Below are 72,089 nucleotides of genomic sequence, written 5' to 3' on the forward strand. Positions count from 1 at the left end.
GTGGGGTATCAACACCTACCTCTGTAGTTTTAGTGGCATTTTTCCTTTCTCGCTGTCTTGGAGGCATAGCTGGAGAGCTCCCCTTAGAAGCAGATATATATCTATCCATCAGACTGTTTTAACTAAATTAGGGGACAGGTGAACCTAGTGAGAAGAAGTAGAAGAAAAGTAGTGACATATATCTCTGTATTACCAGAGGTGCAAAAGAACTGCAACCAAGCAGATAGTATCTATTTTGATAGATTTAAAAATTTAATTAGTGTTTAGTGTATATAATATATATTATAGCTAAAGTGGAAAATATAGTGGGGGAAGAAAAAAAAAAATTGTGAAAAGTGCAGTGAGTTAGGCTCTGTCTCCAAGACTAGTCCTATTTAAGTATGATTATTTAGTGATCAATGCCTTAAATTACCCCTTTTAGGGGTCTACAATCAACGTTGTTTATTCCTGTAAGCTCTGAGGAACCTCAAGTTAAACCAAAACTGTCCAAATAATTATCTTGCAGATCTATTGCTTTAGAGTATTTGCTATAGAAATAGAACTTTCTGTATTTACAGTTAAAGAAAAAAAAAGCATAAAGGGATAGTCCTTAGATAATTTACCGGCGGTATCAAACAGATTTGATCCCAAAAATATCCTAGAGCATTATCAAAGCCCTTTGTTCAACCTTTTCATATCTACTTCAATATTAGAGTGTGACAAAATGGCAAACATAGCATAAGAAGGAAACTTTTCTCAGTTAAAATTCACCACAGCAGAGAAGACTGACATCTCAAATCCTACCCTGACGAGTTGATTATTCCTATTCAGACCAGCAAGCTCTTAGGCGCACGCGCCCCTTATTACACTCAAACCGTATTTTCTATGTATTTATCTTATAGTTTTTATATTTTAGTGCACATACTATGGAGATCTCTCTGTAATTGTACCTAAATATTTTTAGCTATGATACCAAAAATTATCTACATATATATATATTCATCTGCTGGGATTTTAAATATTGCAATATCCCTATGTATATGCTTTCTTCATCCAATACAGTACAATGTCAATATCAATATGGCAAATGTAAAATAAAAAAAATATAAATAAAGATAACACAAAGTCTTCCTTTCCCTTCTTCTTCTCCCTTAAGAACCGACTTTTCTCAACTCAAGTTGATCTCAGCCAGGGGAACTAACTTCTCAACTCCTACCCAGATGGGTTATGGGAGCGAGTAGGGACTAGGGTGGCCTAGCTGTGTTTTTTTTTTTGCATTTAGCATGTATGTTTTTCTTTCACAAAAGCAATTATTATAATCCGCTTATAGCAGCTTGTCACAGCTTTATTTCCAACTGCGTAGACAGTACATTTTCCTCAAACGTTCCTCAAATATATACAAAACCCATAGGAATCTCTGTCAGCTTCTTCACTCCTACCCGCAGGTTATGGGAGCAGCCTTCTTTACACTCCTACCCAGCAGGGTTATGGGAGTATTAAGTAATGCAATTATTTCAGCTGGCTTTAACGCTGGGTTTTTAAATTCTTATTTGTCCCATTAGTGATGTAACAGTACTTTCCTAGCCGTTCTCAATGTGGCATGTAAATACTACCCAGCCGTGGCTTGTCTTTCCTTTTTGTCACAGACGTACTGCCCCTTTTTTGCAAGCGATAAATCTTCTATTAGTATATGCCTTTTCAGTTAGCATATGGCTTCCACTCAAATACCCCCATTATATCTGACCCACCGCTTCCTCATCAATTCTTTATTGTCCCCAAAAAGAAAACCGTTTGCAGGGAACCGCCACTGAGTGCCACGCTTACACTGCGGGGGAAGACACACACAACAGTACCTGTCGGGGGGAGCATAGATGAGCCTTGATAAATGTTCAGTATCATCCGCCAGCCATATTACTTCCCCTTCGGTTCTGGCAGGAGCCGTCCGCTGCTGATATATTCAGAGCCTCCTTTTTTTTTCCCCGTCACTCTGCTTGTTGTCCGGCTAACTGATGTGGTAATGCTCCACTTTTCTCTCAGGAGCCTTCCTTGTAGCTGGCTTCCGGGCGCTGTATTCCCCTTAATCCGGGTCGCCTGTATCTAACGGCCAAGGATCACTGCGCCAAAACGAGCCGATAGTAGGCTCAGGGAGAAGCGCTTGTTGCAATCCTCCTGCTCGCTCCGCCTCTTCCCGGAAGTCCACCCCTTTAAACTTTTTCTAATTGATTGTGATTGACCCTATGGTTAGATACTCAAAGTTCCTATAATGTCTCGCATAATCCTAAAATGTATCTGTTTAACCACATATCAGGCTTCTATTTGCATGTAACAAGCACTACAAAAAGCCTAATTTCTCTTGTAAGGTGTATCCAGTCCACGGATTCATCCATTACTTGTGGGATATTCTCCTTCCCAACAGGAAGCTGCAAGAGGATCACCCACAGCAGAGCTGTCTATACAGCTCCTCCCCTAACTGCCACCTCCCAGTCATTCTCTTGCAGCTCTCGACAAGGGAAGTAGCTAGAGAGATGTGGTCAACTTCTTCTAACACAAAACAAGAGGGAACTTTTGCCCAGTCTAAGCCGGTCTGGAGACCTAACCAGGCTTGGAACAAGGGGAAACAGGCCAAAAAGCCTGCTGCTGCCTCTAAGACAGCATGAAGGAGCAGCCCCCGATCCACAAACGGATCTAGTAGGGGGCAGACTCTCTCTCTTCGCCCAGGCTTGGGCAAGAGATGTCCAGGATCCCTGGGCATTGGAAATTGTGTCCAAGGGTTATCTTCTGGAATTCAAAACCTCTCCCCCAAGAGGGAGATTTCATCTCTCACTTTTATCTGCAAACCAGATAAAGAGAGAGGCATTCTTACATTGTGTTCAAGACCTCCTAGTTATCGGAGTGATCCACCCAGTTCCGCAGGAGGAACAGGGACAGGGCTTCTATTCAAATCTGTTTGTAGTTCCCAAAAAAAAGAGGGAACATTCAGACCAATCTTAGATCTCAAGATCTTAAACAAATTTCTCAGAGTCCCATCCTTCAAGATGGAGACTATTCGAACCATCCTTCCTATGATCCAGGAGGGTCAATATATGACTACCGTAGACCTAAAGGATGCTTATCTTCACATCCCGATACACATAGATCATCATCGTTTTCTCAGGTTTGCCTTTCTAGACAGGCACTACCAGTTTGTGGCTCTTCCCTTTGGGTTGGCCACTGCACCAAGAATCTTTACAAAGGTTCTAGGGTCCCTTCTAGCGGTCCTAAGGCCGCGGGGTATAGCAGTAGCCCCTTACTTAGACGACATTCTGATACAGGCGTTGATAGGCGTCTGATACAGGCGTCGACTTTTCAAATTGCCAGGTCCCACACGGACATTGTTCTGGCATTTCTGAGGTCCCATAGGTGGAAGGTCACCTCTAACAAAAGTTTCATTCCTAGGGACTCTGATACATTCGGTAGAAATGAAGATTTACCTAACGAAGGCCAGATTGTCAAAACGTCTAGACTCTTGCCGTGTTCTTTATTCCACTTCTCGTCCTTCAGTGGCTCAGTGTATGGAAGTAATCAGTTTAATGGTAGCAGCAATGGACATAGTACCGTTTGCCCGCCTACATCTCAGACTGCTGCAACTTTGCATGCTCAGTCAGTGGAATGGGGATTACACAGATTTGTCCCCTCTACTAAATCTGGATCAAGAAACCAGGGATTCTCTTCTCTGGTGGCTATCTCGGGTCCATCTGTCCAAAGGGATGAGCTTCCGCAGGCCAGATTGGACTATAGTAATGACAGATGCCAGCCTTCTGGGCTGGGGTGCAGTCTGGAACTCCCTGAAGGCTCAGGGCTCGTGGACTCAGGAGGAGACACTCCTCCCGATAAACATTCTGGAACTAAGAGCGATATTCAATGCTCTTCAGGCTTGGCCTCGGCTAGCTGCGGTCAGGTTCATCAGATTTCAGTCGGACAACATCACGACTGTAGCCTATATCAACCATCATGGGGGAACAAGGAGCCCCCTGACAATGTTGGAGGTTTCAAAGATAATTCTATGGGCAGAGGTTCACTCTTGCCATCTCTCAGCTATCCATATCCCAGGAGTAGAGAACTGGGAGGCGGATTTTCTAAGTCGGCAGACTTTTCATCCGGGGGAGTATTTGCCCTGCTGATTCAACTATGGGGCAAACCAGAACTGGATCTCATTGCGTCTCGTCAGAACGCCAAACTTCCTTGTTACGGGTCCAGGTCAAGGGATCCCCAGGCAGCGCTGATAGATGCTCTAGCTTATGTGTTTCCACCGTTTCCTCTGCTCTCTCGGCTGATTGCCAAGATCAAGCAGGAGAGAGCTTCAGTGATTTTGATAGCTCCTGCGTGGCCACACAGGACTTGGTATGCAGATCTGGTGGACATGTCATCCTTTCCACCATGGACTCTGCCGCTGAGGCAGGACCTTCTACTTCAAGGTCCCTTCAAACATCCAAATCTAATTTCTTTGCGTCTGACTGCTTGGAGATTGAACGCTTGATTTTATCAAAGCGTGGTTTTTCCGAGTCGGTCATTGATACCTTAATTCAGGCTCAAAAGCCTGTCACCAGGAAAATCTATCATAAGATATGGTGTAAATATCTTCATTGGTGTGAATCCAAGGGTTACTCATGGAGTAAAGTCAGGATTCCCAGGATATTGTCTTTTCTCCAAGTAGGATTAGAGAAGGGATTTCTGCTCTGTCTATTCTTTTGCACAAGCGTCTGGCGGATGTTCCAGACATTCAGGCGTTTTGTCAGGCTTTAGTTAGAATCAAGCCTGTGTTTAAACCTGTTGCTCCGCCATGGAGTTTAAATTTAGTTCTTAAAGTTCTTCAAGGGGTTCCGTTTGAACCTCTGCATTCCATAGATATAAAGCTTTTATCTTGGAAAGTTCTGTTTTTGGTAGCTATCTCTTCGGCTCGAAGAGTTTCAGAGTTATCTGCCTTGCAGTGTGATTCCCCCTATCTGATCTTCCATGCAGATAAGGTAGTTTTGCGTACCAAACCTTTGTTTCTTCCTAAGGTGGTATCTAATAAGAATATCAATCAGGAGATTGTTGTTCCGTCACTGTGTCCTAATCCTTCTTCAAAGAAGGAACGTCTATTACACAATCTTGACGTGGTTTGTGCTTTAAAGTTTTATTTACAATCTACTAAACATTTTCGTCAAACATCTGCATTGTTTGTTGTCTACTCTGGACAGAGGAGGGGCCAAAAGGCTTCAGCAACTTCTCTTTCTTTTTGGTTAAGAAGTATAATCCGCTTAGTTTATGAGACTGCTGGCCAGCAGCCTCCTGAAAGAATTACAGCTCATTCCACTAGAGCAGTGGCTTCCACATGGGCTTTTAAAAATGAGGCTTCTGTGGAACAGATTTGTAAGGCGGCGACTTGGTCTTCGCTTCATACTTTTTCTAAATTCTACAAATTTGATACTTTTGCTTCTTCGGAGGCTATTTTTGGGAGAAAGGTCTTACAGGCATTGGTGCCTTCCGTTTAAGCGCTTGCCTTGTCCCTCCCTTCATTCGTGTCCTATTGCTTTGGTATTGGTATCCCACAAGTAATGGATGAATCCGTGGACTGGATACACCTTACAAGAGAAAACAAAATTTATGCTTACCTGATAAATTTATTTCTCTTGTGGTGTATCCAGTCCACGGCCCGCCCTGTCATTTTAAGGCAGGTGTTTTTTATTTTTTAAACTACAGTCACCACTGCACCCTATAGTTTCTCCTTTCTCTTGCTTGTCTTCGGTCGAATGACTGGGAGGTGGCAGTTAGGGGAGGAGCTGTATAGACAGCTCTGCTGTGGGTGATCCTCTTGCAGCTTCCTGTTGGGAAGGAGAATATCCCACAAGTAATGCATGAATCCCTGGACTGGATACACCACAAGAGAAATAAATTTATCAGGTAAGCATAAATTTTGTTGTTTCTTCAAAAATGCACATCTACTTAGAAAAGATACCTAAACAAAACACTAGACACAAAACTGGCAGAAATCACACTGAACAAAAGAAGGTAGAATAACTCATTATCAGCTTTAATATTTAAAGGGACATTCAAATAGAGAATTTACATGTTCTTAACGGTTAGAACGTTTACTTTTTGCATTACTGACCTCAAATTACTATCAGCTAGATTACGAGTTTTGCGTTATAGTGAAATAGCAGCGTTATCAGGTTATAACACTGCTTTTTCACTACCGCTGGTATTACAAGTCTTGCAAATTTAGGGGCACCGCACAATTTTTTGGCCTTACCGCAAATCAACTTACGCAAATTGCGTATAGTCTTTTTTCAATGGTATTGTAATAGTGCCAGTATTACAAGCTTGTCCTGGGTGGCCAAAAAGTGAGCGATACACCCAATTCCGTCAAGATTCGTAACGCATTCTAAAGTCAGTAGTTATGAGTTTTACATTACAAAGCTGTAGCATAAAACTCATAACTAAAGTGTTACAAAGTACACTAACACCCATAAACTACCTATTAACCCCTAAACCGAGGCCCTCCCGCATCACAAACACTAAAATAAAATTAACCCCTAATCTGCCGCTCCGGACATCGCCGCCACTATAATAAACATATTAACCCCTAAACCGCCTTACTCCCGCATCTCAAACACTAGTTTAATATTATTAACCCCTAATCTGTCGCCGCCACCTACATAAATTTATTAACCCCTAATCTGCCGCTCCCGACATCATTGCCACTAGAATAAACATATTAACTCCTAAACCCCCGCACTCCCGCGTCGCAAACACTAGTTAAATAGTATTAACCCCTAATCTGCTGTCCCTAACATCGCCACCACCTATCTACATTTATTAACCCCTAATCTGTCGCCCCCAACGTCGCTGCCATTATACTAAAGTTATTAACCCCTAACCCTAAGTCTAACCCTAACCTAAATAATATTAAAATAAATAAAACTTACTATTAATAACTAAATAATTCCTATTTAAAACTAAATACTTACCTGTAAAATAAACCCTAAGCTAGCTACAATATAACTAATAGTTACATTGTATCTAGCTTAGGGTTTATTTTTATTTTACAGGCATTTGTATTTATTTTAACTAGGTAGAATAGTTACTAAATAGTTATTAACTATTTACTAACTACCTAGCAAAACTAAATACAAATTTACCTGTAAAATAAAACCTAACCTGCCTTACAATAAAACCTAACCTAACCCTACAATTAAATAAATTCCCTAAATTAAATACAATTAACTAAATTCAATACAATTAGCTAAATTACAACAACAAAAACCCCCCACTAAATTACGGAAAATAAAAAACAAATTCTTTAAACTAATTTCACCTAATCTAATAGCTCTATCAAAATAAAAAAGCCCACCCAAAATAAAAAAAAAAACCCTAGCCTAAACTAAACTACCAATAGCCCTTAAAAGGGCCTTTTGCAGGGCATTGCCCCAAAGAAATCAGCTCTTTTACCTGTCAAAAAAATACAAACAACCACCCCAACAGTAAAACCCACCACCTTAAAAGGGCATTTAGCTCTATTGCAGCCCAAACCCCTAATCTAAAAATAAAACCCACCCAATACACCCTTAAAAAATCCTAACACTAACCCCCGAAGATCCACTTACTGTTTTGAAGAGCCGACATCCATCATCAAGCGGCAAGAAGTCCTCAACGAAGCCAGCAGAAGTGGTCCTCCAGACGGGCAGAAGTCTTCACCCAGACGGCATCTTCTCTCTTTATCCTTCCGACGCGGAGCGGCTCCATCTTCAAGACATCCGGCGCGGAGCATCCTCTTTATACGGTCCCAGCCGTACACTGAAGGTTCCTTTAAATGACGTCATCCAAGATGGCGTCCCTTGAATTCCGATTGGCTGATAGTATTCTATCAGCCAATCAGAATTAAAGGTGAAAAAAATCATATTGGCTGATGCAATCAGCCAATAGGATTGAGCTCGCATTCTATTGGCTGTTCCAATGAGCCAATAGAATGCAAGCTCAATCCTATTGGCTGATTGCATCAGCCAATAGGATTGTTTCACCTTTACTTCCATTGGCTGATAGAATTCTATCAGCCAATCGGAATTCAAGGGATGCCATCTTGGATGAAGTAATTTAAAGGAACCTTCAGTGTACGGCTGGGACCGTATGAAGAGGATGCTCCGTGCCGGATGTCTTGAAGTTGGAGCTGCTCCGCGTCTGAAGGATCAAGATAGAAGATGCCGTCTGGGTGAAAACTTCTGACCGTCTGGAGGACGACTTCTTGCCGATTGGCTGAAGACTTCTCCCGGCTTCGTTGAGGACTTCTTGCCGCTTGGATGAAGACTTCTCCCGGCTTCGTTGAGGATGGATGTCCAGTCTTCAAAAACTGTAAGTGGATCTTCGGGGGTTAGTGTTAGGTTTTTTAAGGGTTTATTGGGTAGGTTTTATTTTTAGATTAGGGGTTTAGGCAAGGAAAAAGAGCTAAATGCCCTTTTAAGGTCAATGCCCATCCAAATGCCCTTTTCAGGGCAATGGGTAGCTTAGGTTTATTTAGATAGGGTTTTATTTGGGGGGGTTGGTTGTGTGGGTGGTGGGTTTTACTGTTGGGGGGTTGTTTGTATTTTTTTTTACAGGTAAAAGAGCTGATTTCTTTGGGGCAATGCCCTGCAAAATGCCCTTTTAAGGGCTATTGGCAGTTTAGTTTAGGCTAGGGGTTTTTTTTTTATTTTGGGGGGCCTTTTTTATTTTGATAAGGCTATTAGATTAGGTGTAATTAGTTTAAATATTTGATCATTTCTTTTCTTTTTTATGACACTATGAGTCCACGGATCATCTTAATTATTAATTATTATTATTATCGGTTATTTGTAGAGTGCCAACAGATTCTGCAGCACTATAAACAAAAGCGGAGTACATCAAAACAATTATAGGGATCAAATGGGTAGAGGGCCCTGCCAAGAGTTGCACTGTTGTAGTCAGCTCTTAAGAAGGTGATCTACAAACAGCTGGACTCTTAGGCTTACATGCTAATGGGGGTTCAGGGGATAGCAATGGAGGCGAGGAACTGGTATAAAGAAAGGTTAGCGTAGGTTGTATGCATCCCTGAACAGTAGAGTCTTTAGGGAGCACTTGAAGCTTTTAAAACTAGAAGAGAGTCTTGTGGAGCGAGGCAGAGAGTTCCACAAGATGGGAGCCAGTCTGGAGAAGTCCTGTAAACGGGAGTGTGATGAGGTGACAAGAGAGGAGGAGAGTAGGAGGTCGTGAGCAGAGCGAAGGGGACGGGAGGGAGAGTATCTGGAGACAAGGTCTGAGATATAGGGGGGAGCAGTGCAGTTGAGGGCTTTGTATGTCAGACTGAGAATTTTGTGTTTGATCCTAGAGGCAAGAGAAAGCCAGTGAAGGGATTGGCAGAGAGGTGCAGCAGATGATGAGCGACGTGTAAGAGAGTTGAGTCTGGCAGAGGCATTCATTATGGATTGTAAAGGAGCTAGGCGGCAGGTGGGGAGACCAGAGAGGACAGAGTTGCAGTAATCGAGGCGGGAAAGAATGAGAGAGTGGATTAAAATCTTAGTTGTATCTTGTGTAAGGAAGTGTCAAATTTTAGAGATGTTTTTAAGGTGGAAGCGGCAGGCTTTAACCAATGACTGAATGTGAGGAGTGAAAGAAAGATCTGAGTCAAACGTGACCCTGAGACATTGGGCATGTGGGGTAGGGGTAATGATGGAGTTGTCGACAGACTGGGGGTGGAGAGTTTAGAAGAAGGCAGGAAAATAAGGAGCTCAGTTTTGGAGAGATTTAGCTTGAGGTAGTGAGAGGACATCCAGTTAGAGATGTGAGAAAGACAGTTAGTGACACGGGTTAGCAAGGAAGGAGATAGATCTGGTGCAGAGAAGTAGATTTTGGGTGTCGTCGGCATACAAATGATATTGTAAAATGTGGGACTTTATTAGGGAACCTAGTGATGATGTGTAGATTGAGAAGAGAAGGGTACAGAGGACAGAGCCTTGCGGTACTCCGACAGAAAGTGGTGACGGGGCAGAGGAGGCCCCAGAGAAGGCTACACTAAATGTACGGTTTGACAGGTAGGAAGAGAGCCATGAGAGGGCTGTGTCACAGATGCCAAAGGATTGGAGGGTTTGGAGCAAAAGAGGGTGGTCAACAGTGTCAAAGGCTGCGGACAGATCAAGGAGGATAAGCAGAGAGAAGTGGCCTTTTGATTTTGCTCTAAGTAGGTCATTGGTAACCTTAACAATTGCTATCTCTGTGGAGTGATGGGGACAAAATCCAGATTGCAATGGGTCAAGGAGGGAGTTTATTTTAAGGAAATGGGATAGGCGTGCATAAGCTAGTTTTTCGAGAAGCTTTGATGCAAGAGGGAGGAGGGAAATAGGGCGGTAGTTGGATGGGGAGGAAGGGAAAAAAGGGTGTGTGTACAAGCGCTAAGGTAATCCCCAAGCTGTATCCAAACAGAGATCCTAACCAACCTCCAAAAAAATATGCACAAGTAGTAAGAAGTGAATACAGCGCCAACAAGAGGCCAAGGGATAAATATACTCACAGAGAGATAAAAGAAGATTATTTAATGAACCATGTTAAAAAGCATCAGTAATAAAAGACTATATATAAAAAATGTAAAAAGCACATATAAATAAAATTACAAATACAGGAATATCTTACAGAAGCGGCTCTAAGGGCCAAAGCTGATAATTACAATAAAAACAGAGGTAATAACAGGTGATCAGTGTGAGTGGTACACCAGAATAAGAGTGTATACTAATAAAACAGAATTAGCCTAAGTACAACTGTAGCAAGTGCATCATGCAAAAAACTAATAAACAATAATACAAACAATAGTGTTCAAAATTAGTGTTACAAAAATAGTGTTACAAAAAATAGAAAAATGCACTGCAGTGCAAAAAAAGGGGGGTAGCAAAATAATTGTATAGATACAATCAAATAGTGAGTTAGTGCAAATGGATATAAAAATGCTAGCTACTTAATCCAGTGAGGTTAAGATATAATTAAATAAAATACACAATATGCAATAACATAAAAAATAAAATACACAATATGCAATAACATAAAAAATAAAAAAATATATATAAAATATAATCCAAAAAAGTGTTCAAAAAGTTGATCAACAAATGATAGTGAAGAACAAAAATAAGTCAATCAAAACTAAAAAATGGAAAAAATGGGTGATGAAAAGCAAGGTGAAAGTGAGGAAATTGATTCCTTCCAATGTTAGTTACTTTAACAGATCCAAATTCCTGAGTGTGGTTGCTGAAGTAGCTGATTGGATCCTAGCACCTGTCAGCTGCTCCTATGGTATCCTAAAAAGTGTCCCTGTAAAAAAAGAAATTCACAACATAGTGTATCCAATATGAGAATGAAGTAAAGATTAAAGTAATGCTTACCAATATGTCAACGCGTTTCTGCCCTCAAAAAAAGGGCCTTTCTCAAGACTAGAATATTGGTAATGGCAGCTGGCCTTATATACAGTTTAGAAGTAGCCTATATGGTAGTTTAATTGATTAATTGTATTGTTTGGGCGCCAAATCCCTCCACTTCCTGTGTAACATCTAAAAGATTCCCCCATAAAGTGTAGCATCACTTCCTGTGTAACATCTAAAAGATTCCCCTCCACTTCCTGTGTAACATCTAAAAGATTCCCCCATAAAGTGTAGCATCACTTCCTGTGTAACATCTAAAAGATTCCCCTCCACTTCCTGTGTAACATCTAAAAGATTCCCCCATAAAGTGTAGTATCACTTCCTGTGTAACATCTAAAAGATTCCCCTCCACTTCCTGTGTAACATCTAAAAGATTCCCCCATAAAGTGTAGCATCACTTCCTGTGTAACATCTAAAAGATTCCCCCATATGGCAAACCGGAAGTATATAAATTTTCCCGGATTAATTTTATACATATCTAAATATATAGGTCATTCAAAAGGCATGTATAGAATATTGGTAATGGCAGCTGGCCTTATATACAGTTTAGAAGTAGCCTATATGGTAGTTTAATTGATTAATTGTATTGTTTGGGCGCCAAATCCCTCCACTTCCTGTGTAACATCTAAAAGATTCCCCCATAAAGTGTAGCATCACTTCCTGTGTAACATCTAAAAGATTCCCCTCCACTTCCTGTGTAACATCTAAAAGATTCCCCCATAAAGTGTAGCATCACTTCCTGTGTAACATCTAAAAGATTCCCCTCCACTTCCTGTGTAACATCTAAAAGATTCCCCCATAAAGTGTAGTATCACTTCCTGTGTAACATCTAAAAGATTCCCCTCCACTTCCTGTGTAACATCTAAAAGATTCCCCCATAAAGTGTAGCATCACTTCCTGTGTAACATCTAAAAGATTCCCCCCATATGGCAAACCGGAAGTATATAAATTTTCCCGGATTAATTTTATACATATCTAAATATATAGGTCATTCAAAAGGCATGTATATGGCCTTAGATTTATCCAGTTGTTTCTTTCTCAATTGCCGGTATCTTTGTTTTGGCTTACCAGTTTCAAGCCCAATATCGGAGCTACCCGGTAGTGACGTAACCGTTGACGTCACTTCCGGTCCGGCGATATTACATAGACAAGCCGCTAGCAACATTAGCATGCTGTACAATGCTAATATATGCGGCTGTCAGTTACGCCTCCCATCTAGTATATTAAATCCTTAGAGAGCCCTGGGGATAAAGATGTCAGAACAATGCCCACCAATGTGTCAATAAAGGGGATAAGTGTCAAGGCACTATTGGCCCCCAAACGTTATAACGATAGATAAAGGCTATGTAATCACAAACATTGAGATTTACAAAAAACTAACACATATTTTATGTCAGTGGGACAAAGGAAACAATAAAAACAATAACGGCAAGTATTTTTGGAAATGAAATAACGGTTTTGTTATCTATTTCTCTTAAGTCCAAAGGGGTCAGATAATATTTTCTTTCTACAGCCATATTTTATATATCCATCATTATACTAGTAGATGGATTGAATGATCTCAAATATTATAATATGTGTTAACATATTGTCAAAGTGTGTTTAAGATACACTGGTAGTGGATTAAGTGATCTTAAATATTATAATATGTGTTAACATATTGTTAAAATATTTTGAGATATGTTTGACATTTCATAAAGAGAAGAGAAGTTGTATATACTTTTATGGATCCTTCAATGTCATTGAGCCATGCTCAGATGGTAAGATCTCGCATATTTATAAGAAATAAAGTTATTTTAATTTATTTTATAAAAGATCAGAATCATAGTGAGAGGAGGAAGAAATTAACCTGTGATGAATTATTTACAAAGGGCAAACTGCTTAGTTATTAAAAAAGTCCTAGAATGTATATATATATATATATATACATACACATACATACACATATATATATATATATATATATATATATATATATATATACACATATATATATATACATATATATATCGTTTGCTCCAAAATTTGAGCATAGAGAATACAAAGTCCCAATAGAAACAATTTGGACTTAGTTGTCCATCTATCTGATATGTATAATTAGTTATATGAATATAAAGATATAGATAAAACCAGGACATGGTATCTCATATTTAGCAAGAAATAAAAGGGATATGTACCTGATTCTGGTTGCATAAATGTATTAGATTACAACGCCATCATAGTAATTGAATAAGGAAACTAGTGATAGCTGGACAAGTCCAGTGTATAAATTTCTATGTCAGAGAAAGAAACATACAAGTGTATGCTCATGAATGTAATTAAGGGTATATATATATATAAAAGGGTATATAAATAGGAAACAGTCTACATTTGCTGTTTAATAGTTGAGAACTAGAACAATAGAGGAAAATAGAGGAAAAAGCCTTCTTCTTATGTTAATAGGATAACTGTATAGATGTCCACACTAATTGCTTTGAAGATTGAATCTGCAAAACCTACTTTTAAATCATTCTAACCCACAATTATATAGTATTGTGGAGCTTAGATTTTAATGGTGATCAGAAGATCAAACAGAAGATGGTAAACAAATATGTGGTAGGGTGAAGGGTAACCTTAAGCAGACAAAAATTGATACACAATTAATGAGTAAAAATGGATGAACTTCTATATATTTGGGTGGAGGGCTACAATGCCTATATAATGAGACTTTGGATTGGATATATACGATACCAGACCTTCTATAAATTTAGGTCTTTATAAAGGCTAAATTGTGTAATAACCCAGAAGCTTTAAAACAGCGGGTTTATAGAATTCTAAATGATACAGCACTATCTTATAAGTCTAGCTTGTGTCTTTATATAGACTAGTTTTTCAATAGCCCAGATGATTCAAAGGTCTTTTTGTTTTTTTAAAAAGTCTTTGGAGAGGAATTTTATACTGTCCTATGAGGACATTGGCAGATACATATCATAAATTGAAGAGGTAGGTAAGATCCTGCCTATTATTCAGACCTTTCGGGTGTAAGCAGTCTAATAAGAAGATCCATTTGGATTCTGCTTTTAAGAGGCGCTTTTCAAAATTACCCCCTCTCCAGTTCTTCGCAACTTTTTGTATACCTATAAATTTCATGTCTTGTATTCTACCATTGTGCTTTGTGGCAAAATGTTTATAAAGTGTTGTTTCTTTATTTTGTTTTTCGATCAACAGTATGTGCTCTCTTAGCCTATCTCTGAGGCTTCTAGAGGTTTGGCCGATGTATTGGAGCCCACATGAGCATTCCATAAGGTAGATTATCCCCGTATTTTGACATCTAATCAGATCTTTGATAGTAAATTCTTCTCCAGTCTGATTGGACTTGAATTTTTTAGTCTTTACCCCTCTTCTGCATGCTTTGCAGGTGGGGCATGGAAAAAATCCCTTTACTGGTCTCCCCATTGCATCATGTGTATTGGTCTTCTTCTTCTTGGGTAGACTTGGTGCTAATCTATTTTTGAGATTTCCTGTCTTTCTATAAACGAATTTTGGCTGGTTGGGGAGTTTATCTCCAATAATGTCGTCATTTTTTAGAAGGTGCCAGTGTCTTTTAAAGATATTTTCAATAATGTATCGATTGCTGCTGTATTCTGTTATTAATTGTACATTTATAGCATCCTCTGTCTCATATTGCTTATGATCTTTGTATTTGGTTAGCTCTTTCCTCTCCACCTGTCGTACTTCTTCTATTTTTTGGTCTAGATGTTCCTCCTTATAACCTCTTTCCACAAATTTCTCTTTTAGTCGTCTCACTTGTTTTTCCCAGGTTTCGATATTTGAACAATTCTTTCGGACCCTTAGGAATTGGCTCTTTGGGATATTTTCTTTCCATTTCTCATGGTGGCAGCTCTCATAGTGTATATAGCTGTTAATGTCAACCGATTTGAAGTACGTAGATGTTTCCCATTTTCCGTTTAGAGCTTCTATTTTTAGATCCAAGAAAACGATTTCCTTAAAGTTCCAGTTGTAGGTGAACTTCAAATTCTGATGGTTTTGATTCATGACCTCAATTGTGTACAAGAGATCTTCTGTTGAGCCCTTCCAGACTATTAGGACATCATCAATATATCTGCGGTATAGGACCAGGTCCGCGCTCGCTGGGCATGAATCCCAGAAGATGCTCTCCCATCTTCCCATGTACAAATTAGCATAGCTGGGCGCGAACCTGGTCCCCATAGCTGTCCCGCAAATTTGTTGGTAGTACATCCCCTCATTGTTAAAATAGTTGTGTGTAAGAATGTACTGGATGCTATCCAATATGAATTTGGCCTGATCTTCTAACATCAGTGGATCTTTATCCAGAAACCATTTGATTGCCTCAAGTCCTTCTTTATGAGGTATGCTGGTGTATAATGCTGCTACGTCGCAGGTTGCAAGGATATAGCCTTCTTCCCATGGTGTGTTGTCTAAGATATTTAAGACTTGTGTTGAGTCTCTTAGATATGACGGGAGGGCCCTTACGTACTTCTGTAGATGTTGGTCCACATACTCCGATAAGTTGCTTGTGAGAGAGCCAATTCCAGAGATAATAGGACGACCCGGAGGGTTCGTTAATGTTTTGTGTATCTTGGGTAAGTGATACAGTATAGGTGTTATAGGATGGTCAATGTCCAAATATCTGTGCTCTTTTTCGTCTAATATACCCATTGTTCTAGCTTTTGTTAACAGTTCTCTGAGTTCTTCTTGGAAACCTGTAACGGGATTCTGTTTCAGCTTCAAATACGACGACCCGACGAACCAGCCGATAAAGGAGGGGGAATCGTCATCCTGGACAGAGATAAATATATGGCAGAAAACCAACGCCTATTAAAGGACACAACAACGTATTTGAAGCTGAAACAGAATCCCGTTACAGGTTTCCAAGAAGAACTCAGAGAACTGTTAACAAAAGCTAGAACAATGGGTATATTAGACGAAAAAGAGCACAGATATTTGGACATTGACCATCCTATAACACCTATACTGTATCACTTACCCAAGATACACAAAACATTAACGAACCCTCCGGGTCGTCCTATTATCTCTGGAATTGGCTCTCTCACAAGCAACTTATCGGAGTATGTGGACCAACATCTACAGAAGTACGTAAGGGCCCTCCCGTCATATCTAAGAGACTCAACACAAGTCTTAAATATCTTAGACAACACACCATGGGAAGAAGGCTATATCCTTGCAACCTGCGACGTAGCAGCATTATACACCAGCATACCTCATAAAGAAGGACTTGAGGCAATCAAATGGTTTCTGGATAAAGATCCACTGATGTTAGAAGATCAGGCCAAATTCCTATTGGATAGCATCCAGTACATTCTTACACACAACTATTTTAACAATGAGGGGATGTACTACCAACAAATTTGCGGGACAGCTATGGGGACCAGGTTCGCGCCCAGCTATGCTAATTTGTACATGGGAAGATGGGAGAGCATCTTCTGGGATTCATGCCCAGCGAGCGCGGACCTGGTCCTATACCGCATATATATTGATGATGTCCTAATAGTCTGGAAGGGCTCAACAGAAGATCTCTTGTACACAATTGAGGTCATGAATCAAAACCATCAGAATTTGAAGTTCACCTACAACTGGAACTTTAAGGAAATCGTTTTCTTGGATCTAAAAATAGAAGCTCTAAACGGAAAATGGGAAACATCTACGTACTTCAAATCGGTTGACAGTAACAGCTATATACACTATGAGAGCTGCCACCATGAGAAATGGAAAGAAAATATCCCAAAGAGCCAATTCCTAAGGGTCCGAAAGAATTGTTCAAATATCGAAACCTGGGAAAAACAAGTGAGACGACTAAAAGAGAAATTTGTGGAAAGAGGTTATAAGGAGGAACATCTAGACCAAAAAATAGAAGAAGTACGACAGGTGGAGAGGAAAGAGCTAACCAAATACAAACATCATAAGCAATATGAGACAGAGGATGCTATAAATGTACCATTAATAACAGAATACAGCAGCAATCGATACATCATTGAAAATATCTTTAAAAGACACTGGCACCTTCTAAAAAATGACGACATTATTGGAGATAAACTCCCCAACCAGCCAAAATTTGTTTATAGAAAGACAGGAAATCTCAAAAATAGATTAGCACCAAGTCTGCCCAAGAAGAAGAAGACCAATACACATGATGCAATGGGGAGACCAGTAAAGGGATTTTTTCCATGCCCCACCTGCAAAGCATGCAGAAGAGGGGTAAAGACTAAAAAATTCAAGTCCAATCAGACTGGAGAAGAATTTACTATCAAAGATCTGATTAGATGTCAAAATACGGGGATAATCTACCTTATGGAATGCTCATGTGGGCTCCAATACATCGGCCAAACCTCTAGAAGCCTCAGAGATAGGCTAAGAGAGCACATACTGTTGATCGAAAAACAAAATAAAGAAACAACACTTTATAAACATTTTGCCACGAAGCACAATGGTAGAATACAAGACATGAAATTTATAGGTATACAAAAAGTTGCGAAGAACTGGAGAGGGGGTAATTTTGAAAAGAGCCTCTTAAAAGCAGAATCCAAATGGATATTCTTATTAGACTGCTTACACCCGAAAGGTCTGAATAATAGGCAGGATCTTACCTACCTCTTCAATTTATGATATGTATCTGCCAATGTCCTCATAGGACAGTATAAAATTCCTCTCCAAAGACTTTTTAAAAAAACAAAAAGACCTTTGAATCATCTGGGCTATTGAAAAACTAGTCTATATAAAGACACAAGCTAGACTTATAAGATAGTGCTGTATCATTTAGAATTCTATAAACCCGCTGTTTTAAAGCTTCTGGGTTATTACACAATTTAGCCTTTATAAAGACCTAAATTTATAGAAGGTCCGGTATCGTATATATCCAATCCAAAGTCTCATTATATAGGCATTGTAGCCCTCCACCCAAATATATAGAAGTTCATCCATTTTTACTCATTAATTGTGTATCAATTTTTGTCTGCTTAAGGTTACCCTTCACCCTACCACATATTTGTTTACCATCTTCTGTTTGATCTTCTGATCACCATTAAAATCTAAGCTCCACAATTCTATATAATTGTGGGTTAGAATGATTTAAAAGTAGGTTTTGCAGATTCAATCTTCAAAGCAATTAGTGTGGACATCTATACAGTTATCCTATTAACATAAGAAGAAGGCTTTTTCCTCTATTTTCCTCTATTGTTCTAGTTCTCAACTATTAAACAGCAAATGTAGACTGTTTCCTATTTATATACCCTTTTATATATATATACCCTTAATTACATTCATGAGCATACACTTGTATGTTTCTTTCTCTGACATAGAAATTTATACACTGGACTTGTCCAGCTATCACTAGTTTCCTTATTCAATTACTATGATGGCGTTGTAATCTAATACATTTATGCGACCAGAATCAGGTACATATCCCTTTTATTTCTTGCTAAATATGAGATACCATGTCCTGGTTTTATCTATATCTTTATATTCATATAACTAATTATACATATCAGATAGATGGACAACTAAGTCCAAATTGTTTCTATTGGGACTTTGTATTCTCTATGCTCAAATTTTGGAGCAAACGATATATATATGTATATATATATATGTGTATATATATATATATATATATATATATATATATATATGTATGTGTGTATGTATGTGTATGTATATATATATATATACATTCTAGGACTTTTTTAATAACTAAGCAGTTTGCCCTCTGTAAATAATTCATCACAGGTTAATTTCTTCCTCCTCTCACTATGATTCTGATCTTTTATAAAATAAATTAAAATAACTTTATTTCTTATAAATATGCGAGATCTTACCATCTGAGCATGGCTGAATGACATTGAAGGATCCATAAAAGTATATACAACTTCTCTTCTCTTTATGAAATGTCAAACATATCTCAAAATATTTTAACAATATGTTAACACATATTATAATATTTAAGATCACTTAATCCACTACCAGTGTATCTTAAACACACTTTGACAATATGTTAACACATATTATAATATTTGAGATCATTCAATCCATCTACTAGTATAATGATGGATATATAAAATATGGCTATAGAAAGAAAATATTATCTGACCCCTTTGGACTTAAGAGAAATAGATAACAAAACCGTTATTTCATTTCCAAAAATACTTGCCGTTATTGTTTTTATTGTTTCCTTTGTCCCACTGACATAAAACGTGTTAGTTTTTTGTAAATATAAAATATGTGTTAGTTTTTTGTAAATCTCAATGTTTGTGATTACATAGCCTTTATCTATCGTTATAACGTTTGGGGGCCAATAGTGCCTTGACACTTATCCCCTTTATTGACACATTGGTGGGCATTGTTCTGACATCTTTATCCCCAGGGCTCTCTAAGGATTTAATATACTAGATGGGAGGCGTAACTGACAGCCGCATATATTAGCATTGTACAGCATGCTAATGTTGCTAGCGGCTTGTCTATGTAATATCGCCGGACCGGAAGTGACGTCAACGGTTACGTCACTACCGGGTAGCTCCATATTGGGCTTGAAACTGGTAAGCCAAAACAAAGATACCGGCAATTGAGAAAGAAACAACTGGATAAATCTAAGGCCATATACATGCCTTTTGACTGACCTATATATTTAGATATGTATAAAATTAATCCGGGAAAATTTATATACTTCCGGTTTGCCATATGGGGGAATCTTTTAGATGTTACACAGGAAGTGATGCTACACTTAATGGGGGAATCTTTTAGATGTTACACAGGAAGTGGAGGGATTTGGCGCCCAAACAATACAATTAATCAATTAAACTACCATATAGGCTACTTCTAAACTGTATATAAGGCCAGCTGCCATTACCAATATTCTAGTCTTGAGAAAGGCCCTTTTTTGAGGGCAGAAACGCGTTGACATATTGGTAAGCATTACTTTAATCTTTACTTCATTCTCATATTGGATACACTATGTTGTGAATTTCTTTTTTTACAGGGACACTTTTAGGATACCATAGGAGCAGCTGACAGGTGCTAGGATCCAATCAGCTACTTCAGCAACCACACTCAGGAATTTGGATCTGTTAAAGTAACTTACATTGGAAGGAATCAATTTCCTCACTTTCACCTTGCTTTTCATCACCCATTGTTTCCATTTTTTAGTTTTGATTGACTTATTTTTGTTCTTCACTAACATTTGTTGATCAACTTTTTGAACACTTTTTTGGATTATATTTTATATATTTTTTTTTATTTTTTATGTTATTGCATATTGTGTATTTTATTTTTTATGTTATTGCATATTGTGTATTTTATTTAATTATATCTTAACCTCACTGGATTAAGTAGCTAGCATTTTTATATCCATTTGCACTAACTCACTATTTGATTGTATCTATACAATTATTTTGCTACCCCCCTTTTTTTGCACTGCAGTGCATTTTTCTATTTTTTGGAACACTATTTTTGTAACACTAATTTTGAACACTATTGTTTGTATTATTGTTTATTAGTTTTTTGCATGATGCACTTGCTACAGTTGTACTTAGGCTAATTCTGTTTGATTAGTATACACTCTTATTCTGGTGTACCACTCACACTGATCACCTGTTATTACCTCTGTTTTTATTGTAATTATCAGCTTTGGCCCTTTGAGCCGCTCCTGTATTTGTAATTTTATTTATATGTGCTTTTTACATTTTTTATATATAGTCTTTTATTACTGATGCTTTTTAACATGGTTCATTAAATAATCTTCTTTTATCTCTCTGTGAGTATATTTATCCCTTGGCCTCTTGTTGGCGCTGTATTCACTTCTTACTACTTGTGGATGGGGAGGTAGGATCAAGGGAAGGATTTTTGAGGATAGGTGTGACCAGTGCATGTTTCAGTGATGAGGGAAATATACCTGTGCTGAGGGAGAGGTTGAAAGTGTTTGTGAGTATAGGGGTAAGGGTGGCAGAGAGGGAGTAGCTGTGAGGGGATAGGGTCAAGGGGACCGGTAGTGAGGTGAGAGCGCAGTATAAGTGCCGAAACTTCTTCGGTAACAGGGGAGAATGAGCTAAGTTTAAGGTTATGTGGGTTGTGGTTGATTGAGAGCATTTGAGGGGGTGAGAGAATGGAATTATGTTGAGAGCTGATTTCATTTCTGATGGAGTCGATTTTGTTATTGAAGTGGTTGGCAAAGTCTTGAGCTGACAGAGAAGTTGTATTAGGAGGTGGGGGAGGGCGGAGAAGAGTATTGAAAGTGGAGAACAAACGTTTTGGGTTTGAAGAAAGATTAGAGATAAGAGTAGAGAAGTAGTGTTGCTTATGGAAATTAAGGGCAGAGTAGTAGGAGTTCAAGATAAATTTGTAATGTTGAAAATCAGCTGAACTCCTAGATTTTCTCCAGTGCTGCTCAGCAGTACGGGAACATCTGCGTAGGTATTGTGTCAGAGGAGTATGCCAGGGCTGAGGATGAGTGTTTGATTTCCGAGCTATGGTAAGAGGGGCGAGATTGTCAAGGACGGATTTAAAGGTGGAATAGTGGCAGATAGATTGGGCAGGGCAGGAAAAGGAGGAGAAGGATGAGAGGAGAGGTTTGAGGGAATTTGAAAGCTGTTGTTGATCTAATGACATAATGCTTCTGTGAAATTTGGTGTGAGGAGCAGAAGGAGGGAGAGTTGTAGGGAGGGATGATATGTTGCAAGTAAGGAGATGGTGGTCAGAAAGAGGAAATGGGGAGTTTGTGAAGTTTGAGAGAGTGCATCGATAGCTAAAGATTAGGTCAAGGGAGTGACCATCTTTGTGAGTGGGAGAATCAGTCCATTGTGACAAACCATAAGAGGAAGTGAGTTGCAGAAGTTGTTTTGCAGAGGAGGCAGTGGGATTGTCAAGAGGGATGTTGAAGTCACCAAGAATGAGGGAAGGGGAATCTGAGGAAAGGAAATAAGGTAGCCAGGCAGCCAAGTGAGCTTGGAATTGAGTTGAGGAGCCAGGAGGACGGTATATGACTGCAACGCGTATAGAAAGAGGAGAGAATAAGCGAATCATGTGGGTTTCGAATGAGGAAAATGTGAGGGAAGAGATGGGATGTATTTGTTGAAAGGTGCAACGAGAGGAAAGTAAAATACCTACACCACCTCCTTGTCTATTACCAGACCTAGGAGTGTGACTGAAGTGGAGACCCCCATGTGACAGAGCAGCAGTGGATGCTCTGTCTAGGGGAGAGAGCCAGGTTTCTGTTAGGGCCAGAAGGTTGAGGGAGTGGGAGGTAAAGAGGTCATGTATAGAAGTGAGTTTGTTGCAAACAGAGCGAGAGTTTCAGAGTGCACAAGTGAAAGGGGTAGTGGCTTTTGATGCAAGAGGAATGTGAGTAAGGTTGTCTGAGTTTTGTTTTTTGAGTCTGTGGGATGGTATACATGGATTTGCACGGCTAGGCAGTTGTTGGGGACCAGGATTAGGGGAGATGTCACCAGCAGTTAGTGAAAGCAAGAGGGAGAGTGACATGAGATGAGATACAGATTTGCAGTAATGAGACTGCTTTTGAGACAAGGTGCAGGGGGGAGAGAGAGTGTTTAGGAATAGGTAAAGTTTGTGAGTACAAAAGTAAGGTGAGTTTAAGAGAGATGGGCTAATGAACAGTGCAGGTGGAGAGGGAGGAGTAATTGAATAATGTAGTTTGTTATAGAGACAAAAGGCAGTAAAAATGAATATGAAGATATTTGGCATTTTTACAAAAGAAGGAACCAGTTAAACACATAAGGCACAATATCACAGTAGCAATTGCATAAGAAAACAGTAAGGTATATCAAACATAATATTTCAAAAGTACCTGCCTTTTTCTTGCCCCTTGCCCAATCCTTGTCCAGTTCTTGTATAATTCTATTGCTAATGCCTCACTTATAAAATGTTCACTTTGAAAATGCTATTGTTACAATGTACACTGCCCAGGCAATGCACCTGCAATGCACATCCCAAACTAGTGTGAAATATATGCAGGGAGGGCAGTCAGCTGAGACCACTAAATTTAGTTGATTGCTAATCAAAGACAATTGGAAAGGCCAATTGGAAAGTTAGATTCTGGTCTGGTCAGGGTGAGATGTTAAGTAAACAGACAATATAATTTGTGGGAGGTTAAAACAATGGAATAAGACAGCTATAAATTTTAGAATAATAGCAAGTATTGATAAGGATTGAACATCACATGGCAATTAACTGAACATTAGAAATAAGACATTGGATAACAGTACAACAGATGTAGGACTAAATTAACAAACTAAAATCATTTGCTCTATGTAAATATTCACGTACCAGAAGAGAGTTACAGGAGAGTAAAAAACACCAGAGTGCAGTGAATAGTTTGCAGATTGACAGGGTCCCTATTCACGTACCAGAAGAGAGTTACAGGAGAGTAAAAAGCACCAGAGTGCAGTGAATAGTTTGCAGATTGACAGGGTCTCTATTCACGTACCAGAAGAGAGTTACAGGAGAGTAAAAAACACCAGAGTGCAGTGAATAGTGTGCAGATTTACAGGGTCTCTATTCACATACCAGAAGAGAGTTACAGGCGAGTAAAAAACACCAGAGTGCAGTGAATAGTTTGCAGATTGACAGGGTCTCTATTCACGTACCAGAAGAGAGTTACAGGAGAGTAAAAAACACCAGAGTGCAGTGAATAGTGTGCAGATTGACAGGGTCTCTATTCACGTACCAGAAGAGATTTACAGGCGAGTAAAAAACACCAGAGTGCAGTGAATAGTTTGCAGATTGACAGTGTCTCTATTCACTAATGGGATATTCACCTCCTGGTCAGCATGAGGCGGCAAAGAGCACCACAGCAGAGCTGTTAAATAGCTCATCCCTTCCCTCCCATTCTCTTTGCCTACGTTAGTGATAGGAAGTGGTAAAGTGACGTGTTAGTATAGATTCTTCAATCAAGAGTGTATTATTTTTTTTTAATAAGGTTTTTATTGGAGGTTCAAAATAAAACATACATGAATATAGAACAGTGACAGATGTAAACAGCACAGAGGTTGCACAGAGGTTGCCTTTAATCCAAGGAGACCACTCATGGGTCCCAGATGATTGACCTCATTTTTCAGTTCTTATATATTTATATAAAACAGTACACTAAACAAATGTTGCTAAACCTAATTCAAACATGAGCAAGCCACCATTATAAGATTTTAAAAGAAGCAGCTAGGAATGTAGATAAAATTATTATAGTCTACATAACAAAATTAAACTTCATAGTCCCATGAAAACATACATGTGAAGGAAAGTAAGAGCATTGTACATATTACCCAGCTTGGTCTAGCAATTTGACATTTGATTAAGTGGCGACTTTCTCACACATAAATACTTAATAATCTATATGGGTGCAACAGGCACCCTGCAGCTTGAGCATGGGTGTAGCCATGGGCAGTAGTAACAAGAGTCTCAATCCCATGAAACTGGATAATACAAGTGTTAGGAGAGACTAAACAAGAGTGTGGCATAAGATATTTAGCAGCACCATTTCTGGGAGGCTTTAGTAACATTGGCAAGCAGAGAGGTAAAAAATAAAGTTCCATGGCCATTAATGAAGACTCAGACACATGGTCGTCATAGAAAAACAGCTGTTTAGAGTCACCTCGATCTAACAGAAATATCATTTAATTGTGGTAAATGTTCCCCGCTACAATAGTTCAGACTTGTGGTCCCAGACCTGAAGCATGGGAATATCCTTGCCCCCAATCTAGCCCACTCCATGCCGGACATCCCGGGGAACACTCACTTGGATGGGGGGTTCTAGGAAAATAAATCGCCACCTCTTTATCTTCTCAGCATAGCTCACGATCTGTGCCGCCATCTTGCTCCCGGGGTCATTGCAGAAGAGCAGGGACCTTGTTAGGTGAGGCCCACACCGGGAGTTCCCCCCCCCCCCCGACACAGAACCCACCTCTATTATCGGGTCTAGCTTTCGCTGTGTGATGTTGCCCTGTTTGCAGCCGTAACCCGGCACCTCCATCAGGCCCCAGGAGCTCCGGGAAGTGGGTGTACAATGTGGCGCCTTCTGAGCGCAGGCGATTCTCTGTTGGGTGGGGATAGATATCTTCTCTCCGGCACTCCAATTAGAAGATTGGTCTTGGCTCAGTGAATAAGGGTTTGTGCAGTCAACCTTAGTTCCCTTTGGTGGTTGTGTGTGAGAGCGTTTGTTAGGAAGGACTCCCATAGTTGTATTCTTCCATGTAATCTAGCTGAGGAACATAAGAAAAGCCATCTATAAGGTAGTATCTCACCCACTCCACTGGAAACACTTCAGGGCACTTTCATTAATGTGTCAGACACAAAAGTTTGATGTTTGAAAGAGAAAATTGTAGATAAATCCAAGTAAGAGTCAGGAGCTCCTCACAAACACGACCCTCTGCAACAGCTGTAGGCTCCGCCCCCTCCTTTCAAGAGTGTATTATTTTTAAAGTAGTGCAAGATTGTGCTGCTTTGTCCTAGGGTGTAGCCGTAGTCCATATCAGCCTCTTCAGTAGAGCTTTGGTGGCTTTAAAGCAGTGGGAACTTGTGGGACATAATTCTCACTGTGCCTCTCATATTAGGATGCTGCCCTATCTGCTATAGCCTGAGGTGAATTTATTCAGACTTTTATTTCTCCACAGGTCGATGTGAGGGATAGGACCTCTCAAGCCTGTGAGCTGCCTTGACTGTCAGGCAGATGTAAGGTAAGTGCTGCTTTTTTATTCTGGGGCCAAAAGACAAAAAGCTCAGAAGAAAAGTGGGCACTTTTATTTACTCAGTTGAAAGTCTCAATTGACAGGGGCTCTTTATGTTTGGGATATCAAGCTCTCTTTATTTGGAGGGTATTTTGACAGTCATAACTGCAGACACTGGGGCTGGGAGTTAAGCTCATTTTGAATTTTTATATGGTGGTTAATTTTCCCAACGGCTTAAACAAGTAAATAAGCTGGTCGGGAGATGAAGATACAGTAATGCCCACGATGGGCGGGGCTATCGAGTTCGCAAACGTTCCTGTAACTGCGTAGTTGCAGAGACGACTGAAGAGCGTGTCACAAGAACCACATGTTTTTCTATACATTAAGCAGGCGGTTCTAATTCTATTTGTTCCGTTATTTTGTTGCTGTAGTTCCGGATCATTTCAGTTCCACAAGTGCGGATAGTGAATTCCGGTTGCAGGTAGGTGCCTCAGCAGAGTTGCTGAGGTATAAGGGTGTCGGAGTAGAAAATAATTCATTTTTATTAGTTTATGGCCTTTTTGGCTACGTTTTTTTACACATGCAGTAAAAAAGTTGCACTTTTAAATTTAAAAGAACAGTAACGTTTTTTCAAACTTTTTTGTGTCAAATTAAAGTTTTTATTGCATAATTATACTATTGTGATTCAGTGTGGACCAAGGAGACTTGCAAAGTGTTACTTGCTCCTTGTGTTTTGATGTAAATGTGGAACCACCAATTCCTTTCTGTCCCTCATGTATTGAGAGGACTTTAAATTATAGGGAAAAGATTTTTTCTGAGCAAAACTTTTCAAAGGCGTATACTGTCCAAGAGTCTAATGACGAGGTTCAAGGAATGCCACAGCTTTCTCCCCAAGCATTCCAGAATTTATGCCCGCACAAGCAGTGCCTTGCACTTCTGCTCTAGCTCCCGCTGGAGTTACCTTAAAAGACATAACTTCTCTCATGTCTTGTACAATTTCTGATGCATTGTCTGCTTTCTCAATGTTGCAGGGCAAACGTAAGAGGAAAACCAGACATTCAGTAAGTTCTGATGCAATTGTTGCAATTTCGGAGGTACCCTCCCAAGGTCACGAAGAGGAGGGTACTGTTGTAGCATCTGAGGGTGAAATCTCAGATTCAGAAAGTTTATTGCCTTTGATGGACTCATAGGTTGTAACTTTTAGGTTTAAACTAGAACACCTCCGTATGTTGCTCAGGGAGGTTTTGGTTACTTTGGACGACTGTGACTCCACGGTAGTGGTTGTCCCTATGAAGTCTAGTAAATTGGACAGATATTTCGTGGTTCCTTCTAACTCAGACATATTTCCAGTCCCAAAGCGAGCTTCGGACATCATTACTAAGGAGTGGGGAGGCCAGGTATACCCTTTTCTCCCTCTCCTATTTTTAAGAAGATGTTTCCCATAGCTGACTCTTTCAAGGAGGCTTGGCAAACAGTTCCTAAGGTGGAAGGGGCCGTTTCCACCCTAGCCAAGAGAACTACTATTCCTATAGAGGATAGTTGTGCTTTCAAAGTTCCTATGGACAAGAAGTTAGAGGGTCTACTTAAGAAGATTTATGTTCACCAGGGTCTGCAATGGCAGCCAGCTGCGTGCATTGCTACTGTCAGTGCAGCAGCTTATTGGTTTGATGCATTGTCTGCGTCTCTCAGGACTGAGACTTCCTTGGAGGAGATCCAAGACAGGATAAAGGCTCTGAAGCTAGCTAATGCCTTTATTATGGATGCTTCCCTTCAAATTATTAAACTGGGAGCTAAGATTTCAGGTTTTTCTATTCTAGCCCGCAAAGCTTTATGGTTAAAACATTGGTCTGCGGATGTTTCCTCTAAGTCTAAGCTTCTGGCTATTCCTTACAAGGGCAAGACATTGTTTGGACCTGTTCTATCGGAAATTATCTCTGATATCACGGGAGGCAAGGGTCATCTCCCTCAAGATAAGAGAAACAAACAGAAAGGACGACAGAGCAATTTTCGTTCCTTTCGAAATTTCAAAGGAAATTCTTCATCTTCCTCCTCTAAGCAGGAATAATCCAAACCTGCATGGAGACCTAACCAGTCTTGGACTAAGGGAAAGCAATCCAAGAAGCCTGCTATTGAATCCAAGACAGCATGAAGGGCATGCCCCCGATCTGGGACCGGATCTTGTAGGGGTCAGACTTTCCTTCGCTCAGGTTTGGGTTCAGGATGTTCAGGATCCCTGGGCAATAGAGGTTGTGTCCCAGGGATACAAACTAGAGTTCTCCCAGAGGCAGGTTTCTACTTTCGAGATTATCTGCAAACCAGACAAAGAGAGAGGCATTCTTACATTGCGTAAGAGACCTCTCCGCCCTGGGAGTGATTGTTCCTGTTCCAGTAATGGAACAGGGTCAGGGTTTTTATTCCAATCTGTTCGTGTTTCCCAAAAAGGAGGGAACCTTCAGACCAATTTTAGACCTCAAGAGCCAAAACAAATTTCTAAGGGATCTGTCCTTCAAGATGGAAACTATTCGTTCCATTCTTCCCTTAATCCAGGAGGGTCAATTTATTACAACAGTTGATTTAAAGGATGCATACCTACATGTTCCTATTCACAGGGATCATCACAAGTTCCTAAGGTTTGTCTTCCAGGACAAACACTTCCAGTTTGTGGCTCTTCCTTTCGGTCTTGCCACTGCTCCCAGAATTTTCACAAAGGTTCTGGGGTCTCTGTTGGCGGTGCTTTGGTCACGGGGCATTGCAGTGGTGCCTTATCTGGGCAACATCCTAGTCCAGGCACCATCCTTTCACCAAGCAAGATCCCACACCGACATGGTGTTATCTTTCCTGAGAACTCACGGGTGGAAGATAAATTTGGAAAAGAGTTCCTTAGTTCCAGACACAAGGGTAACCTTCTTGGGAACCATAATAGACTCCCTGTCTATGAAAATTTTTCTGACAGAAGTCAGGAAATCAAAGATTATCGATACTTGCCTAGTCCTTCAGTCTACTCCCTGGCCGTCAGTGACTCAGTGTATGTAGATAATCAGGCTGATGGTGGCGTCAATGGACATCATCCCGTTTGCTCGGTTCCATCTTAGACCTCTGCAGTTAAGCATGCTCAGACAATGGAACAGAGATTACACGGACTTGTCTCCTCGAATAACTCTGAAGCAGGAGACAAGGGACTCTCTTCAATGGTGGTTGTCTCTGGATCATCTCTACAAGGGAACCTGCTTTCGCAGACCATCTTGGGTGATTGTGATAACAGATGTCAGCCTTCTGGGGTGGGGAGCAGTCTGGAGCTCCCTAAAAGCTCAGAGAGTTTGGACTCAGTCAGATTCTGTTCTTCCTATAAACATTCTAGAACTGAGAGCAATCTTCAATTCCATTCTGGCCTGGCCCCAGTTAGCCTCACACCGGTTTATCAGGTTCCAGTCGGACAACATAACTTCAGTGGCTTACATCAATCATCAGGGAGGAACAAGGAGTTCCTTATCGATGACAGAGGTAACCAAAATAATCCAGTTTGCGGAAGCTCACTCTTGTTGCCTATCGGCGATCCACATCCCAGGGGTGGACAACTTGGAGGCGGATTTCCTGAGCAGGCAGACCTTTCATCCGGGGGAGTGGGAACTCCATCCGGAAGTATTCTCCAACCTGATTCTCAAGTGGGGTCAGCCGGAATAGGATCTCATGGCATCCTGACAGAATTTCAAGCTCCCAAGATACGGGTTGAGGTCCAGGGACCCCCAGGCGGAGCTGATAGATGCTTTGGGCCTTCAGTCTTGGGCCTTCAGTCTAGCATACCTTTTTCCTCCGTTTGCTCTTCTTCCTCGGGTAATTGCTCGAATCAAACAGGAGAGGGCCTCGGTGATCCTTATAGCACCGGCCTGGCCTTGGATTTGGTATGCAGATCTGGTGGAGATGGCATCTCTGCCACCTTGAAGACTTCCGTTAAGGAAGGACCTTCTGATTCAGGGGCCCTTCCTTCACCCACATCTAGTTTCTCTGAAGCTGACTGCTTGGAGATTGAACGCTTGATTTTATCCAAGCGGGGGTTTTCTGACTCGGTCATAGAGACCATGATTCAGGCTCATAATCCTGTAGCTAGGATTTACTATAAGATTTGGCGTTAATATCTCTTGGTGTGAATCCAAGGGCTATTCATGGAGTAGAGTTAGAATTCCTAGAATTTTTTCTTTTCTCCAAGAAGGTTTATCGACGAGTTCCCTAAAGGGTCAAATCTCAGCCTTATCTATTTTGTTACACAAACATCTGGCGGATGTCCCAGATATACAATCATTTTGTCAGGCCCTGCTCAGGATCAGGCCTGTGTTCAAACCAGTTACTCCTCCATGGATTCTGAATTTAGTTCTCAAAGTTCTTCAAGGGGCTCCGTTTGAGCCTATGCATTCCTTAGATATTAAGTTGTTATCTTGGAAGGTTTTAGTTCTTGTTGCTATTTCTTCAGCTCGTAGAGTGTCAGAGCTCTCGGCATTGCAATACGAGTCTCCTTACCTTATTTTCCATTCAGATAAGGTAGTTTTACATACTAAATTAGGATTTCTTCCTAAGGTTGTTTCTGATCGGGACATTAATCAGGAAATTGTTGTTCCTTCTTTGTGTCCTAATCTTTCTTCTCAGAAGGAACGACTTCTGCACCATTTGGACTTGGTCCGTGCCTTAAAGTTTTACCTGCAGTCTTCTTCTTTGTTTGTGATTTTCTCAGGCAAACATAATGGACAGAAAGCTACGGCTACTTCACTGTCTTTTTGGCTGAAGAGTATCATACGTTTTGCATATGAGACTGCTGGACAGCAGCCTCCCAAGAGGGTTACGGCTCATTCTACAAGGGCTGTTGCTTCCTCATGGTTATTCAAAAATGTTTACAAATTTGACACTTTTGCCTCGGCTGAGGCCGCTTTTGGGAGAAACCTCATCAGATAAAATATCATGCGTCACTGGAGAGTGTACGGTCAGCTGTATACTATGCCAGTGTGAAGACAAAGCCCATAAGTGTGTCTTATACTAATGGTTATAAAAACTTATGGGCTTTGTCTTCACACTGGCAGAGTATACAGCTCACCGTACACTCTCCAGTGACGCATGATATTTTACCTGATGAGGTTTCGCTGATAGGATCCAGTGCGTCTCGCCGATACTCAAATGGAGAAGAAGGTGTTGGCACAGCAGATATAAGGCACAGGAGAAACAGGAAAGCCCTGGAAACGGCAAATGGTGTCTGTATTCTTTTTCTAAGGAGTAGGACATTGGACCTCATCGCACTCAAGGAATCTAATCTCTAATAGACATTCCAAGGAAGTGACTTTCTTATGCCAATTTATTTGCATTTCATTAGGACTCGATTCATATCGGACTTTTTATTATTCATTTGTCTACATTGATTATATCAGTGTTTTACCAATTGTCATATTACATGATTTTATTACTTGGTTTATATCCTATATGAAGTTAATACATTGGGAAGTCTAATTATTTGAACGGACCGCTGTGTCCACAAGTTGATTGAAATACAATTTCATCTCATTCCTTTTTTTTTTAATTAGTTTATTAATTGTAGCTGGTACCAGTTTAGTCTAGTTTTAGGTTTGAAAGTGGTAAACCCACCCGTTTTTCACTTATTGTATTATTGCACTGTATGCATAGAATTATGACTATATCTTGTAAGGAATTTTGATTTCTGTCTTTATAATTTATCATTTTTTATCTGCATTTGATAGAAAATTAACACTTCAGACTCATAACATGGGTCTTGCACTAAGAAACAAATCATTTATTGGATCTCTATCTTTATAATTATATTTTAGTAAATCAACACTTTAGACCTATAACCAGGGGTTTTGCACTAAAAAGAAAATCCTTTATTGGATTTCTGTGAAATTTTGGTTTGTCACATATTGTTCACGATCGTATGTTAAACTCAAGAGCTGTACTAATTTAAGATAGACATAATTAATAATATTGGATTGTATTCATACATTAGTATTCAAAAGGGTGAATACCCCTAGGAATTGTATTTCAGTGAGTTCACCATTTCGGTTGAAATAACCTGATCTTATTGATTTTAATGATCTGTGGACTCATCGTGTCATAAAAAAGAAAAGAAAATTTATGCTTATCTGATAAATGTATTTCTTTTTTGACACAATGTTCTTGTAAGACAGGTTGTGGGTTATTGTAAACATCAGATACCTCTGCACCTTGGCTTTTCCTTTCTTTCCTTAACTTCGATCGAATGATTGGAGTGGGAGGGAAGGGAGGAGCTATTTAACAGCTCTGCTGTGGTGCTCTTTGCTGCCTCCTGCTGACTAGGAGGTGAATATCCCATTAGTAATTAAGATGATCTGTGGACTCATCGTGTCAAAAAAGAAATACATTTATTAGGTAAGCATACATTTTCTTTTTTATTTTGTGTAATTTAGTGTTTTTTATTTTTTGTAATGTAGTTAATTGTATTTAATTAATGTAATTTATTTAATTTTAATGTAATGTTAGGTGTTGGTGTAAGACAGGTTAGGTTTTATTTTACATGTATTTGTATTTATTTTAACTAGGTAGTTAGTAAATAGTTAATAACTATTTACTAACTATTCTACCTAGTTAAAATAAATACAAACTTAGCTGTGAAATAAAAATAAAACCTAAGATAGCTACTGTGATGAGAGTGGGAAGTGACGTCACCAGATTGGGGGCGGGGCTTAGGTCAGTTTGTGTCGCAGTTACTTAGTGAGATCATTGGTACCAGATGTATATTTCCATGCTCTACAATAAAATAGAATTGTACCGTCTTTGCTGTGTCCTGCATCTCATGACATGGCGCTTCTGTTTCCTGATCGATGACGATGTCAAAGTTTACCCCACCTGAGCCTTTTGATTTCTCTCAGCCTGCAGCTTGGCCCACATGGCGTCAGCGGTTTCAGCGCTTCAGGATTGCTTCCAAGCTGGACAAGGAGAGTGGTGAAGTACAAGTTAATTCTCTTTTATACTCTATGGGGAAAGATGTGGAGCCAGTGTTCAATGCTTTTACTTTCCAAGAAAGGGAAGAATTTGACTTTGAAATAGATATGAATAAACTCAGTGCCCACTTTGTGCCCAAAAGAAATGTGATTCATGAGAGGGCTTGTTTTCACAAATTTGCCCATCGTGTGGGAGAATCTGTGGAGTCCTTTCTGCGCAGCCTGTATGAACTAGCTGAATTCTGTGAGTTTGGTGTTGCTAAAGAAGAGCAAATCAGAGACAGAATAGTCATTGGAATTGCAGATGCTGAAGTCTCACTAAAGCTACAGTTAGAGTCTGATTTTACATTAGATGGGGCTATTAGGATGGCCCGCCAGAGTGAACTGGTGAAAAAACAAAGTACTGATCTGAGGTCTGAGAGTATTGTGGATGAAGTGCAGCAGATCAGGAGAGCTGCTAGTGAAAGGCACAGTGTGAGTGGTAGAACTAAGACAACAGATAGGCCTAGAAGTGGATGGGCGCAGCATGCCCAATGCACACGGTGCAACCATACCCATGATCAGAGTGTCATATGCCCTGCTAGAGACAAAAGATGTAGAAAATGTAACAGGATGGGCCATTTTGAAGTGGTGTGTAAGACTGAATATATTAAGGAGATGCAGGTGGATAGCGACCAGGAAGGTCAAGAAGTGTCCTTTGTTGGGTCTGTTGTTGAACGTCTGGGTTCAGAAGATGATTGGAGGGTTACTCTTACTGTAATGGGAGCCAAAGTTGCCTTTAAGATTGACACAGGAGCAGACATCACAGTAATGTCCCTTGCAGCATTCATATTATTATTATTATTCTTTATTTATAAAGCGCCAACAGATTCCGCAGCACTGTTCATAGGTAACAAAGATAAAAGGACAGTACAATATGAGACACCAGACAAAATTTAACAAACAAATACAGGAGGAATTGGGAGCCCTGTTCCCGTGGGAACTTACAATCTAAATGGGTAGGAGGGTGAGAAACAGGAGGTGGGGACTGCAAAGGTGGGAATGATGTTAGTGTGAAGTTAGATGAGGGCAACTATTAGGCAAGTGGAATTCATTAGCTACTGATTTGGTTATAGGCTTCCCTGAACAAGAAGGTCTTTAAGGAGCGTTTAAAGGAGGAGAGGTTGGGGGAAAGTCTGACAGCACGAGGAAGTGCGTTCCAGAGGGTTGGTGCCGCACGAGAGAAGTCCTGTAGTCTAGCATGAGAGGAGGTGATGGTAGAAGAGGCAAGGAGTAGATTGTTGTTGGATCTTAGGGGACGGGCTGGAGTATATTTATTGATGAGTGAGGACAGGTATGGGGGGGGCTGCATTGGTAAGGGCTTTGTAGGTCAAAGTGAGAATTTTGAATTTAATTCTGCTGTGAATGGGGAGCCAGTGAAGGGACTCACAGAGGGGTGCGGCAGATACAGAGCGTCGGGAGAGGTGGATTAGCCTAGCAGAGGCAATTAGGATGGATTGAAGGGGGGAGAGGCGGGAGAGAGGAAGGCCAGTTAGTAGGTTGTTACAGTAGTCAAGCCGGGAAATTACTAGGGAATGGATTAGCTGTTTAGTAGTTTCAGCGCTCAGAAAAGGACGAATTTTGGAGATATTGCGTAGGTGGTTGCAACAGGATGAAGAGAGCGATTGGATGTGGGGTATGAAGGACAGATTGGAGTCGAGTGTAACTCCAAGGCAGCGGACTTGGGGTGATGGGGAGATAGTGGTGTCACCGACAGTGATAGTAAAGTTAGAAACTGGAGTAGAATTAGTTGGGGGGATTAGAAGAAGCTCAGTCTTGGACATGTTGATTTTTAGGTGGTGAGAGGCCATCCAGGAAGAAATGCCAGATAAGCAGCTGCTGATGTGGGAAAGACGGAGAGAGTGCAGGGGTGGATAGGTAGATCTGAGTATCATCAGCATAGAGGTGATAGTTGAAGCCATAGCTACTAATAAGTTGACCCAGCGAGGAAGTATAAATAGAGAAGAGTAGAGGGCCTAGAACAGAGCCTTGAGGTACTCCAACAGACAGAGGCAGTGGAGAGGATGAGTCACCAGCAAATGAGACAGAAAAAGACCTATTAGAGAGATAAGAGTGGATCCAGAAGAGGGCAATGTCACAGAGCCCAAGGGAACTGAGAGTCCGTAAGAGGAGGGGATGGTCAACAGTGTCAAAGGCAGCAGACAGGTCAAGTAAGATAAGTATAGAATAGTGGCCATTGTTTTTAGCAGAAAGAAGATCGTTAGTAACCTTGGTGAGGGCAGTCTCAGTTGAGTGTTGAGGACAGAAGCCAGATTGCAGGGGGTCAAGCAGTGAGTTGGAGGATAGGAAGTGTGTTAGGCGATTGAAAACTATTTTTTCCAGGACTTTAAAAGCTAGCGGAAGTAGTGATATGGGGTGGTAGTTTGCAGGGGAATTGGGGTTGAGGGAGGGTTTTTTGAGGATGGGGGTGACCTTTGCATGTTTGAAGGATGATGGAAATGAACCAGTAGTAAGGGATCGGTTGAATATGTGAGTAAGAGCTGGGGTGAGGGTAGAGGACAGAGAGGGTATTAGATGTGAAGGGATAGGGTCAAGGGGGCATGTAGTGAGGTGTGAGGAAGATATTAGGGAACTCACTTCATTCTCAGTGGTTGGGGGGAAGGTACTGAGAGTGTTGGAGGGGGTGACCGGGGGCGCAGTTGAATGGTTGCAGTCTTGTGGTGGGATGTTGCTTCTGATGGTAAGTGTTTTGTTGAAAAAGTAATCTGCCAAGTCTTGAGCACTAAAGACAGATGAGGGGGGTGGTGCAGGTGGATAGAGGAGAGTGTTGAAAGTGGAGAAGAGACGTTTAGGGTTTGAGGAGTGAGAAGATATGAGAGAAGAGAAGCAGTTTTGCTTGGCTAAGTGAAGGGCAGAGGAGTAAGAATAAAGAATGAACTTATAGTGTAGGAAATCGTGTTCAGAGCGGGATTTCCTCCAGGCACGTTCAGCAACACGGGAGCATTTTTGTAGAAAGCGTGTTTGCTGAGAGTGCCAGGGCTGGAGCTGACGACGTGGGGTTTTGCGTATTTGTGGAGGAGCAAGGGTGTCGAGTGCAGAGGAAAGAGTATTGTTATAGTGGTTTGTAGCAAGGTCAGGGCAGGATACCATGGAAGTGTGGGGAAGGCTTTTTTGAATAAGGTTAGAAAGTTGGAGAGGATCCACAGTGTGCAGATTTCTACAGGTGCGGAGGCGGGGGGTAGAAATAGGTTTAGCCTGTACATTGAGATTATAGGTGAGCAGATGGTGGTCTGAGATGAGAAATGGGCGACAGGTGACATCAGAAGGGGAGCAGAGGTAGGAGAATACCAGATCAAGAGAATGTCCGTCACGGTGAGTAGGGAATAGGGTGGATTGTGAAAGACTAAAGGAGTTTGTGAGTGAGAGAAGTTTAGAGGCAGCAGGGGTAGATGGGTTATCAATGGGGATGTTGAAGTCCCCTAAGATTAGAGCAGGTGTATTTGTAGAGAGAAAGTGAGAAAGCCAGGCAGCAAAGTTGTCGAGGAATTGGGATGTTGGTCCAGGGGGGCGATAGATAACTGCCACCTTGAGGGAGAGGGGGGAGAAAATGCGGATGCAATCGACTTCAAAGGAGGAGAAGGAGAGAGATGGATGAGGATGGAGGTGCTGATAGGAGCAGGAGGGGGACAGTAAGATTCCAACACCGCCACCATGTCTCTCACCTGCCTAGGTGTGTGGCTAAAGTGGAGACCGCCGTGCGTTAGAGCAGCAATGGAAGCAGTGTCAGAGGAAGAAAGCCATGTTTCAGTAATTGCTAGAAGATTGAAAGCGTTAGAAACTGCCTTCATAAAGTTCATAAAACTGCCTCGACAGCCCCAGCTGGCAAAGTTGCAACAAAAATTCATAGTCCTGGTTAGGGGTTAATAATATAATGTAGGTGTCGGCGATGTCGGGGGCGGCAGATTAGGGGTTAATAAGTGTAAAATTAGGGGTGTTTAGACTCGGGGTTCATGTTAGAGCACGAGCATGTTACACCAGCTCACCACTGACTTAAGCAGCGCTGGTATTGGAGTGCGGTAATGAGCAACATTTTGCTCAATGCTCACTTCTTGCCTTTTAATGACGGGTTTCTGAAAACTCGTAATACCAGCACGGCAGGTAAGTGAGCGGTGAGACAAAACTGCTCGTTAGCACCGCATAGCCTCTAGCGCAAAACTCGTAATCTGGGCCAATATTATTTGTTATTTGTTCAATATTTGATACTTGTCACAATTTATTCAATTTAAGCCCATTTTTTTAATATGGGTAATTACATATGGTGATATTTATATAAGGGTATAACACTGTTTCATTGTTATACATTTGTTTACATCACATTTGTGGTTTTTAGGTGAAGATGATTTAATCATTATATGATATTATTATTTTTTTATTTTTCACTTTTTCTTTTAATCATTTTACCACTGAGGTCTTCTTTTTTCTTGTGTATATATTTCGTTTACTTTTGGCATATTAGCATATGTCCCATTAGGAATTTGTTCCTTATTTGGAGTACATCCAATCCTATACCTTAGTTATATAGCTTGTTTTTAAATTAACTTAGGGACTATTTTTTCAATAATTTGTATCCTCTTATTTTTATATTTATTTATTATAATGAAATCAATTTTATAAATGTACTTGTGGTGATTTGTTGACACATATATTCATGATTAGTAAATTTAATCATTCATATAGTTGACCTAAGTAATACTCTAGCCTTTGGCGCTCCTATAATTATCATTCTTGTAATTCCTCTAAATAAACTTTGTTAGGAAGTCTCTTATAGGGAGCTTGTATTCTACCTAGGCGCTGGCAATTATACCTTTTTTACTCAGAGAAGGGAGCCCTTGATTTCTACTTGGCTGCCTGCAGGCCCGTGGCAGAAAATAGCTGCACAGGAAAAAGTTTTTAGTCGTGATCGACTACTATTCCAGGTATTAGGAAATTGCACCTTTGAAAGAAATCACAAGTCAAGCCGTTATCACTCGTCTCAAGAGCTTGTTCGCCCGGTGGGGCATACCAATGGAGCTGGTAAGTGATAACGGAATGCAGTTGGCTTCCACAGAGTTCAGTTCTTTCAGCAGAGAATATGATTTTGTACATTCCAAGTCAAGTCCACTTTACCCGCAGGCCAACGGAATGGCTGAAAGGGCAGTTCAAACAACAAAGTTCATTTTGAAGCAATCTGAGCCGTACCTGGCCCTCTTGTCCTATAGGGTGACTCCCATTCAAGCCACATGGTTTAGCCCGGCACAGCTGATGCTAGCACGCCAGATTCGCACCACCTTACCCTCTGTGGGTGTCTTCCAGCCAACCAGCTCTATTCCTACCCTGTCAAGAGTCTTAACACATTTAAAAGTCAGTAGTTATGAGTTTTATGGTACAACGCCGTAGAATAAAACTCATAACTAAAGTGCTAAAAAGTACAGTAACACCCATAAACTACCTATTAACCCCTAAACTGAGGCCCTCCCGCATTGGAAATACTAGAATAAAATTTTTAACCCCTAATCTGCCACTCCGGACACCGCCGCCACCTACATTATATGTATGAACCCCTAATCTGCTGACCCCAACATCGCCAACACCTACATTATATTTATTAACCCCTAATCTGCCGCCCCCAATGTCGCCGCCACCTACCTACACTAGGTAGTGTAGGGAAAAATCCTATTGGCTGATGCAATCCGCCAATAGGATTGAAGTTCAATCCTATTGGCTGATCCAATCATCCAATAGGATTGAGCTCGCATTCTATTGGCTGATTGGAACAGCCAATATAATTAAATAAATTAACTAAATTAAATACAATTACCTACATTAAATTATAGTAATTGCATCAGCCAATAGGATTTTTTCTACCTTAATTCCGATTGGCTGATAGAATTCTATCAGCCAATCGGAATCTAAGGGACGCCATCTTGGATGACGTCACTTAAAGGTACCTTCATTCTGTTTTAGTCGTCGGATGAAGAGGATGCTCTGCGTCGGATGTCTTGAAGATGGACCCGCTCTGCGCCGGATGGATGAAGATAGAAGATGCCGCGTGAATGAAGACTTCTGACCGTCTGGAGGACCACTTTTGCCCAGCTTGGATGTAGACTTCTGCCCATCTGGAGGAACTCTAAGTCGATCTTCAGGGGGTTAGTGTTAGGTTTTTTTAAGGGTGTATTGGGTGGGTTTTCGTTTTTAGATTAGGGTTTGGGCGGCAAAAGAGCTAACTGCCCTTTTAATGGCAATGCCCATCCAAATGCCCTTTTCAGGGCAATGGGGTGCTTAGATTTTTTAGCTAGTATTTTATTTTGGGGGTTGGGTGTGTGGGTAGTGGGTTTTACTGTTGGGGGTTGTTTGTATTTTTTTTTTACAGGTAAAAGAGCTGATTACTTTGGAGCAATGCCCAGCAAAAGGCCCTTTTAAGGGCTATTGGTAGTTTAGGCTGGGGGGGGGGGCTTTTTTTTAATTTTAATAGGGCTATTAGATTAGATTAATTAGTTTAAATTTCTGTAATTTGTTTATTATTTTCTGTAATTTAGTGTTTGTTTTTTTTGTACTTTAGCTCATTTTATTTAATGTAGGTAATTGTATTTAATTTAGTTAATTTATTCAATTATAGTGTAGTGTTAGGTGTTAGTGTAACTTAGGTTAGGTTTTATTTTACAGGTAAATTTGTATTTATTTTAACTAGGTAGTTATTAAATAGTTAATAACTATTTACTAACTATTCTACCTAGTTAAAATAAATACAAAGTTTTCTGTAAAATAAATATAAACCCTAAAATAGATACAAATGTAACTATTAGTTATATTGTAGCTATCTTAGGGTTTATTTTACAGGTAAATATTTAGTTTTAAATAGGAATAATTTATTTAATGATAGGAATATTTATTTAGATTTATTTAAATTATATTTAAGTTTGTTTTATACCCCCTGCTGGAATTTACTTTTTTAATTTCCGTACATTTTCACCATACAATTCATACAATCTAATCATATTTTCTCACTCTTAATTAATAACATAAACAAAAAGCAAGAAAGAAAGACGAAAGGGAAAAAAAAAAAAAAACCCAGCTAATACAAATTCCGTATACAAACAAATAATAAAGGAACCAACTGCTCCTTCGTAAGAGTATTCCCACATCTGGTTTTACGTTTCCCATACTTCAAATTATAAGTTTCCATTCAATGTATTAATTACACAATTATCCTTCTTAGAAGAAGGGAAAAAAAATAAAAAAAAATAAACAGAAACTCCCTATCTCCCGCCCTGATATACAACATTCTCCTCTAACCAACTACTCGGGAAGTGACCTGCCAATATATTAGTTTGTACGTTTGCCGATTCAATAATGGTTTGACTAATATTTTCTGGGCAGATATTTGTAATGAGCGTATAAATGCTTCCCATTTCTTAAAGAAAGTTGCAACATGTGCATCAGAGGGCAGGTCTAACATGATTTGCATCATCATACATTGTGTGAGTAAACTATTTTTAAGATGGGAACAAGTGGGCGCCCCTGTATCTTTCCAAGTTTTAAGTATTAGAGTGCGGCCTATTAATATTATTGTATTGATAAGTTTAAAATTCTTCTGGACCCCCTGATACTTTATCAGAAAAAAAACCTCAACAGGTTTGATTGTATGCTCAAGATGAAGCTTCCTGTTCATCCACAACGAAACTTTAGACCAAAATTGAATTATTTTGGGGCATTCCCACATACAATGAAACAGATCTGCATAGGGCAGGTTACATCTAGAACAGTGCACTGAAGTTTTATACCACCTGGATATAATTTCTGGAGTAAGGTAGCTCCGTAAACTAATCTTAATTTGTGACTCGCGCCAGTAAGTTGATACCCATGCCTGTTCTGTAATTTTAAAACTATCTATTATAGTCTGTTCTTGAATATCAGGAAATTTGTAAGACCATTTTGTCACCATATCCTTAATCTGTGTATCAGAAGCCTTTTGTATGTATAGATTATACAAGGGGGCAATTTTATATAACCCTATCCGATAACTATTAATTTTATTGTTCAGTTCCCCCAAAGACCAATTCGAGCCATAGTTTTGAATCAATTCATTGATGAAATGTCTCACTTGCAGATATGCAAAGAATTCACATGATGGTAAGTCAAACGCTGAAGCTATCTTAGCAAAAACAGTAGGGGACCCATCTCTATCCACTAATTGACCGACGAGCTTTAAATCTTTTCTTGCCCAATTCTGAAAGACCTTATTAAAATTCCGGGGATAAAATTTGGATTACCTATAATGGGTATAAACTGAGAGACATGCGCCGGGAGATCTAACACATTACATAATTTCTGCCATGCTACAATAATATTCCTAAAACTGTTCAAAAAAAAAATTTCTAGACGGAAGCGCAGTTAGAGGGCAATGTATGAGGGCTACAGGGTTAAATGGAAAAATCAAACCAGATTCCCAGTTATATGAAGTTATTTGCTCTTTTTTAGTAATCCAATCTATAGCGAATCTTGCCAGAATCACTATGTTATAAGCTTGTATATTGGGGAGTACTAGACCAGCAGCTGATTTTAAATTCATAAGACGCTGAATGGCAGTACGCGGTTTAGATTTTGGCCATAGAAACTTCGAACAGGCTTTGTTGTATCTCATAATATCGGCCTTATGTATTAATAATGGAATATTTTGTATAATGTACAAGAACTTAGGGAACAGAAGCGTCTTAATCAAAGCTACCCTAGCCGATAAAGAGATAGGCAAACAGGCCCAATCCTCCAATTTCTTTTTAATCTTCTCTAATATAGGTATAAAATTTAAGTTATACCACTCATCTGGATTAGTCGATAATTTAAGACCTAAATAAGTAATTTGTGAGACTACGGTAAATGGATGAATAATTCTATGTCCTGGCTTATTATCTATCCAAAGAAGTTCTGATTTCAGCATATTAACCCTGTAGCCGGAGAACGAGCCAAATTTAGAAAAAATCTCCTGTAATATCGGCAGGGATTTTTGTAGATCAGATAGAAATAATATCAAATCATCTGCATATAGTAGAAGAGTTATTTTCTGATCCAGTATTGTGATACCCTCCAATTCTTTCCTTAGCAAAATTGCTAAAGGTTCTAGTGAAATGTTAAATAATAGCGGTGAGAGAGGGCATCCCTGTCAGGTCCCTCTCTGTAAAAAGCAGGGGGTATAAAACAAAGTTCCTTTGAAATATTATTAATCTATTCCCATGCAGGAAAATTGTATTTATGTATATTGTTTATTTGGAGGCCCTGCGTGGCGCAAAAAACAGGATTTTGTCCTTTTTTTTGTCTTGTTGTTGTAATATGTAACTCTGCTTGGTACAAAATAAAGAAATATTTAATAAATTATATTTAAGTTGGGGGTGTTAGGTTTAGGGTTAGACTTAGGTTTAGGGGTTAATAACTTTAATTCAGTGGCGGCGACGTTGGGGGCGGCAGATTAGGGGTTAATAAATGTAGGTAGGTGGCGGTGATGTTAGGTCCGGCAGATTAGGGGTTAATAATATTTAACTAATGTTTGCGAGGCGGGAGTGTGGCGGTTTAGGGGTTAATATGTTTATAGTGGCGGCGACGTTGGGGCGGCAGATTAGGGGTTATTAAGTGTAAGTAGGTGGCGGTGACATGGGGGGCGGCAGATTAGGGGTTAATAAATATAATGTAGGTGTCGGAGATGTTGGGGGCAGCAGATTAGGGGTTCATAACTATAATGTAGGTGGCGGCGGTGTCCGGAGCGGCAGATTAGGGGTTAATAATATAATGTAGGTGGCGGCGATGTCGGGGGCGGCAGATTAGGGGTTAATAAGTGTAAAATTAGGGGTGTTTAGACTCAGGGTTCATGTTAGAGCACGAGCACGTTACACCAGCTCACCGCTGACTTAAGCAGCGCTGGTATTGGTGTCCGGTAATGAGCAACATTTTGCTCAACGCTCACTTCTTGCCTTTTAATGATGGGTTTCTGAAAACTCGTAATACCAGCGCAGCAGGTAAGTGAGCGGTGAGACAAAACTGCTCATTAACACCGCATAGCCTCTAGTGCAAAACTCGTAATCTGGGCCAATATTATTTGTTATTTGTTCAATATTTGATACTTGTCACAATTTATTCAATTTAACCCCATTTTTTTAATATGGGTAATTACATATGGTGATATTTATATAAGGGTATAACACTGTTTCATTGTTATACATTTGTTTACATCACATTTGTAGTTTTTAGGTGAAGATGATTTAATCATTATATGATATTATTTTTATTTTTATTTTTCACTTTTAATCATTTTACCACTGAGGTCTTCTTTTTTCTTGTGTATATATTTCGTTTACTTTTGGAATATTAGCATATGTCCCATTAGGAATTTGTTCCTTATTTGGAGTACATCCAATCCTATACCTTAGTTATATAGCTTGTTTTTAAATTAACTTAGGGACTATTTTGTCAATAATTTGTATCCTCTTATTTTTATATTTATTTATTATAATGAAATCAATTTTATAAATGTACTTGTGGTGATTTGTTGACACATATATTCATGATTAGTAAATTTAGTCATTCATATAGTTGACCTAAGTAATACTCTAGCCTTTGGCGCTCCTATAATTATCATTCTTGTAATTCCTCTAAATAGACTTTGTTAGGAAGTCTCTTATAGGGAGCTTGTATTCTACCTAGGCGCTGGCAATTATACCTTTTTTACTCAGAGAAGGGAGCCCTTGATTTCTACTTGGCTGCCTGCAGGCCCGTGGCAGAAAATAGCTGCACGGGAAAAGGTTTTTAGTCGTGATCGACTACTATTCCAGGTATTAGGAAATTGCACCTTTGAATGAAATCACAAGTCAAGCCATAATCACTCGTCTCAAGAGCTTGTTCGCTCAGGGGGGCATACCAATGGAGCTGGTAAGTGATAACGGAATGCAGTTTGCTTCCACAGAGTTCAGTTCTTTCAGCGGAGAATATGATTTTGTACATTCCACGTCAAGTCCACTTTACCCGCAGGCCAACGGAATGGCTGAAAGGGCAGTCTTGTGATGAGGCACCTAGTGCATTTCACCCGCGATTGTGGGACACAAGTCAGGTCTTGATGTTGGACCAGCGGAGCACAGATAGGGCACACTGCTTGGTCCTGCCTTGACGTACTATAGTTGGTTAACTAACCAGTGAGTTTCATATGCCCTAGTGTGATACACACTTGGTGGGTCCAACTTAAGTGTCTTTTATGGGCCTGTATGGTGGCTACACTGTGATGGAAGCAGGTCAGATAAATACGTGATATATGGGTATTAATGGGATGCCTGTGATATTCTTGAACTTGTTGAAGTACATTGTGTTTGTTCCATGCAACCCAACACAGGATCTGTTTGCAGTAGGTCTGACACAGACCACTTTTGACCTAAAAATATTAACAATCAAAACATTATATTGCTAAACCTTTACTGAGCTATTCAGGAGAACGTGATGCCACTTTGATTGCCATTTATAACAGTGAACCAATGATACATTTGAGGTTTTACTGAATGGACTGGTGGGGGTCCAGGCACAAGGTCCTAGGCTGTATTATTATTATTATATAGTTGTATGCACATATGTGTTTATGTAAAAAAAACTCTCAGTTCTGTCTGAATTGACTCTACACGTGGTTTAACCCTAGGGCTGATTTATTGAGTAGTAGGTTACTGATATTTACACAGCCTTCTGCATTTCTAGTGATTCCTGCTTGACTATTTTGGTTATCAACATTGCAGGGGATGAAGCCTCTTGTTATACACTTTATTTTAGGCACATTAATTATGTACACATCTTATGCATAATGTGCTTATCCCTATGAGACTCTTATGACAGAGATACCGTGGTGACATATGTATACATCCACTACGATGCTCTTAGCCCACTTAGTGTTAAATATTTTATTTGTATGCCCTTGCTTAAAGGAATATGCCTTTAGGTGTTTTCCATGTGAAAGCTTTGACCATAGCTAGCACAATGTAGCATAGGCGGTCACGATCGCATATTGCCTAACGCTCTGCTGAGTCACCATGACTACGCGCATACACACGCGCATACGTCATCAACTTATGCAAATTAGCCATGCGCTATGCTAATGAGCATTACGGGCTCCGGAGCTGCTTCTCTGGGCGCCTAATACAGTGTATGGGCTCGTTTTTTCAGCTACGATTTTTTCCGCTACGATTCCTCTTACAATAGATTTGGAGCCTAATCTGACCTTAAAACTTCATACATATACAGACAAGCTACAAAGTTATTTTTAAGGTAAGAAGGATTAATGCTGCTTAGAGGGTATAACGTACAAGTTTTTAAATATGATCGTATAGAGATCAGCTGCAGACACACTTTCATCTAGTGGGAACGACTTATCATAGACAGTAGAATGAACTCACAGTTCAATACATTAAGAGAGTTTTACAGTGCTATTCTGATTTAGTGACAAATACATGTATAACCTATGTGACTGTATGTGATGCACTGCTGTACTACCATATATGTCTATATATCACATATGATGGTTTAACTTACACCAATATGAAATGTATTGGCATTTATATGTCTCTTACCTAATGAATCCACTTATGTATGTACTTGAACACATGGATGTCTAGCTTTACTTATACATTTATTAATGTGCATATCTTGTGGTTCATGCATTTATTGTACCACTTATACAACTTTGAAGCTTTTATTGTTTTATGAATTGTTTGATTAGTAGTATGGTCACACTGAGGGGGTTAGGGGTTATCACCATGACAACCCCAGTTTTGGTGCAATTCACAGTTGATTTGGTGGTGGGTGGGGCTTAATAGGTTTATAAGACACAGTGTTTAGTTGCATGTTCTGTACTGGTCTGAGGAAGGGCCCTGCGTGCTCCGAAACGTTACCTAATTAAAAAGTTTTTTATATAAACCCAGTGAGTGCAGTCCTATGTTGCAGATTACTATATATATATATTATATATATATTTAACAATGGTCGTTGCATAGTGAATATATAGTTTTTCAATGGGAGTAACCTGTATAACAATGGGGAAGCCTTACAGGTATGTTCTAATTTTCTAAACAATACACATAGCTCGGCATTGAAGGAACACATGGCCAGGTGCAAATATGCCCTTTCATCGTCTGTACTCGGATGTGAATTATTTGTAATACTAGTTTGTGTTTTGTCATTTTAGATTGTGATTATTGTATGGTGTTATGTACAACAGTAACAAATGCCAACCTGTCTTTGGTTAAATTAGCAATAAAAAGTTTTCTATATATATTTTTTTTTACAGGATATTAAAGGATAACAGGACATTAAAATTATTTTTTGCATGAAGAAGTTCATGCTAAGGTCATTAATTGATAGATTTGATATATAATTTTAAAAAGTAAATATGTGTGTGCCCTATTTATGCTCATTTAACAAAAAGTTATTCTTTTTTAAAACTTTTTTTTTAATTTTTTTAACCTGTTAAAGATGGTCATCTTACCCTTTACATCGGCCATCTTTAGCTCTTTCAATAGAAGTGTGGGTTAGACTTGCATTCCTACAGCCCTGGAAGCCCTTTAATTGTATTAAAATTCCCTATTTTATGTGCACAAAGAATAAACTGACTTTAATGTCCACATATTGATTTGAATTATACCTGTATGACCAATGCATATTATTCTACTAGATTGCAAAATTAGAAGAAGCAATAAAGAATATGACCCAGCAAATACAAAGGTATCTCTTTTTATTTGTTAGATTTCCGTAAGAATTGTACCTGAACAATAACTGGCTTAAAGGGACATGAAACCCAACATTTTTCTTTCATGATTCTGATACATAATACAATTTTAAACAATTTTCCAATTTGCTTTTATTATTTAATCTCCTTCCTTCTCTTGTTATCCTTTGCTGACAGATTTATCTAGGAAAGCTCAGCAGCAGCAAAGAACCTAGGTTCTAGCTGCTGATTGTTGGCTGCATATACTGTATATACTGATTGTCATTGGCTCACCCATGTGTTCAGTTAGAAACCAGTAGTGCATTGCTGCTCCTTCAACAAATGATACCAAGAGAATAAAACAAATTAGATAATAGAAGTAAATTAGAAAGTTGTTTAAAATTGTATCTGAATCATGAAAGAACATTTTTGGGTTTCATGTCCCTTTAATGACATTTGAGCTGATAATCTTACCCACAGCCTTTCCATCGTTTAGCAAAATTACTTATTTTCAGTTATGCCCTTCATAATACTTCTAAAAGGCATTTTTTGCATACTGTAACATTACTCACAAAAAACATTGCATACATAGTTTCTTCAGTTTTTCCAAAAATGAAATCATCTTGCAGACTTCACTGAATTTCGAGCAAATGTCACTAGTATGCAGTTGGCAAGATAAATGATTAAGACTTGCAAGTGTAAATTTCTTAGAGGATATAAGAGTTGTGAGAGAGCTTTAGACACACGGCTGAAACACTCTCTTCAAGTCCAACGAGAACCCTGCCCTGCTCACTCTCTGAAACTGCAAGGCTCATTTCACATAGAGTAAAATAAAAGGTCAGTGCAATATCTAAAATGTATAATTTGTTAAAAGGACATTAAACCCAAAAATTTTCTTTCATGATGATGAATGAGCAAGAATTTTAAACAAGGAAACATAACCATTCAAAGTTCAGTTAAATTTGTTTGTATAACAAAACAGATTAAGTTAAAAAAAATTCCAAATATGAAATTGAAAGTAAATTAAAGTATAAACCACAAAGGGCCAGATTGCAAGTGGAGCGCAAAATATCGCTTTAGCTAAAGCAATATTTGTGCTTAACTTTGTAATACCACCGCACGTTACAGTGCACCTGTATTACAAGTTTACAGCAATGCGAACGCAAGCTCGCGTTTGCATTGCTGGCAAGCATTGCACTTACAAGAGCACACTTCCATAGGCTCCTACGGTAGCCTCGTTCTGATGCTGTCAACACATAAATATATATGTATATAAGCATATATATTTACTGGGAACGCACAGCTCCCATAGACCGCAATGTAAAGGCACTTTTCAGTGCCATTTTTTTTCTAACACCCCACTCCCGCCAACTTTAACCCCGAAATACTGCTAGTGCAGTAATTTTATTAAAAAATAAAGTTTAATAAACTACACTAGACAGTATTTTGGGGGCATTTGGGACAGATTTATAAAATTAAACAGAGATCTGAACTCTGGTTAATTTCATAAGTGCTAATTGTTTATAACCAATAAATTGTAATGGCTGGTTAATTATCTCACTCCAGCAAACGGGCAAATTTAGCGCTCCAATTGTAATCTAGCCCAAAGTGTAAATGCAATTAAACTAATGTCATGTAGTGCTATAATTTGCTGTACTTGTATTTCCTCCACATCCAGAAATATGGGAAATGACAGGGCCTGATTATTAACGAAATTACCTAAGAGGTTTCGTGAGTACTGCAAGGTCCCTCAAACAATTTTAGAAAGGAAAATTTTAGCTTAAGAGTTGTTTATCTTGCTATGCAGGGTTCTGGTTGGGAAGGAGAGAAACATTCATTACAATAAAATATTTTGCAGGACTTATCTCAAGGCCGGAGAGTTTTTGATCATCAGGCCCTTAGATAGATACATCAAATATGCCTTTAGAGATAATAGATGCTTAGAGTGTTATGCCAGTTATGTGGTAATGTATTTTCTTTAGAAAGTTTGTTATCACTCTCATATAGGCCATGATGATTGAAACATTCACAATGTGACAATATATTCAAAACCGATGCTTTGCAGGAAAGGGATTGAGTTTTTTTATTATACATGTCAGCGGGAGTCAATGCTGGCAATATATTTTCCAAGCAGCATCGCAACCTACATTAAATATGTAATGTAATTGATCTCTTTTACACATATCATACATGTATATTGCTTAATTTGTGCATTTGGTACTTAATCGAATAAACGATAAACAGCTTACACGAATTAAAAGAATAAAGAAAGAATGTATTAATTCTAAGCTTTAGAGCTAGATTACAAGTGGATTGCCTTTTTTGCGGGCGCACGATAATTAATCAGCCATTACAAGTGGCTGGTTATTGCTACTGCAAGCTCGCGGTAGCAATTATCGCTCAGAAAATTAACCAGAAATCTGATCTCTGGTTAGTTTTCTAAAAGTGCCCCAAATGTCTCAAAAAAGACGCCCTTATATTTCTCTTGTAAGGTGTATCCAGTCCACGGATCATCCATTACTTGTGGGATATTCTCCTTCCCAACAGGAAGTTGCAAGAGGATCAACCACAGCAGAGCTGCTATATAGCTCCTCCCCTAACTGCCATATCCAGTCATTCTCTTGCAACTCTCAACAAGCATGGAGGTAGTAAGAGAGAAGTGGTGTAACATAGCTGTTTTTTTTCTTCAATCAAAAGTTTATTATTTTTAAATGGTACCGGAGTTGTACTATTTTGTCCCAGGCAGAAAATAGAAGAATCTGCCTGTGATTTCTATGATCTTAGCAGGTTGTAACCATCCATTGCTGTTCTCACACATGACTGAAGAGAGAGGTAACTTCAGCGGGGGAATGGCATGCACGTTATCCTGCTATGAGGTATGTGCAGTTATTTTTTTTTCTAGAAGATGTGAATGCTAGAAAATGCTGCTGATACCAGATTTATGTAAGGTAAGCCTGAATACAGTGATTTAATAGCGACTGGTATCATGCTTACTTTCTGAGGTAATACTCTTATATATTTACAATATAAAACGTTTGCTGGCATGTTTAAACGTTTTTATATATACTTTGGTGATAAAACTTTATTGGGGCCTAGTTTTTTTCCAGATGGCTGGCTTAAATTTGCCTAGAAACAGTTTCCTGAGGCTTTCCACTGTGTTACTATGAGTGGGAGGGGCCTAATTAAGCGCTTTTTTGCGCAGTAACTTTTACAGACTGAGACATCCAGCTTCCTCCAGGAGTCCCCTGAATGCTATAGGGCCTCTCTCAAGGGCTCTTAGGCTTTCCAAAATCATTTGTTGGGAAAGGTAGGCCCACAGCAAGGCTGTGGCAGTTTGGTGTGACTGTTAAAAAACATCTATATCATTTTTTTGATCCGTTTTTTGAACTAAGGGGTTAATCATCCATTTGCAAGTGGGCGCAATGCTCTGTTAGCTTATTATACACACTGTAAAAATTTCGCTTTTATTTTTTGCTTGTTAACTTGATTTAAAGTGTTTTCCAAGCTTGCTGGTCTCATTGCTAGTCTGTTTAAACATGTCTGACATAGAGGAAACTCCTTGTTCATTATGTTTAGAAGCCATGGTTGAACCCCCTATTAGAATGTGTACCAAATGTACTGATTTCACTTTAAGTAATAAAGATCATATTCTGTCTTTAAAAAATTTATCACCAGAGGAATCTGACGAGGGGGAAGTTATGCCGACTAATTCGCCCCACGTGTCAGACCCTTTGACTCCCGCTCAAGGGACTCACGCTCAAATGGCGCCAAGTACATCTAGTGCGCCCATAGCGTTTACTTTACAAGACATGGCGGCGGTCATGGATAATACCCTGTCAGCGGTATTATCCAGACTACCTGGGTTTAGAGGAAAGCGAGACAGCTCTGGAGTTAGAAGAAATACAGAGCATACTGCCGCTTTAAGAGCTATGTCTGATACTCCCTCACAATATACAGAAGCTGAGGAAGTAGAGCTTCTTTCTGTGGGTGATGTTTCTGATTCAGGGAAAAAGATTCAACCTGATTCTGATATGTCTACATTTAAATTTAAGCCTGAGCACCTCCGCGTGTTGCTCAGGGAGGTTTTAGCTACTCTGAATGACTGTGATACAATTACATTGCCAGAAAAATTGTGTAGATTGGACAAATACTATGCAGTGCCGGTGTGCACTGATGTTTTTCCAATACCTAAAAGGTTTACAGAAATTATTACTAAGGAATGGGATAGACCAGGTGTGCCTTTCTCTCCCCCTCCTATTTTTAAGAAAATGTTTCCAATAGATGCCACCACACGGGACTTATGGCAGACAGTCCCTAAGGTGGAGGGAGCAGTTTCTACTTTAGCTAAGCGTACTACTATCCCTGTCGGGGACAGCTGTGCTTTCTCAGATCCAATGGATAAAAAGTTAGAGGGTTACCTTAAAAAAATGTTTATTCAACAAGGTTTTATTCTACAGCCCCTTGCATGCATTGCCCCAGTCACTGCTGCTGCGGCTTTCTGGATTGAGTCTCTGGAAGAGGCTTTACAGGTAGAGACCCCATTGGATGACATACTTGACAAGCTTAGAGCACTTAAGCTAGCCAATTCTTTTGTTTCTGATGCCATTGTTCATTTGACTAAACTAACGCCTAAGAATTCTGGTTTTGCTATTCAAGTGCGCAGGGCGCTATGGCTTAAATCGTGGTCAGCTGACGTTACTTCAAAGTCAAAGCTGCTTAACATTCCCTTCAAGGGGCAAACCCTATTCGGGCCTGGTTTGAAGGAGATCATTTCTGATATCACTGGAGGAAAAGGTCATGCCCTTCCTCAGGATAGGTCCAAATCAAGGGCCAAACAGACTAATTTCCGTGCCTTTCGAAACTTCAAGGCGAGTACGGCATCAACTTCCTCTAATGCAAAACAAGAGGGAACTTTTGCCCAGTCCAAGTCGGTCTGGAGACCTAACCAGACCTGGAACAAAGGTAAGCAGGCCAAAAAGCCTGCTGCTGCCCCTAAGTCAGCATGAAGTATCAGCCCCCTATCCGGTAACGGATCTAGTAGGGGGCAGACTTTCGCTCTTTGCCCAGGCTTGGGCAAGAGATGTCCAGGATCCCTGGGCGTTGGAAATTGTATCCCAGGGATATCTTCTGGACTTCAAAGCTTCTCCTCCAAAAGGGAGATTTCACCTTTCACAATTATCTGCAAACCAGATAAAGAGAGAGGCATTGTTACACTGTGTTCAAGACCTCCTAGTTATGGGAGTGATCCATCCTGTTCCACAGGAGGAACAAGGACAGGGATTTTACTCAAATCTGTTTGTGGTTCCCAAAAAAGAGGGAACCTTCAGACCAATTTTAGATCTCAAGATTTTAAACAAATTCCTCAGAGTTCCATCATTCAAGATGGAGAATATTCGTACCATCCTACCTATGATCCAGGAGGGTCAATACATGACTACAGTGGATTTAAAGGATGCTTATCTTCACATTCCGATACACAAAGATCATCTTCGGTTTCTCAGGTTTGCCTTCCTGAACAGGCATTACCAGTTTGTAGCTCTTCCCTTTGGGTTAGCTACAGCCCCAAGAATCTTTACAAAGGTTCTGGGGTCACTTCTGGCGGTCATAAGACCGCGGGGCATAGCAGTGGCCCCTTATTTAGACGACATTCTGATACAGGCGTCAAATTTCCAAATTGCCAAGTCTCATACGGACATAGTTCTGGCATTTCTGAGGTCGCATGGGTGGAAGGTGAACGAGGAAAAGAGTTCTCTATCCCCTCTCACAAGAGTCTCCTTTCTGGGAACTCTAATAGATTCTGTAGAAATGAGGATTTACCTGACAGAGTCCAGGTAATCAAAACTTCTAAATTCTTGCCGTGTTCTTTATTCCACCTCTCGCCCTTCGGTGGCTCAGTGTATGGAAGTAATCAGCTTAATGGTAGCGGCAATGGACATAGTACCGTTTGCACGTCTACATCTCAGACCGCTGCAACTCTGCCTGCTCAGTCAGTGGAATGGGGATTACACAGATTTGTCCCCTCTACTAAATCTGGATCAAGAGACCAGGGATTCTCTTCTCTGGTGGCTATCTCGGGTCCATCTGTCCAAGGGAATGACCTTTCGCAGGCCAGATTGGACAATTGTAACGACAGATGCCAGCCTTCTAGGCTGGGGGAAGTCTGGAACTCTCTGAAGGCTCAGGGATCGTGGACTCAGGAGGAGACACTCCTTCCAATAAACATTCTGGAACTGAGAGCGATATTCAATGCTCTTCAGGCTTGGCCTCAGCTAGCGACAATGAGGTTCATCAGATTTCAGTCGGACAACATCACGACTGTGGCTTACATCAACCATCAAGGGGGAACAAGGAGTTCCCTAGCGATGTTAGAAGTCTCAAAGATAATTCGCTGGGCAGAGTTTCACTCTTGCCACCTATCAGCTATCCATATCCCAGGTGTAGAGAACTGGGAGGCGGATTTTCTAAGTCGACAGACTTTTCATCCGGGGGAGTGGGAACTCCATCCGGAGGTGTTTGCACAATTCATTCATCGTTGGGGCAAACCAGAACTGGATCTCATGGCGTCTCGTCAGAACGCCAAGCTTCCTTGTTATGGATCCAGGTCCAGGGACCCCAAGGTAACGCTGATAGATGCTCTAGCAGCGCCTTGGTCCTTCAACCTGGCTTATGTGTTTCCACCGTTTCCTCTGCTCCCTCGTCTGATTGCCAAAATCAAGCAGGAGAGAGCATCAGTGATCTTGATAGCACCTGCGTGGCCACGCAGGACTTGGTATGCAGATATGGTGGACATGTCATCCTTTCCACCATGGACTCTGCCGCTGAGACAGGACCTTCTACTTCAAGGTCCTTTCAACCATCCAAATCTAATTTCTCTGAGGCTGACTCCCTGGAGATTGAACGCTTGATTTTATCAAAGCGTGGTTTCTCTGAGTCAGTCATTGATACCTTAATTCAGGCACGAAAGCCTGTCACCAGGAAAATCTATCATAAGATATGGTGTAAATATCTTTTTGTCAGGCTTTAGTTAGAATCAAGCCTGTGTTTAAACCTGTTGCTCCACCTTGGAGTTTAAATTTGGTTCTTAAAGTTCTTCAGGGGGTTCCGTTTGAACCTCTTCATTCCATAGATATCAAACTTTTATCTTGGAAAGTTCTTTTTATGGTGGCTATTTCCTCGGCTCGTAGAGTTTCCGAGTTATCTGCCTTACAATGTGATTCTCCTTATCTGATCTTCCATGCAGATAAGGTAGTTCTGCGTACCAAACCTGGGTTTTTACCTAAGGTGGTATCTAATAGGAATATCAATCAGGTGATTGTTGTTCCATCATTGTGTCCTAATCCTTCTTCAAAGAAGTAACGTCTATTACACAATCTTGACGGGGTTCGTGCTTTAAAGTATTATTTACAAGCTACTAAAGATTTCGTCAAACATCTGCTTTGTTTGTTGTCTACTCTGGACAGAGGAGAGGCCAAAAGTCTTCGGCAACCTCTCTTTCGTTTTGGCTAAGAAGTATAATCCGCTTAGCTTATGAGACTGCTGGCCAGCAGCCTCCTGAAAGGATTACAGCTTATTCTACTAGAGCTGTGGCTTCCACATGGGCCTTTAAAAATGAGGCTTCTTTTGAACAGATTTGCAAGGCGGCGACTTGGTCTTCGCTTCATACCTTTTCCAAATTCTATAAATTTGATACTTTTGCTTCTTCGGAGGCTATTTTTGGGAGAAAGGTTTTACAGGCAGTGGTACCTTCAGTTTAAGTACCTGCCTTGTCCCTCCCTTCATCCGTGTACTTTAGCTTTGGTATTGGTATCCCACAAGTAATGGATGATCCGTGGACTGGAAACACCTTACAAGAGAAAACATAATTTATGCTTACCTGATAAATTTATTTCTCTTGTGGTGTATCCAGTCCACTGCCCGCCCTGTCATTTCTCTTGTTAAGTGTATCCAGTCCACGGATCATCCATTACTTTTTGGATATTCTCCTTCCCAACAGGAAGTTGCAAGAGGATCACCCACAGCAGAGCTGCTATATAGCTCCTCCCCTCACTGCCATATCCAGTCATTCTCTTGCAACTCTCAACTAAGATGGAGGTCGTAAGAGGACTGTGGTGTTTTATACTTAGTTTATTTCTTCAATCAAAAGTTTGTAATTTTTAAATGGTACCGGAGTGTACTGTTTATCTCAGGCAGTATTTAGAAGAAGAATCTGCCTGTGTTTTCTATGATCTTAGCAGAAGTAACTAAGATCCTTTGCTGTTCTCACATATTCTGAGGAGTGAGGTAACTTCAGAGGGGGAATAGCGTGCAGGTTTTCCTGTAATAAGGTATGTGCAGTTAAAATATTTTTCTAGGGATGGAATTTGCTAGAAAATGCTGCTGATACCGAAGTAATGTAAGTAAAGCCTTAAATGCAGTGATAGCGACTGGTATCAGGCTTATTAATAGAGATACATACTCTTATAAAAGTGTATTTTAAAACGTTTGCTGGCATGTTTAATCGTTTTTTGCATATGTTTGGTGATAAAACTTATTGGGGCCTAGTTTTTTCCACATGGCTGGCTTGAATTTTGCCTAGAAACAGTTCCCTGAGGCTTCCCACTGTTGTAATATGAGTGGGAGGGGCCTATTTTAGCGTTTTTTTGCACAGCAAAAATTACAGACACAGACATCCAGCTTCTTCCTGCATGATCCAGGACTTCTCTGAAGGGCTCAAAAGGCTTCAAAAGTCGTATTGAGGGAGGTAAAAAGCCACAGTAGAGCTGTGGCAGTTGTTGTGACTGTTTAAAAAACGTTTTTGTCATTTGTTATTCCGTTTTTGGTATTAAGGGGTTAATCATCCATTTGCAAGTGGGTGCAATGCTCTGCTAACTTATTACATACACTGTAAAAATTTTGTTAGTGTAACTGCATTTTTTCACTGTTATTTCAAAATGTGGGAAAATTTGTGTTTCTTAAAGGCGCAGTAACGTTTTTTTATATTGCTTGTAAACTTGTTTTAAAGTGTTTTCCAAGCTTGCTAGTCTCATTGCTAGTCTGTTTAAACATGTCTGACACAGAGGAACCTACTTGTTCATTATGTTTGAAAGCCATGGTGGAGCCCCATAGGAGAATGTGTACTAAATGTATTGATTTCACCTTAAACAGTAAAGATCAGTCTTTATCTATAAAAGAATTATCACCAGAGGGTTCTGTCGAGGGGGAAGTTATGCCGACTAACTCTCCCCACGTGTCAGACCCTTCGCCTCCCGCTCAGGGGACGCACGCTAATATGGCACCAATTACATCAGGGACGCCCATAGCGATTACCTTGCAGGACATGGCTGCAATCATGAATAATACCCTGTCAGAGGTATTATCTAGATTGCCTGAATTAAGAGGCAAGCGCAATAGCTCTGGGGTTAGGAGAGATACAGAGCGCGCAAATGCTGTTAGAGCCATGTCTGATACTGCGTCACAGTATGCAGAACATGAGGACGGAGAGCTTCAGTCTGTGGGTGACATCTCTGACTCGGGGAAACCTGATTCAGAGATTTCTAATTTTAAATTTAAGCTTGAGAACCTCCGTGTATTGCTTGGGGAGGTATTAGCTGCTCTGAATAACTGTAACACAGTTGCAATTTCAGAGAAATTGTGTAGGCTGGGTAGATACTATGCGGTGCCGGTGTGTACTGACGTTTTTCCTATACCTAAAAGGCTTACAGAAATTATTAGCAAGGAGTGGGATAGACCCGGTGTGCCCTTTTCCCCACCTCCTATATTTAGAAAAATGTTTCCAATAGACGCCACTACACGGGACTTATGGCAGACGGTCCCTAAGGTGGAGGGAGCAGTTTCTACTTTAGCAAAGCGTACCACTATCCCGGTTGAGGACAGTTGTGCTTTTTCAGATCCAATGGATATAAAATTGGAGGGTTACCTTAAGAAAATGTTTATTCAACAAGGTTTTATTTTACAGCCCCTTGCATGCATTGTGCTTGTCACTGCTGCGGCGGCATTCTGGTTTGAGGCCCTGGAAGAGGCCATCCAGACAGCTCCATTGAATGAAATTATTGACAAGCTTAAAACACTTAAGCTAGCTAACTCATTTGTTTCTGATGCTATTGTTCATTTGACTAAACTAACGGCTAAGAATTCCGGATTCGCCATCCAGGCGCGTAGGGCGCTATGACTTAAATCATGGTCAGCTGACATGACTTCAAAGTCTAAATTACTCAACATTCCTTTCAAGGGGCAGACCTTATTCGGGCCTGGCTTGAAGGAAATTATTGCTGACATTACTGGAGGCAAGGGTCATACCCTTCCTCAGGACAGGGCCAAATCAAAGGCCAAACAGTCTAATTTTTGTGCCTTTCGAAATTTCAAGGCAGGAGCAGCATCAACTTCCTCCGCTTCAAAACAAGAGGGAACTGTTGCTCATTCCAGACAGGCCTGGAAACCTAACCAGTCCTGGAACAAGGGCAAGCAGGCCAGAAAGCCTGCTCCTGCCCCCAAGACAGCATGAAGGAACGGCCCCCTATCCGGAAACGGATCTAGTGGGGGGCAGACTTTCTCTCTTCGCCCAGGCGTGGGCAAGAGATGTTCAGGATCCCTGGGCGTTGGAGATCATATCTCAGGCATATCTTCTGGACTTCAAAGCTTCTCCTCCACAAGGGAGATTTCATCTTTCAAGGTTATCAGCAAACCAGATAAAGAAAGAGGCATTCCTAAGCTGTGTGCAAGACCTCCTAGTAATGGGAGTGATCCATCCAGTTCCGCGGACGGAACAAGGACAGGGATTTTATTCAAATCTGTTTGTGGTTCCCAAGAAAGAGGGAACCTTCAGACCAATCTTGGATCTAAAGATCTTAAACAAATTCCTCAGAGTTCCATCATTCAAAATGGAAACTATTCGGACCATCCTACCCATGATCCAAGAGGGTCAGTACATGACCACAGTGGACTTAAAGGATGCCTACCTTCACATACCAATTCACAAAGATCATCATCGGTTCCTAAGGTTTGCCTTTCTAGACAGGCATTACCAATTTGTAGCTCTTCCCTTCGGGTTGGCCACTGCCCCGAGAATTTTTACAAAGGTTCTGGGCTCACTTCTGGCGGTTCTAAGACCGCTAGGCATAGCGGTGGCTCCGTATCTAGACGACATCCTGATACAGGCGTCAAGCTTTCAAATTGCCAAGTCTCATACAGAGATAGTTCTGGCATTTCTGAGGTCGCATGGGTGGAAAGTGAACGTGGAAAAGAGTTCTCTATCACCACTCACAAGAGTCTCCTTCCTAGGGACTCTTATAGATTCTGTAGAGATGAAAATTTACCTGACGGAGTCCAGGTTATCAAAACTTCTAAATGCTTGCCGTGTCCTTCATTCCATTCCACGCCCGTCAGTGGCTCAGTGCATGGAAGTAATCGGCTTAATGGTAGCATCAATGGACATAGTGCCATTTGCGCGTCTGCATCTCAGACCGCTGCAATTATGCATGCTAAGTCAGTGGAATGGGGATTACTCAGATTTGTCCCCTCTACTAAATCTGGATCAACAGACCAGAGATTCTCTTCTCTGGTGGCTTTCTCGGGTCCATCTGTCCAAGGGTATGACCTTTCGCAGGCCAGATTGGACGATTGTAACAACAGATGCCAGCCTTCTAGGTTGGGGCGCAGTCTGGAACTCCCTGAAGGCTCAGGGATCGTGGACTCAGGAGGAGAAACTCCTCCCAATAAATATTCTGGAGTTAAGAGCAATATTCAATGCTCTTCTAGCTTGGCCTCAGTTAGCAACACTGAGGTTCATCAGATTTCAGTCGGACAACATCACGACTGTGGCTTACATCAACCATCAAGGGGGAACCAGGAGTTCCCTAGCGATGTTAGAAGTCTCAAAGATAATTTGCTGGGCAGAGTCTCACTCTTGCCACCTGTCAGCGATCCACATCCCAGGCGTAGAGAACTGGGAGGCGGATTTTCTAAGTCGTCAGACTTTTCATCCGGGGGAGTGGGAACTCCATCCGGAGGTGTTTGCTCAACTGGTCCATCGTTGGGGCAAACCAGAACTGGATCTCATGGCGTCTCGCCAGAACGCCAAGCTTCCTTGTTACGGATCCAGGTCCAGGGACCCGGGAGCAACGCTGATAGATGCTCTAGCAGCTCCTTGGTTCTTCAACCTGGCCTATGTGTTTCCACCGTTTCCTCTGCTCCCTCGACTGATTGCCAAAATCAAACAGGAGAGAGCATCGGTGATTCTGATAGCGCCTGTGTGGCCACGCAGGACCTGGTATGCAGACCTAGTGGACATGTCATCTCTTCCACCATGGACTCTGCCTCTGAGGCAGGACCTTCTAATACAAGGTCCTTTCAATCATCCAAATCTAATTTCTCTGAGACTGACTGCATGGAGATTGAACGCTTGATTCTATCAAGGCGTGGCTTCTCCGAGTCAGTCATTGATACCTTAATACAGGCTCGGAAGCCTGTCACCAGGAAAATCTACCATAAGATATGGCGTAAATATCTTTATTGGTGTGAATCCAAGAGTTACTCATGGAGTAAGGTTAGGATTCCTAGGATATTGTCCTTTCTCCAAGAGGGTTTGGACAAAGGATTATCAGCTAGTTCTTTAAAAGGACAGATCTCTGCTCTGTCTATTCTTTTGCACAAGCGTCTGGCAGAAGTTCCAGACGTCCAGGCATTTTGTCAGGCTTTGGTTAGGATTAAGCCTGTGTTTAAAACTGTTGCTCCCCCGTGGAGCTTAAACTTGGTTCTTAAAGTTCTTCAGGGAGTTCCGTTTGAACCCCTTCATTCCATTGATATTAAACTTTTATCTTGGAAAGTTCTGTTTTTGATGGCTATTTCCTCGGGTCGAAGAGTCTCTGAGTTATCTGCCTTACATTGTGATTCTCCTTATCGGATTTTTCATTCAGACAAGGTAGTTCTGCGTACCAAACCTGGGTTTTTACCTAAGGTGGTTTCTAACAGGAATATCAATCAAGAGATTGTTGTTCCATCATTGTGTCCTAATCCTTCTTCAAAGAAGGAACGTCTTTTGCATAATCTGGACGTAGTCCGTGCCTTGAAGTTTTACTTACAGGCTACTAAAGATTTTCGTCAAACATCTGCCCTGTTTGTCGTTTACTCTGGACAGAGGAGAGGTCAAAAAGCTTCGGCAACCTCTCTCTCCTTTTGGCTTTGGAGCATAATACGCTTAGCCTATGAGACTGCTGGACAGCAGCCCCCTGAAAGGATTACAGCTCATTCTACTAGAGCTGTGGCTTCCACCTGGGCCTTTAAAAATTAGGCCTCTGTTGAACAGATTTGCAAGGCTGCGACTTGGTCTTCGCTTCACACCTTTTCAAAATTTTACAAATTTGACACTTTTGCTTCTTTGGAGGCTGTTTTTGGGAGAAAGGTTCTACAGGCAGTGGTTCCTTCTGTTTAAGTTCCTGCCTTGTCCCTCCCATCATCCGTGTACTTTAGCTTTGGTATTGGTATCCCACAAGTAATGGATGATCCGTGGACTGGATACACTTAACAAGAGAAAACATAATTTATGCTTACCTGATAGATTTATTTCTCTTGTAGTGTATCCAGTCCACGGCCCGCCCTGTCCTTTTAAGGCAGGTCTAAATTTTAATTAAACTACAGTCACCACTGCACCCTATGGTTTCTCCTTTCTCGTCTTGTTTCGGTCGAATGACTGGATATGGCAGTGAGGGGAGGAGCTATATAGCAGCTCTGCTGTGGGTGATCCTCTTGCAACTTCCTGTTGGGAAGGAGAATATCCCACAAGTAATGGATGATCCGTGGACTGGATACACTACAAGAGAAATAAATTTATCAGGTAAGCATAAATTATTTTTTTAAGGCAGGTATTTTTTAATTTTAAACTACAGTCACCACTGCACCCTATGGTTTCTCCTTTCTCTGCTTTTCTTCGGTCGAATGACTGGATATGGCAGTTAGGAGAGGAGCTATATAGCAGCTCTGCTGTGGGTGATCCTCTTGCAACTTCCTGTTGGGAAGGAGAATATCCCACAAGTAATGGATGATCCGTGGACTGGATACACCACAAGAGAAATACATTTATCAGGTAAGCATAAATTATGTTTTTTTATTAAAAAAAATTACGTTTTTAAAAAAAAAAAAAAAAAAAAAAAAAAAACAAGTGCACTAGCCAATTTTTGGGGTCTAAATTTGGTGGTAGTGAGATTTTAGGAAAAGAAAAGTGCCTTTACATTGCGGTCTACGGGAACTGTGTGATCCCAGTAAATATATATGTATATGACTATATACATATATATTTATGTGTTAATATGTGTATGTATATATATATATATACTGCCATTGTTGTGCTACTTACCCCTTCGCTGTGTGAGGTTCCATTGGAGCCTATGGAAGTGCGCTCTTGTGAGTGCAATAGCTTGCGTTCGCATTGCGCTATACTCTTGATACCAATATCAGTGGAATGCTAATATCGCTTGCACACGAGCAATTTCTTTTATGTAATTGGCAAGAGTCCATGAGCTAGTGACGTATGGGATATACAATCCTACCAGGAGGGGCAAAGTTTCCCAAACCTCAAATGCCTATAAATACACCCATCACCACACCCACAATTCAATTTTACAAACTTTGCCTCCTATGGAGGTGGTGAAGTAAGTTTGTGCTAAGATTTCTACGTTGATATGCGCTTCTCAGCATTTTTTGAAGCCCGATTCCTCTCAGAGTACAGCGAATGTCAGAGGGACGTGAAGAGAGTATCACCTATTGAATGCAATAATTTTCCTAACAGGGGTCTATTTCATAGGTTCTCTGTTATCGATCGTAGAGAGTCATCTCCTACCTCCCTTTTCAGATTGACGATATACTCTCATATACCATTACCTCTACTGATAACTGTTTCAGTACTGGTTTGGCTATCTGCTATATGTGGATAGGTGTCTTTTTTGGTAAGTATGTTTTTTATTACTTAAGACACCCCAGCTATGGTCTGGCACTTTATGCATTTATATAAAGTTCTAAATATATGTATTGTACTTATATTTGCCATGAGTCAGGTTCATGTATTTCCTTGTGCAGACGGTCAGTTTCATATTTAGGGAAAATAAACATATTAAGAAATATTTTTCTTACCTGGGGTTTAGTCTTTTTTTCAATTGACTACTTTTCTTCTACAAGATATGACGAGTCCACGGATTTCATCCTTACTTGTGGGATTTATCCTCCTGCTAACAGGATGTGGCAAAGAGCACCACAGCAGAGTTGTATATATAGCTCCTCCCTTCCCTCCACCTCCAGTCATTCTCTTTACCTGTGTTAGTAGTAAGAAGAGGTAAAGTGAGGTGTTAGTTTTAGTTTCTTCAATCAAGAAGTTTTTTTTTATTTTAAAATGATGCCAGTGAGTACTATTTTCCTCAGGGAGAAATCGTCAGTCTGGATTCCCAAGAGGAATGGAGACATCTTATTTTCTGCCCTGATGTTGATGATCTTAGCAAGCATTATCTAAGATCCATGGTGGTTCCCACAGCACAGCTGAAGGTAGTGTACAAGAAATCTTCAGTGTGGAGACCGGTGTCTTGCTGCAAGCAGATCTGAGGTATGTTCAGTCTTTTATTTTCTGGGGAGACTTGATACATCAGAAACAGACTGACATTGTCCCTATAAGGGGAAGAGGAAGCAGTTTACACAGAGAATTTGGTGTACCTGGGACCCCTATATACTGATTGCCAAAGTATAACAATTTATATATGCTGATTGCCAAAGTATAAAAATTTATATATGCTGATTGCCAAAGTATAATCATTTCTTTGCATAGCAGGGCTGGACACTGGGAGCTGCGGTTTTTAAAGGCTGTTAGATTCTGAGAAGTGTACAGTGTTACGATGTTTGTTCTGTTTATAGAGGGCACATGGCTAACTTTTTTATGGCGACATGTTTTGCTTATTCTGTGACCCATGCGGGTCTTGTTCAGTTTGTTATTACGCCCGCGGTGGGCGGGGCCTATTTTCATGCGCTCAGGATGCTCTCATTCTTCCGGATCGCATTAAGTGGCAGCATCTGGGGCTCCGGTGGGGCCTATACTGTATTGGCCTTAGAAGGTTTTTAGGGCTATCTGAACTACAGCTGTATCGTCCGGGTGCAGGAGGCCAATTTCAAATAAATAAATAACTGTTTACGATATATATTTTTTTGGGTATCTCATATTGTAGCAAGTGGATGCAATACAGATAGAGCTTTTGGGCACAGTAAATTAATTATATTGCCACAAATACGTTTTTTTGAAAATATCAGAAAAATAGTTGCGCTTTTAAAATTTAAAGGCGCAGTACAGTTTTTTTGTTTCATTATCTTTTTCTTTTAATTTGAACTAATAGCTCAATATTTAAGCAAAGAACGACTATTGTTTTTTATTGCTAGTCTGTCTAACATGTCTGACACTGAGGAGTAAACTCCTTGTTCTATGTTTTTAGATGCCACTGTGGAACCCCCTCTAACTTTTTGTCCCTCGTGTACTGAGAGGGCCTTACGCTGTAAAGACAGATTTTATGTAAAGAAAATGTGTTTAAAGATGATTCTCAGTCTGAGGAGAATCAGGGTATACCGCTAACTTCTCCCCAAGCATCACAACCTCTAACGCCCACCCAAGCGACGCCTGGTTCCTCAACCGCGTCTAATTTCTTTACTCTGCAGGATATGGCTGCAGTTATGTCAACTACCCTTACAGAGGTATTATCTAAGTTACCAGTGTTACAGGGTAAATGCAGTAGGACAGAAGTCAATGTGAATACTGAGCCCTCTAATGCTTTATTAGCTATTTCCGATGTACCCTCGCAGGGTTCTGATTTGGGGGTCAGGGAACTTCTGTCTGAGGGGGAACTTTCCGATTTATGAAGTCCATTGCCTCAGACAGATTCGGACGTCATGTCCTTTAGATTTAAGCTTGAACACCTTCGCCTGTTACTCCGGGAGGTTTTAGCGACTCTGGATGACTGTGACTCTATTGTGGTGCCACCAGAGAATTTGTGTAAGATGGACAAATACTTAGAGGTACCTGCTTACACTGATGGTTTTCCGGTTCCTAAGAGAATCTCGGAAATTATTAAGAGGGAATGGGACAGACCGGGTATTCCGTTCTCACCCTCTCCTAATTTCAAAAGAGATGTATCCCATATCTGACACTGTTCGGGACTTGTAGCAAACACTCCCTAAAGTGGAAGGAGCTATATCTACCCTGGCGAAGCGTACAACTATTCCTATTGAGGACAGTTGTGCTTTTAAAGACCCTATGGATAAGAAATTGGAGGGTCTCCTAAAGAAATTGTTTATTCATCAGGGTTTCCTCTTACAACCAATGGCCTGCATTGTTCCAGTTACCACTGCGCCGGCCTTCTGGTTTGATGCTTTAGAAGAGTCTCTTAAGACTAAGACTCATTTAGAGGATATCTTAGATAGAATTAAGGCTCTTAAGCTGGCCAATTCTTTTATTACAGATGCCGCCTTTCAGATTGCAAAGTTGGCGGCTAAGAATGCAGGATTTGCTATTTTAGCGCGTAGAGTGTTATGGTTAAAATCTTGGTCTGCTGATGTGTCATCTAAATCAAAGCTTTTGGCTATTCCTTTAAAGGGGAAAACCCTATTCTGGCCTGACTTGAAGGAAATCATTTATGACATTACGGGAGGTAAGGGACATCTCCTACCTCAGGATAGAACTACTAAATTGATGGGTAAACAAAATAATTTTCGTTCCTTTCAGAACTTTAAAGGAGTCCCCTCTTCTTCCTCATCTTCCGCCAAACAGGAAGGGAATTTTGCCCAGACAAAGTCTGGCTGGAGACGCAACCAGACTTGGAACAAGGGTAAACAACCCAAGAAGCCCGCTGCCAAAACAGCATGACCGGGATCCGGATCTAGTAGGGGGAAGACTTTCTCTCTTTGCCTAGGCTTGGGCAAGAGATGTTCAGGACCCCTGGGCACGGCTATCAACTGGAATTCAAACATTTTCTCCAAAGAGGGAGATTTCTTCGTTCACGATTGTCTGTAGACCAGATAAAAAGAGAGGCGTTCTTACGTTGTGTAAAAGACCTCTCTACTATGGGAGTAATTCGTCCTGTTCCAAGACTAGAACAGGGGCAGGGGTTTTACTCAAATCTTTTCATGGTTCCCAAAAAAAGAGGGAACATTCAGACCCATTTTAGATCTCAAGAGTCTAAACAAGTTTCTCAGAGTCCCATCTTTCAAGATGGAGATCATTTGAACAATTTTACCAATGATCCAGGAGGGTCAATATATGACTACCGTGGACTTGAAGGATGCATACCTTCATATGCCTATCCACAAGGATCATCATCAGTACCTAAGGTTTGCCTTCCTGGATAAACATTTTCAGTTTGTGGCTCTTCCCTTCGGGTTGGCCACAGCACCCAGAATCTTCACGAAGGTTCTAGGGTCCCTTCTGGCGGTTCTCAGGCCGCGGGGCATAGCAGTGGCGTCTTATCTGGACGATATTCTGATTCAGGCGTCAACTTTTCATCTAACAAAATCTCATACAGATACAGTCTTGTCCTTTCTGAGAACTCACGGATGGAAGGTGAATCTAGAAAAAAGTTCACTAATTCCACAGACAAAGGTTCCCTTCTTGGGAACTCTGATAGATTCCATAGTCATGAAGATTTTTCTGACGGAGGTCAGAAAGTCAAAGATTCTAAATACATGCCGAGCCCTTCAGTCCAATCCTCGGCCATCAGTGGCTCAGTGCATGGAGGTAATTGGATTTATGGTGGCGGCAATGGACATCATTCCGTTTGCTCGATTTCATCTCAGACCACTGCAACTGTGCATGCTCGGACAGTGGAATGGGGATTATGCAAATTTATCTACTCAGATAAATCTGGACCAGGAGACCAGAGACTCTCTTCTTTGGTGGTTGTCGTCAGATCATCTGTCCCATGGGACGTGTTTCCGCAGACCCTTGTGGGTGATAGTGACAACGGACACCAGTCTACTAGGCTGGGGTGCAGTCTGGAATTCCCTGAAGGCTCAGGGTATATGGACTCAGGTGGAGTCTTTACTTCCAATCAATATTCTGGAATTGAGAGCAATATTCAATGTGCTTCAGGCGTGGCCTCAGTTGGCTTCAGCCAAATTCATCAGATTCCAGTCGGACAACATCACGACTGTGGCTTACATCAATCATCAGGGAGGAACGAGGAGTGCCGTAGCGATGACAGAAATATCCAAGATAATTGGGCGGAGCAATCTACATGCCAGGAGTGGACAACTGGGAAGCAGACTTCTTAAGCCAACAGGCTTTTAATCCGGGGGAGTGGGAACTTCACCCGGAGGTATTTGCCTCACTGATTCTCCGATGGGGCAGACCGGAATTGGATCTCATGGCATCTCGACAGGATGCCAAGCTCCCAAGATACGGATCCAGGTCGAGGGATCCTCAGGCCGAACTGATAGATGCCTTGGCAGTGCCTTGGTCGTTCAACCTTGCTTATGTGTTTCCACCGTTTCCTCTTCTTCCCCGGGTGATTGCTTGGATCAAACAGGAGAGAGCTTCAGTAATTCTAATCGCGCCTGCGTGGCCACGCAGGACTTGGTATGCAGATCTAGTGGACATGTCCTATCTGCCTCCGTGGAAACTTCTAGTGAGACAGGACCTTCTCACTCAATGTCCTTTCCAACATCCAAATCTAATTTCTCTGCAGCTGACTGTCTGGAGATTGAACGCTTGATTTTACTGATTCGGTCATCGATACTTTGATTCAGGCACGTAAGCCTGTCACTAGAAAAATCTATCATAAGATATAGCGTATTTTTTTTTTTTGGTGTGAATCCAAGGGCTACTCATGGAGTAAAGTTAGGATTCCCAGGATTCTGTCTTTTCTCCAAGAAGGATTGGAGAAAGGGTTATCAGCGAGTTCCTTAAAGGGACAAATTTCTGCTTTGTCAATTTTGCTTCACAAACGTTTGGCAGATATTCCAGACGTTCAGTCTTTTTGTCAGGCTCTAACCAGAATTAAGCCTGTGTTTCGACCAATTGCTCCACCCTGGAGTTTAAATTTAGTTCTTAATGTTCTTCAAGGGGTTCCGTTTGAACCCATGCATTCCATAGTTATTAACTTGTTATCTTGGAAAGTTTTGTTTTTGGTTGCTATTTATTCTGCTCGTAGAGTTTATGAGCTTTCAGCTTTACAATGGGATTCGCCTTATCTTATCTTCCATTCTGTTAAGGTGGTTTTACGTACCAAACCTGGTTTTCTTCCTATGGTTGTTTCTAATAAGAATATTAATCAGGAAATCGTTGTTCATTCATTATGTCCTAACCCTTCTTCTAAGAAGGAGCATATGTTGCATAACCTGGATGTGGTCCATTCCCTGAAGTTTTACTTGCAGGCGACTAAAGATTCTGTCAATCATCTTCATTATTCATTGATTTTTCTGGAAAGCATAGGGGTCAGAAAGCTACGGCTACCTCTCTTTCTTTTTGGCTGAAGAGTATCATCCGTCTGGCGTATGAGACTGCTGGACAGCAGCCTCCTGAAAGAATTGTGGCTCATTCTACTAGGGCTGTGGCTTCCTCATGGGCATTTAAAAATGAGGCTTCTGTTGAACAGATTTGCAAGGCTGCGACTTGGTCGTCTCTTCACACTTTTTCCAAATTTTCCAAATTTGATACTTTTGCTTCTTCTGAGGCTGGTTTTGGGAGAAAGGTTCTTCAAGCGGTGGTGCCTTCCGTTTAGGTTCCTGTCTTGTCCCTCCCTTTCATCCGTGGTCCTGTTGCTTTGGTATTGTATCCCACAAGTAAGGATGAAATCCGTGGACTCGTCATATCTTGTAGAAGAAAAGGAAATTTATACTTACCTGATAAATTTATTTTTTCTACGATATGACGAGTCTACGGCCCCCCTGTCATTTTTAAGACAGGTTTAGATTATATTATATTTTTTGTAAACTTCAGTCACTTTTGCACCTTTGGCTTTTCCTTTCTCTTCCTAACTTCGGTCGAATGACTGGAGGTGGAGGGAAGGGAGGAGCTATATATACAGCTCTGCTGTGGTGCTCTTTGCCACTTCCTGTTAGCAGGAGGATAAATCTAACAAGTAAGGATGAAATCCGTGGACTCGTCATATCATAGAAGAAATACATTTATCAGGTAAGCATAAATTTCCTTTTTTTCTTACAAATTGCGGGCAGTACTAGGCCCGCGGGTGCGCCAAATGCTAGACTTTATTGCGTCATTTTTGGCGCAAGAATTTTTTGGCGCGAAAAGTACGTCCATTGATGTAAATTCGTCATTTCTGGCGTCGTAGTTTACTCCAAAGCCTTACACACGGCTGCGTCATTAGTGACGCAAGTGTGTCATTTCCGTATATTGTTGGCGCCAAAAAAATTTCAGTTACGTTGTGCGTCATACATGGCGCCAAATTTTTTCATTAATTTAATACCCCATTGCTATTTGCCTCTTGCCTTTTTTCTATGTCAGAGGGCTATGCTATTTGCATTTTTTTCCCATTCCTGAAACTGTCATATAAGGAAATTGACAAATTTTGCTTTATATGTTGTTTTTTATTTTACATTTTGCAAGATGTCTCAATCTGATCCTGCCTCAGAAGTATCTGTTGGAACTTTGCTGCCTGATGTTGGTTCTTCTAAAGCTAAGTGCATTATATTTCCGAATCTCATTGTATTGGTTATCATGATAAACTTTTACATGCAGATATTGTGTCCATCAGTAAATAGTACATTTCCTGTTGTTGTTCCTTCAACTTTTAATGTACATGTTATACCTATGAAATTTAAAGAATTTGTTACTGATTGTATTCAGAAGGCTTTGTCTGCTATTCTGCCTTCTAATTAATATAAAGGTCTTTTAAAACTTCTCATAAGGTTGATGAAATTTCAAATGACCGACAACATAATGAATTATCCTCTTCTGATGAGGATCTATCTGATTCAGAAGATCTTTCCTCAGATATTGACACTAACAAATCTACTTATTTATTTAAAATGAAGTATTTTCATTCTTTGTTAAAGAAGTGTTAATTATTTTGGATATCGTGGGAACTAGTCCTCTTGATATTAGAACTGGTAAATTCTGTTTGTAAACCTCCTGTGGTTACTCCAGAGGCTTTTCCCTGTTCCTGATGCTATTTCTGTTATGATTTCTAAGGAATGGAATTAGCCGGGTACTTCTTTTATTCCTTCTTCAAGGTTTAAAAATTTGTATCCTTTTACCAGCAGTTTCTATAGAGTTTTGGGAAAAGATCCTCAAATTGATGGGGCTATTTCTACTCTTGCTGAACGTACCTATATTCCTATGGAAGATAGTACTTAAGTTCCTTTAGATAGGAAACTTGAATCTTATCTAAGGAAAGCTTATTTATTTTCAGGTCGTCTCAGGCCTGCAATTTCTTTGGCTGATGTTGCAGCTGCATCAACTTTTTTGTTGGAAATTTAGCTCAACAAGAATTGGATTCTTATTTATCTAGTATTGTTCGCTTACTGCAACATACTAATCAGTTCTGATGCCATTTTTTTATATCATCAAGATTGATGTTAGATCTATGTCTTTAGCTATTTTTAGCTACAAGAGTTTTGAGGCTTAAATCTTGGAATGCTGATATGACTTTTAAGTCTAGATTGCTATCTCTTTCTTTCCAAGGTAATAAGAGACCTAAGGGTAAATATAAAGCTTCTAAATCGTTTTTGTTCTTTTTGTCAAATAAGGAACAAAAACCTAATCCTTCCCTATGGAATCTGTTTCCAATTGGAAACCTTCATTAAATGGAATAAATCCAACCCATTTAAGAAACCAAAAGCCAGCACCTAAGTCCGCATGAAGGTGCTACTCTCATTCCAGCTCAGCAGGTAGGGGGCAGATTAAGGTTTTTTTCAAGAATGTTTTGGATAAATTTGGTCCAAAATCAATGGTTTCAGAGTATTGTCTCTCAGGGGTTTCGAATAGGATTCTGAGTAAATCTTCCTGTGAGAAGATTTTTCTCTCTCATGCATCCCAGCAAATCCAGTTAAAGCTCAGGCTTTCCTGAAGTGTGTTTCAGACCTGGAGTTTCAGGGGTAGTCATGCCAGTTCCTTTTCAGGGACAAGGTCTGGGGTTTTATTCAAATCTATTCATTGTCCCAAAGAAGGAAATTTCATTCAGACCAATTCTGGATCTGAAAATTTTGAATCGTTATGTAAGAGTACCAATTTTCAAATGGTGACTTTAAGGACTGTTCTGCCTTTTATTCAGCAAGGACATTTTAGGTCCACAATGGATTGCAGGATGTATACCTTCATATTCCGATTCATTCAGATCATTATCAGTTCCTGAGATTCTCTTTTCTAGACAAGCGTTACCAATTCGTTGCTTTTCCATTTGGTCTAGCAACCGCTCAAAGAATCTTTTTTAAAGGTTCTTAGTGCAACTTTTTAGGTTTCCAGATAGATTCAGTGTCCATGACTCTGTCTCCAACAGACAAGAGACGTTTGAAAGTGGTTGCAGCCTGTCGGCACCTTCAGTCTCAGTCATTCCATTCAGTGGTTATGTGCATGGAAAATTTAGGTTTCGTGACTGCAGCATTGAATGCGATTCCCTTTGCTCGTTCTCACATGAGACCTCTCCATGGTGCAGGGATTATACAAAGATATCACAATTAATATCCTTAAATACAAATGTTTGACACTCTCTGACGTAGTGGTAAATCACCAGCGTTTAATTCAAGGGGCTTCTTTGTTCGGCTAACCTGAACAATGATCTCTACAGATGCAAGTCTTTCAGGTTGGGGAGCTGTTTGGAGATCTCTGACAGCACAAGGGGTTTGAAAATCTCAAGAGGCGAGATTACCAATCAATATTTTAGAACTCCGTGCAATTTTCAGAGCTCTTCAGTTTTGGCCTCTGTTGAAGAGAGAACTGTTCATTTATTTTCAAACAGACAATATCACATACAGTGGCATTTGTCAATCAGCAGGGTGGGACTCACAGTCCACAAGCTATGAAGAAGTATCTCGGATACTTGCTTGGGCGGAATCCAGCTCCTGTCTAATTTCTGTGGTGCATATCCCAGGTATAGACATTGGGAGGCGGATTATCTCAGCCGTCAGACTTTACATCCTGGGGAGTGGTTCCTCCATCCAGATGTGTTTTCTCAGATTGTTCTGATATGGGGTCTTCTACAGATAGATCTGATGGCCTCTCATCTAAACAAGAGACTTCCCAGATGCCTGTCCAGGTTCAGGGATTTTCAGGCGGAAGCAGTGGGTGCGCTGACACTTCCTTGGTGTTATCAACCTATATTTTCCCGCCTCTAGTTCTTCTTCCAAGAGTGATTTCCAGAATCATCATGGAACAATCGTTTGTGTTGCTGGTGACTCCAGCATGACTTCACAAGTTTTGGTATGCGGGTCTTGTTCGGATGTCCAGCTGCCAACCTTGGCCACTTCTGTTAAGTAGTTTTCCAGCCTCCAGTCAAGTTAAAAAGACCTTTATTAGTTTCTTACAGGGTCCATCACATCAACCAACAACGTTTCAAACCTATTCCAGGTTCTTAATCATGGAGACATGATTAAGAACCTGGAATAGGTTTGAAACGTTGTTGGTTGATGTGATGGACCCTGTAAGAAACTAATAAAGGTCTTTTTAACTTGACTGGAGGCTGGAAAACTACTTTATTTTGAATACATATTGGGGTTTGGCTAACCCTTTCCTGTGCCCCAGAAAGGAAAAGAGAGGTGCTGTCTTTCACCATTTTTTCATACACCACTTCTGTTAAGGCCAGACCTACTGTCTCAAGGTCCGTTTTTCCATCAGATTTTCAAATCATTAAATTTGAAGGTATGGAAATTGATTGCTTAGTGCTAAGTCATAGAGGTTTATCTGACTCAGTGATTAATACTATGTTACAAGCTCGTAAATCTGTCTCTTGAAAGCTTTATTATCGAGTTTGGAAGACTTACATTTCATGGTGTTCTTCTCATAAATTCTCTTGCCATTCTTTTAGAGTTGCAAGAATTTTACAGTTTCTTCAGGATGGTTTGGATAAGGTTTTGTCTGCAAGTTCCTTGAAGGGACAAATCTCTGCTCTTTCTGTTTTATTCACAGAAAGATTACTAAACTTCCTGATATTCACTGTTTTGTACAGGCTTTAGTTCATATTTAAGCCTGTCATTAAATCAATCTCTCCTCCTTGGAGTCTTAATTTGGTTTGGAGGGCTTTACAGGCCTATGCATTCTTTGGACATTTAACTACTTTCTTGG

Source organism: Bombina bombina, chromosome 2, assembly GCF_027579735.1.
Source record: "Bombina bombina isolate aBomBom1 chromosome 2, aBomBom1.pri, whole genome shotgun sequence".
NCBI classification, from domain to species: domain Eukaryota; kingdom Metazoa; phylum Chordata; class Amphibia; order Anura; family Bombinatoridae; genus Bombina; species Bombina bombina.